The following is a 72,089-nucleotide window of genomic DNA, read 5'->3' on the forward strand; positions in this document are numbered from 1 at the left end:
GCCAGAGGACGCAAATTGGCGGAGCTAATATCCACACTTTGTCTCACGCTGCTCACGGATCCGGCATGGCCCACACGCGTGGGCAATTCGGTAACGCGTGACACATGCCCTGACCTATCTCTCGCTAAGAACGCTAAAGATGCCGCCTGGGAGAACCTGGGGGACTGTCTTGGTAGCGATCACTGCCTTCTCCGGATCACTCTTCTGGCGAAGGCGGCTCGCAAAAAGTGGAGCAAGGCCAAATTGACCGATTGGCATAGGTTCAGAATGCAGGAGGTACCTCCCTTGCTCTTTTCCAGCGGTTACGCTGAGTGGGCAAAGCAATTACACATAATACAGCAACAACACGTTACGGCAGTTCAGACTTCCGAAGACATCCCCGCAGTGGACAATCACCTAATGCACCTGTGGGAGGCGCGCCGAAGCCTTACCAAACGGTGGAAGAAGCAAAAGCTGAATCGGAAGCTTAAGGCTCGCATTACCGAACTCACGGAGCAAGCCGCAGCGTATGCTGCCCAGCTCACGGACTGAAATTGGATGGAAAAGTGCCATCTGGCAGCGCGTCAAATGAGCTCGAGAGGGACGTGGCGTCTCTTTCGCAGCCTCATTGACCCCACCCAGACGAGAGGGGAGACGCAACGACAACTTCTGAGAGCTTTGCATGGGTACCAAGGCACGACAGCTCAACTCGCGGACACGCTATGCGACAGGTATCTCTGCCGCATAGAGGACCCGGTTGGGCCCGAGTACGAGTACGCGGGCAAGCCTAATCCAGATCTTGATGCCCCTTTTACATTCCACGACCTTAGGGCGGCTTTAGCTAAGATGCGCAGAGGTACGGCTCCGGGCCGTGATCGCATAACAGTGAAACTATTGGCGAATCTTCCGGACTCGGCCTGCCTTCACTTGCTAGAGTACATTAATCAGATCTGGGACGGGCGTCCACTCCCTCCTGATTGGAAGACATCCTTGGTCACTTTCATCCCTAAGCCAGGCAAGGCCGTAAATACCGACAACTTAAGGCCCATTTCACTGACTTCGTGTGCGGGCAAACTTATGGAGAAGATGGTGCGGGATCGCCTCTCTCCGTACATGGAGGCTAAGGGCCTCTTTGCAGACACTATGTTTGGTTTCCGTCCGCATATGTCTGCACAGGACGTCCTCCTCCAACTACATCGCGACATAATACGACCCACAGCCATGCGCCACAACGACAAGGCCATCCTTGCCCTCGATCTTAGGGGGGCCTTTGACAACGTTCGTCACGGCAGCATCCTGGCAAACCTGAGCACCACGGATTGCGGGCAGAAGGCATTCGCTTACGTCAGAGATTTCCTCTCGAAGCGTCAGGCCCTCCTTAAGATCGAGGACGAGGAATATGGCCCATACACCATGGGCACACGGGGCACTCCCCAAGGAGCGGTCTTGTCGCCACTCCTTTTCAACATTGACATGATGCAGCTTCCACATCTATTGGCCCGGGTGGAAGGCATCCAACACGCACTTTACGCGGATGACATAACAATTTGGACTACCGAAGGGAGCGTTGGGGAAATGGAGGACCGCCTCCAGAGGGCCGCCTCCATCGTCGATAGTTATGCTATCCACTGTGGTCGCCAATGCGCTCCTGCGAAATCGGAACTTCTTCACATTAAAACCAATCCCAAAGACAACACGAGTTTGCGTCTCTTTCTCATGGGAGGTCCTATTAGAGAGGTCGAGGAGATCCGGATCCTGGGTCTGTTCATCCATCACAGACTCAGCCCGGAATCCACTATCGACAAACTCAAACGCATAGGCGAACAGGTCGGACGTATGATCCACCGCGTTTCCAACAAACGCGGCGGGTTGCGGGGCAGGGACGCGCTTCGGCTCGCCCATGCCTTCGTAACCAGCAGGATCCTATACTCCGTACCCTACCTTCGAACTACAAAGAAACACGATGAACGCATCGACGCCATCATAAGGAAGGTTACAAAGCGAGCTTTGGACCTCCCGGTGGCTACCTGCAACGCTAAGTTGTTGGCTCTAGGTGTGCTTAACTCCTACCAGGAGTTAAAGGAGGCCCACCTTGTGAACCAATACACGCGACTCTCGCAGACGGTGTCCGGGCGCCACTTGCTAGACCGCTTGCACATACAACACGAGTGCATTCCAGAGGAGACATGCAGGCTTCCGGAGCTCTGGCGTCACAAGCTCTGGGTCCCTCCACTCCCGCGAAACATGGACACGCAGACACATGAAGGCAGACGAAAGGCGCGCGCTCGGGCTCTCGAACACCAATATGGATTAAAGCAGGGTGTATACTACGTTGATGTGGCAGGGCCGTCGCCCACTGGATTCTACACGGCTGCCGTAGTTCACCAGGACCAACGAGTTAACGGACTTTCCTACCGCGCTTTCAACTCCGCGCAGGCCGAGGAGGTTGCTATAGCACTTGCCGCCTCGGACCCGAATTCGAAGGTAATCATCACAGATTCGCGCAGAGCCTGTGAGCACTACCTGGCGGGCGAGGTATCACCTTTAGCCTACCGCATTTTACAGCGAGCCGTGGGGGAATCGGACCCCTCACCCAAACGCATTATTTGGACTCCGGGCCACCAGGGCCTTAGAGGTAACGAGGCTGTGGACGCGGCCGCCCGAGCGCTTACCCACCGGGCACCTCAACCAGACTTCCGGCTCAGAGATTAGACAACCGCTTCTGCGGTTCGGGGAAATTCTGGCAGACTATTGCGAACGTCATCGGCTTTTCCCCGGTCCCTGCTAAGGGCCTCAGTAAGGCCGATGATCGAACACTGCGGCGCCTGCAGACAAACACCCTGTTGTGTCCTGCAATAGCAAAACATTTTGACCCAAAAGTTGATGGGCGATGCCCTCACTGTGGGGAAGTCTCCGATAACTTTCACATGGTGTGGGCATGTCAGATGAATCCATCCCTTCCCCCCAACCCTACCCCCACTAGAGAGGCATGGGAGGCAGCCCTACTCAATTGCTCGGCGCTGGAGTCCCAAAGGGCTCTAGTCCAACGGGCGCGGGTAGCAGCTTCGTCCAGTGGGGTCCCAGACTAAGGACTCCACCTATGTAAAGGGCCATGTTCGGCCTGCAAACTCTCAATCCGCTGAATAAACGTTTTTCATCATCATCATCCCGGCACGTCTGGCTGTCATGGCGCATTACCGTCCTGCATTTGCACCTGTCTTGTGGCCTTCAACTTGTTTGCCTGGGCGCTCCTCTGGAATGTGCTTTTCCTGCTTCTGCATTCCTCAATTAGCTGTGCTGCGTTTCGAAGTGGTTTGGGGAACTCGAAGTAATCGCAGGAAACAGCTCCATATCTAACAAGCCTTCGCTCAGGGTTTGCCTTTCCTCGCTGATGCGCGCCGCACTGCTGTGGATTTCACCGTTGCTCACGGAACAGTAGGCTCACGGGAGTGTCTCTAGTTATTCAGAGAACCAACGATCACTCTCAGTAAATGGCAGTGTTAGAAAATATCCAAGAAGAAAGTAACAGTATCATCCATTTAAGCGGAGAAGGTTGCCTTGCAAATGTCAAAATTTATTTTGAGAATGAAATGAGGAGCAATATGCGAAATTTCCCTCTGAATGGCAAGATTTTCCTCATTTGCACGCGGACCTACAAATTATCTCAAACTGGGGAATTTCGCTCAAGTTGGCAGCCCCACGCGGTGCCGCGCAATGTGATCACGCACGTGTAGGACGAGGAGCAGTGAGGGCCGAGTCTTTAGCGCCGCTGCGACGGCTCGGCCGACAGGTGCGTACGCTCGTGTGGGGGCGAGTTGACGGATACGCGCGCGGGCGTTGCGCTGCCGAATAAAGGCTGTTTCACATGGCGCGATTGGGGCGAAAGAAATCGTTGTGCCGTGCGCGTCGCAGAGCGATTTTTTCTGACAGCTTTCCCATGCGTTTGCAGCTTCGCGAGATGCGTCGCAGCGATGCGCAAGGTTGCCTCCTGCTCACGAAGCATCCATGGCTGCATCGTTAAATGAAAACAACATGGAAACTAGTGAAATATTTGAATTTTCGTATTTTAATTCGATAATTGATATCGTACACCATTTTTAACGTTTAAAAGCGTTGACACTTTGCGACAGCTTGCAGATACGGTAAGTGAGGCGCAGCACAACACCGCAAGTATGAGCGTGCGGCATGGCGTCCCTTATGAAAATGAACCATGAGTTTCTGTAGAGGACGTGATGTGTTCCTAATGTGACATCAGACATTCATAAGGAATGTATCGTCTAATGTTTTTTTGGCATCAGAGACTCAAATGAGAATGCACCTTATGATTTCTGATGAGAGGAGTATACAGTTTTTTTGTGTTATTGCTAGTGTCAAAGTACATCATATATGAATGTGTACGATGCCAAGTCGCGAAAAATTCTTCGTAATGCGATTGGATTAAATGGTTCATGAGCCGGAAAATCAAGCATTGTCGGCGTGAGCATTCGGTGTACAAACAGGCTGCATGCTCAACCGTTCACGGGAGTCGAACCCACTACCTTTGGCGGTAATTAAGGCTACGAACCCAAGACCTTTGATGTTGATTAAGGCAGACGTTGAGACAGGTATTGAAGATATAGTTAATTAGGTCACTCGAACGAACGTACGACCCTTAGTGGAAGTCGAAGCCTATAAATATGTTAATTAAGGTACAGGTGATTATTATGTCGTTAATTAAGACACTCGTACCCATGTCATTTGGTGTTAATTAAGGCGCAGTTAAGATATAGTTAGTTGAGGCACTCGCACCCATGACATTTGTTAATGAAGACGATGCTAATTAAGGCACAGTTATTTATGACCTAAGAATTAAGTCACTCGAACACATTACCTTGTGTGGGAATCGAATCCATGACCTTTGTTGTTAATGAAGGCGGTGTTAATTGAGCTAACGTTAATTAAGATATGGTCAATTAAGACACTCGAACCCACGATCTCCGATGTTAATGAAGGCGATATTAATTAAGGCAAAGTTAAGATACAGTTATTTGAGGCACCCGAACCCACGACCTTTGTTAATGAAGATGGTGCTAATTAATGCGCGGTTAATTAAGATCTAGCAGTTAAGGCACTCGCACCCAGTACCTCGGGTGGAAATCGGACACACGATCTTTGTTGTTAATGAAGGCGATGTTAATTAATGTACTGTTAATTAATATAGTCAGTTAAGGTACTCGATCTCACGGCCTTTGTTGTTAAAGGTTATGTTAATTAAGGCACATTCAATTAATTTATAGTTGATGAAAGCACTCGAACCCATGATATTGTGTAGGAGTCGTGCCCACGAACTTTGTCGTTAATGAAGGCGATGCCAATTAATGTACAGTTAATTAATATATAATTGATGAAAGCACTCGGACCCATGACTATAGGTGGGAGTCGAACTCATGACCATTGGTGCTAATGAAGACGATATTAATTATGATACAGTTAATTAAGACACTCGGACCCTTGGCTTTTGGTGGGGGTGGTTCGGATTCATCGTTGGGGGCAGTCTAATCCCCGTATTCAGAATTGCAACTTAAGTTGAAGCCCATGCTTGACTTGATCTAAGTGACGCGTATCGTGAACACGCCGTAGGAAGCGCAGCGAGCGTCTTTGGGCACGTTAATGCCAGGCGTCATTTAAATCAAGTCAAGCATGAGCTTGAAGTTAAGTCGCATTTCTGAATACGGCGGTAAGAGACAAAAATGCCGAAAAGATTATAACACAGCGTGAGCGCCCAGTTCTCTGGATCGCTTCCGATATAGCAGGGCTAGGCACAAAACAACGACGTCATTTTCTTTCCTTTTTAAAGAGCAGTGCAAATTCGTGTTAGCCCGTTATCACATTTGGTAAACAGTGCAAACCTACTGCGTATGCCTTGTTCTGAGCAGTTTGAATTCTCGGATGTGTTACTAGTCTTTTAGTGGCAAACCGACAATTGTGCAAACTGACATGATCATGACATGGAAAACTGCGCGTAAGGAAATTATGGGGTTTTACGTGCCAAAACCACTTTCTGATTATGAGGCACGCCGTAGTGGACGACTCCGGAAAGTTCGACCACCTGGAGTTCTTTAACGTGCACCTAAATCTAAGTATATGGGTGTTTTCGCATTTCGCCCCCATTGAAATGCGGCCGCCGAGGCCGGGATTCGATCCCGCGACCTCGTGCTCAGCAGCCCAACACCATATCCACTGAGCAACCACGGCGGGTCAAAAAAAAAAAACTGCGCGTAAGCGGCAGCGTCTATTTGCTGGAACGCACTGTAGTACTTGGTTGCAAGCACATCGTATGCCAGCGCAAATTTTTGGCATATACCACATAGGACAAATGCACACTGCCGAGACATGTGGGTTGTTCGAGGAATCTTCGTGGGTAGCACGATCAGCACAGAAGGCACGAGCGACAGGAGTGCAACCCGCACACATTAAACACACTAATACGAAAGCAAGATACGGACGACAGGGGTGTAAACTGCACCACACGAGCAGATTTGATGCTTTCCCTCTGACACTGTTGCAACGGGCACTGAAACATCGCCCACTGCACGTGTCCCTCGGAGATCGCGTCGACGATGTCTGAGGCTATATAGTTGATGTTAACGCCAGCAGGAAGTCATTTAAATTGAAGTGATGGCGCAGGTAGCATGGGGAGCAGCGAAATGCGTAATTCACAGATTTTATGAGAGGTAACCGAAGTGCAAATCGTTCTAATAACGTCACAGCAACGGTTTTCTATAGGGTTAACATTTTCAGATTTTGAAGGCCATGCTTTTCGCTGGCTGCAGATAGCAGAAGCGACTCAAATTGAAAATGCGTTATAGAATTTCTTTCTATGCCAAGCTATAGCTTACACTACAGACTTATCTCTCGTTCTGTTTGTCTTGCAACAGCTATGCGCAATTAGGTAGCCTCACAAATCATCAGATGACGCTGGCCGAGGCATTGGCTGGCCCCAGGGAGGAAGAAGACCACGAAGTGCGCACGTGCTTCGTTCCGGCTCTGCTACTTTTCTGTGCTTTGGCGGACTATCGAACTTTTCCTGCAAATTCTTCATACAAGCGATCGACGGAACCTACAAGAAACATGGGGATACCGGATTTCTGGCGGTAGGCCCCTTTTTCGACTTTTACGGACATTTGAAATTCCAACGCGGCCAGCTGAGCACTAGGCCTAACCGAGCTCCACGCGCGAAGGGGCCGAGCCGAAGCCTAGGCGAGGCCATGCGGCGCTCGCAAGCTAACTGGAGCCTGGAAATGGAGACCGTGGACGATGCTGCTCCTCCGGACGAGCTCTCAAGCGGGCGAACGTGGTTTATTCGGAGAAAAGGCTGTTTCACGCCCGAGCAAAGCGACACATCCGCCGTGCGCGAGCCGATGGGGAGCGGTACGAGGCCCAACCCCCGGCTGGGGAAGAAGCTGGCGGCAAGATCAGTCGAGAAGCAGCATGCGGAGGTTCCGGAAGGTGCTGAGAAAATTATTATTCGCCCGAAAGGAGGTATCAATCGCATCCTGGAGGAAGTTGGAAGATTGCGCATGCACGTCTACCTGGCCCAGGCAGCCGGGGTCGACCCGGAGGCTGCAGACGAAGACGTAGCATCACCAAACCTGACGCAGCAGTCGATCATGATAGCTACGCTAGATGCGGCACGGGTAAGCAAGTACGCTGCGATCACGGCCCTTCGCATCGGTGGATCGATGGTCGAGACGAAGGCGTATAGTTCCATGCCGGAAAGCGGAGGGAAATGAGTGATCCACGACGTCCCGCTGAATGCAACTCACGAGGAAATCCTCGATCCACTTAGAAGAAATAAGAAAAACCCATCGATCATTGGAGTCAGAAGACTTGGGGCGAAATCCAAATCTGTATTGATCCTGTTTGAAGACTGGAAAGTGCCGATGCAAGTTTACCTCCGATGCTTCCCCACACGCTGCTACCTATACAAGAATAAATATTAAGTATGCATCACCTGCGGAAAACTTGGACATCGGGCGGATGTTTGCCCGAACCCCAACGACGCCAGATGTCGGGGTGCGGAGCCGAAAAACCCGAACCAGATCACAGTTGCCCACCTCCTAGGCAACAGCAAGAAAGCCCACCTCCTAGGCGACAACAAGTGCCGGGAGATATATCGCATGCCGTACATCATCAAGAAAAAATTATGGGAGAAGAAGATAGAACAAGAAAAGCTCCAGGTGCAAGCCCCAACTCAGGTCAAGCCCCAGGCCACCACCTCGGCACCTAGAGAGGAGCACCGAGGCAGAGCAAGGGATGCTACCAGAGACCAGGCGCGGCAGCAGTCGAGAGCGAGATCTAGCTCGAGACCCGGAAGGAGGTCCAATTCGTGGTCCGGAGGAGGCCGCCAGCAGACTTCAGTCAAGTGGCCTGCTGACCAGGGCCGGGGACCTGCTAACCAGGGCCGGGGACCCGGCTTGCCGCCCAGGGACCCCAAGAACCCGTGGGGAAAAAAGAAGAAAGAAAATACCCATTTGGTAAGCTTTGGTAGCAAGGGCTCCCAGGCTGAAAAAGATGAGATTAGCTTACTTAAGAAAGAAATAGAAGAGCAGAAGAAAGCAAACATGAGGTTAGAACGATTGCTGAGGGAAACCCAAAATCAGCTGAGCGCGCTAAAAACAGAGAGGGTACCTGCAGAGGCTCCCAAAAAATGCAACACCCACATCACTCTTCCTGCTCCTGTGCCAGCTGCATCTGGTCAGGAGGAAGAGGATATGAATGTGGATTTTACGAGACAACCCCCTTTCAAACGTAAGGTGGGGGAGACCGACCCGCTGGCGAGCTGGCAAAAGAAAATTGAAACGTGGCTGATGAAAATGGACAAGGAGAACGAAACCATGAAAGCAGGACAGCTACAGAATGGAGGAGCAATGGCTCTATTACAGGCGCAAGTGAACCAGCAATCTTGCAAAATAGCCGCCCTAAGCTCGTCGATGGATACCGTAGGCATGACAATAGCTAGGCTGTACGAGAAAATCGGCGCCATAGAAACGATTCTTAATAGAAATGGATAAAAATTCGGTTAAGAAAAATGCCTCCACATTCTGGCAGTGGAATTGTAGGGGGTACCAGAGGAAAAGAGCGTTGCTGCAACAATACCTCGAGCTGCAACAGGAAGCACCCGTAACCATAGTTGTGCAGGAAACGGGAAAGGCCCCTGTTAGATTATCGGGTTATCAAAGCTTTGACAGCGGCAAGGGGAATAAATGCCGAGTCGCCACCTTCGTAAAGCGAAACATTGCAACCATTGTCCGTATGTCACCCCCAGCGAGGCAGAGGCTGTTCTCGTTGAGATTATTACAGGGAAGAAAAATAGAGATAGCATATTCCTGCTGAATGCGTACAGCACACCCAAGCAAAAGAAAATTAGATTCATGACTTCATTCCACAAAGCACTCAAGGCCGCAGATGGGAAACCTCTCATCATTATGGGAGACTTCAACGCGGCTCACAAGGAATGGGGATATACTTACAGGGACCCCAAAGGTAGATGAATATGGGAAGATATACAAACGCTAGGGCTTACTCTACATACTGACCCATGTGTCCCTACGCGCACAGGCAACAGTAAAACCAGGGACACAGCACCCGACCTCAAGATAAGCCATATGGCGGGAACAGTAACATGGAAAAGCACAGGACAGAATCTAGGCAGCGACCACTTCATTATTGCGCTCACGCTAGGAAAGGCATCAAAACACGCCTCGTCAAACAACCAAAATTAACGGAGTGTGATAAATTCAGAGAGAAAAGAAAGGAGGCCTCACTGCCGGACGACATCTACAATATCGACGAGTGGACACACCTCCTTAAAACGCATATAGGGGAAGCGACTACAACTATAGAGGATGAGGACGCACCCCCCAGCACTAGACAGCAAACTGCTGAACATGTGGAGCAGAAAGAGTAATCTGGAGAAAAGACTGAAGGCACAAAGTTGGAACAGGAATATCCGGCGCGAACTAGCGAGACTCAACAAAGAAATAGAAAGATATGCGATTAAGCTCAACGAGCAAAATTTGTACAGCAAGTGCGATGGTATGAAAGCCAATATGAGTCTCTCCAAAACATGGAGCCTTCTCAGACATCTAATGGACCCTAGTAAATCAAAAATGAAAGATAGTACTAACCAGGTGAGAGCGAGGCATGGCTTTGTTGGCACAGATGACGAGCTCATTAGCGAGCTCCAAGATACATATCTTGGAAAAGCGGAGAGCGAGGTGTTTAGGGACTACGAGAGACCTCCCAATCCAGATCTCGATGCTCCCATCACTACGACAGAGGTTAGAGCAGAGATTAATAACCTCAGAAAGAGATCGGCCCCCGGTCCGGACGGGATAACAAACACAGCTCTTATGAATCTAGACGATGAGTCTATCATTGCGTTAACCAAATTCATGAACCAGGTGTGGGAGAAAGGAGAACTCCCCAAAACATGGAAACAGGCGGACGTAGTCTTTATTCCAAAGCCAGGCAATGTACCCGGCTTGAATAACATGCGACCAATCTCCCTCCCCTCGTGTGTAGGGAAATTGATGGAGCATGTTGTTCAAACGAGACTGATCAGGTACATGGAGTAGAATGATCTCTGGTCGCATGAAATGGTTGGATTCAGGCCAGGGCTCAGTACACAAGATGTCATGCTCAGACTTAAGCATGATATCCTAGACCGATACGACTCAACTGACACCAGGGCGATCCTAGGTCTCGACCTCACCAAGGCATTCGACAACATTAGCGATAAGGCTATCTTGGTAGGCCTCGAAGAGGTAGGTGTGGGACGCAGGGTATGTGCATACGTCAAAGATTTTCTGTCACAGAGGGAGGCGAATATAAAATTTCCGGATGTAAAATCCCCTCCCATCACACTTGGGAGCAAGGGAACCCCGCAAGGGTCAGTGCTCTCACCCTTCCTATTCAACATAGCGATGAGGGGTCTCCCGGTGGAGCTCAATACGATTAAATCGATTAAATTTAGCATGTACGTGGATGATATCAACATCTGGGTCAACATTGGGAGTGACGCAGCCATGGAACTTAAACTACAGATAGCGGCAAATATGGTGGAAGAGTATGCGGTCAGCAGAGGCTTGGCGTGCTCGCCACAGAAATCGGAGCTGTTAATCATTGAGCCAAAACATCAAAGGAGACACGCTGGAAGCAGCAGACCCATCACTGTTTTCGTAAACGGAAATAAGGTAACCAAGGTGGAGGAAATAAGAATTCTAGGCATGTATATCCAGAGAAATGGATGCAACCTCACGACAATCAAAAAGCTAGAAGGATACGCGGGGCAGGTCACGGGGATCTTTAGGAGAATTTCACTCAAAGGCAGGGGCCTCAAAGAGAGCAGCCATCCTCAGACTCATGCAAGCCTTCATTACCAGCCGTATAGTGTATGCCACACCGTATCTTCAGTTTAGACGAGAAGAAAACGATAGAATAGATGCAATCATTAGGAAGAGCTTTAAGAGAGCCCTAGGGCTTCCAGACTCGACCTCGACAGACCTCCTCCTCAAAATGGGGGTTCACAACACGGCAGTTGAACTCACTGAGGCAGTACGAGTGTCTCAGTTGGAAAGATTAGGCCAGTCTAGAACAGGGAGAAAAATCATGGAATGGGTAGGAATTCAATGTGACAGGGGTGCCCCGACTGACAAGAAAGACATTCCGTTGTACGTGCGTAAGCGCTTCCGAATCGCCCGCCTACCTAAAAATATGCATCCTATCTACAACAAAGAGAGGAGAGCTCACAGGGCTAAGGCTCTAGTAAATAAACTTAAAGACACACCGGCGCATAACGTAGCGTACGTGGACGCCGCTTGCGGCAGAGACGGGGCTGTGGTATCGACGGTGGTTGACGGCGACGGGTGCGTTAAGATAGCGTATTGCACGTGCACGAGGGACGCCTGTACATCCGAGGAGGTTGCAGTAGCGCTCGCTTGTGCGGGTACAAAAGCGGGAGTAATATTATGCGATAACAAATTAGCTATCCGAAATTTTAACAAAGGGAGAATCTTGGAAGAAGCCCTCCACATTCTACTCAAAAACCCTCCCTGGAGGGACATAACTTTTATTTGAGTACCGGCCCATGAAGAAGTCCCCGGCAACCAAGCCGCTCACGAGCTCGCCCGAGTACTCTACCACAGGGCAACACTATAACAGCCAGTTCCAGGGATAAAGGATATCATGATCACGTACAGGGAAATTGTCGATCACTACAAACCCGAAAGCAGAATCTTTCCGCCTCCGCATCGGTTTCTCTCTCTGGAGGACGCTCGCATTTCGCGACGCCTCCAGGGAAACAATTATACATCACCACATTGGATCTACTTAACACAGACGAGGGACTATAACGACGTCCTCCGCAAAATTTGTAAGCAAAAAGGTACGCTAGACCATATAATATGGGAGTGAGCTGGCTCCCCAGGGACCAAGGAAAACATTGACCGTAGAGAAGCCTGGGAGGCCTTGCTCCAGAGCGAGGCTGAAGACGACCAGCGTCGAGCAATCTGCCTGGCCGTTAAGGCCGTGAAGACTCACCGTCCTCAATGCGCGGGGACTGCTTCGTCCTCCCCCCCTACCTACGTGTAGGTTAAGAGGCGGGTACCCCAGCTCGGTGGAACAATAAAGTTTTCAATCAATCAATCAATCAATGGCTGGCCCCAACCGACCTGTCGGTGGCGCCACCCACCGCCCCGTTTTCAATCCAATCCAATCCAATCAGCCTGTCGCTCTGTTTAGGAGTCGGTCGGTCGTGCGAGCTGCAACGGTGTGCTTGTTTGATCTTGTGTATTTGTGTTTGCTGTAACGAAATGTGACTTTGTTCGCGTGCGCATAAGTGCCACAGACAGCTTGTGTCTCGCTGCAAACTCGCCGTGTGCGTGGCGTGCCAGCCAAATGTGGACCAACGATGTTCATGCCGTGGAGTGCGTTCCCTTTGTCTCTGGTAATCGTGGAAAGTTGGGTGGACGTCGCGAAGAAATAATGCGTATTGTCAGCGTGCCACTACTCGTCCACTATGCGCCGGTATGTTTGCAGGGAGTAACATCGAAGCACCGGCAACTTGGAGGATGATTTTCGACCGCGTCGTGCCATTCAAAAGGTGAGTAACCGTGCTTGCTAACTACACACGTGTTGTGCGTGCTTCTCGTGTGGGCATAGGGTGCCTTGAGAACGTAGGAAAGAGAACTCCCACGACAACAGTGAAACCTATGCCGATGCTTGCTGGGTGTCAGAATTTAGTTGCACGAATTTATTGCCATAATGCGGAATTGAAAATCTTGATAAGCGTTTTCTTCTGATGAGAAAGATTACGTTCGGAAAAAATAGTGTTCATCATGCGCCCTTGTGCGCGAGCTCCCGCTTTTCTGCGGAAGTCGCATGATAACGACTCATCTACCTCTTGACCCATTCTTACTGCAATGACGTTTCTTCGCTTATAAATGATTCGACGTTGTAGATAATCTCTGCTTACAAGGTTTTCTCTTTACGAGCAATATTAGGGAAAAAATGTGAGCAATCACAGCGTGCTACTGGTACAGGTTTGTTTTGAAGGGGTGTTGCCATAACTTTGACGTAACTAAACATTACAAGGGAGAGTTACTTAAACTCGTGAAAGAAACTCTAGAATCGTTATGTAAACAAACATTCATGTAATGCGCTGCTGCTGCTGCTGCGTGTGAAATTTTGCTGTGTTGAAGGGGTCCCTGTTATCGTGACATTCATCAGTAACTTCTACTTTGTGCTCTGTTGCCACTCTGCACCAGTGCAGGCATTGTTTTCGTGACTGTTTTTGCATGCTCCTTGCATGTGTTCACGATGTGATAGTCTTATTGTGCCACAGCTATAAGTTAACACAGACTTCTCTTTGTAGTGGTGAAGCCGTGACCCACAACAGTGTCCACATAACCCGCGGCCATGGCTGCAGCAGCACGGCGTGTAACCTGGATGGACATGTCAGGTATGCTTTAAGTGTACGTGTTCACAAAAGTAGGATATCGGTATCATTTGTGGATAAGTGTATCGACATAAAACCTAATTCATGTTGCTAAATAGGCTAAATATTTATGCAACTTTATTCCACTTGCTACTTATTTGTGTTTCTAGACATTATGCACACGTTATCTTGTTCTGTTAAAACAACACCTCTCATGCCCTGACGTTTAGTATTTTTCTCGCACCAATAGCTTGGCTGCAAGTCCATTTTATTTCTGCCTATTTATTACACAGTACGTTTCTTCTTTATTTTGGTTTTATTTGTTTGGAACTGTTTCCTATGCTGTAGCATATATTTCCTTATTTTCCTTTCTGCTTATGATACACACATGTGCTATTTTGTCCATGTTAGAATTCGAAGTGGAGTGTGCCATATATGTCACAGGTCTAAGCACGCAGTGTGCATACCATTGTTTAACAATGATATTTACAATTATGTCTGTCTTGTTCTCAGAATAACTGTCACTGGCAAATACACATTTGATGAACTCGAATTTCTTGAAATGAAACAGGAAGGCCAGTATTCATTGTGCTGCAGTTACTTAGGTAGTGAGGTGTTTTCTGGTAAGCTATTTTTTCTCTCACTTTCTTCGTATTATTTTCTTTGCATTCTTCCCCTATTCATGCTGGTAGGCATTGTAGCAGTTGTGAGTGTGTCTGCTGCAGCAATGTCACAGCTAGTCTGCACACACTACAGGATGCCAACAGATACGCATCACTGTTTTTGTGCATTTCTGAGAACCAGCTGTGCCCACTAGGCAAAACTTGTAGTGTCCATTTGAATTTGCCAATCAGTTCATGTAACTTTTCAGGACAAAATTTACGCAGCGAGGGAAGGGAGACCATGCAACATGATCTTGGCTAACAACTGACTGTTTAAGTTGATGGAAGGATTAGCAAAAATAGCACTGGATGTGCGCTTGTGTTGTGCACCAGTTAACTTGAGAGCGATGGCAGATGTTGTAATACAAAGGCATAAAATCATGATAAATGGTGTTCGCATAAAAAGAAGTAAGTAAATAGCCACAGCCTAATTTCTGTCCCTTGTAATCTGCAAAGGATGCCTTTCTTCATGCATTGATATTGGGGGCTGGCTCACACTTCTTGTTATTTATGTGGTGTGCCTGACTGAATTCTCTTGCCAATTTTCAGCCATGGGTGAAAACACATAAACCATCCTAATCCGGCCTGAAGCCCGATTGAGGATATGTGTGGCCAAGTCGGACGAGCATACTGGTCTTTTGAGCGAAATATGGTGATCTCATAGGTACATATTTAGGTACCAGCCAGTCTGCGCTATGTACATTTGACCACATGTGAAAGGAATACAGTACAGTTGCTCTTACACGTGCTGGACAAATTTGGTGCTACCTTTAACCAAGCAAGCCTCGCTTGCCTCCTTGCCGTTCTCAATTCAATTTTGAATTCAATCAGTTCATGTAACTTTTCAGGACAAAATTTGCGCAGCGAGGGAAGGGAGACCATACAACATCACTGTTGTGCATATGCTGCCTAACTTATTTTTGCTGGAAATATATGTGCATTGCATTCCACAAGTTAATTGACAAAGGCACCCAGGCATTGGAGGCTTGCTTAGTTAAAGATACCCAAATTTGTCTCGTATCTGTCAGGGGTAATGTAGGCTATTCTTTTGATCATGTGCATATTTGGTCCGATGTACATAGGGCACGCTGACTAGCCGGTGCCTCAGCGTGCGCTTAGGTGAGCACCATAATTTACACAAAAAACTAGTGCGCTCGTCCCATTTGACCATTCAATGACACGACAAGCTGAGCACTAGATTTAGATTGTTTATCTGTTTCGTTCGCCTATGGCAACCGATTGATACAACAAAATCGGTGAGGAATACCACATCCAAAAATGGGACGTGTGTCAGTCAATGCTCATTATGATTGCATGACAAAGAGGAATACTCTCTAACTACGTGGCATAGCAACCACGAAGCTTATTTATTAAATTCTTTTTATGCAAGCTTGTTTATTATGCTTCTGCGCATTTGTTTTTCAACTTGTGCCCTCCCTCTGAAAGCAGCGCTCGGGTGTAAACGATAAAAAACGTCAGACATGGTGTGGTGTATTTCTTGAATGGGATATATGCCATCATTCAGGAGGCCAACACAGGCATGACATAGTAGGCTTGAAATCTATGAGAACTGTGCCAGTAACTGATGCAAATATTCTATAACGACTGGCACTTGGATGTCTGTGGGATGCATTGGGTTGTCCGTACACAAACACTCCTACGCTCATTTCCATGCCAAGTAATAGATTTTCTCATGCACGCTAGCAATTCACAGCACTGCTGTCCTTTGTCAAGTGGAAACCAATATAGCTGAAGTAGTTCACGACATGTACACATGCCACAGCTGATCCACGTTGCACATTTGTACAGCCAAGAGGAATTTCTGCTTACTGTAGTTACTGCTGCACCCAAAAGCCACACAGTCGTTCCTCAACAACTTTGTGTGACCCGACACCACACAAATTTTTCGCAGAACTAGCTATAACATCTCCAGATCGTTCTGCAGCAAGTGATACAGCGTGTATTTCTGTGGTTGATTGCCAAGTTTTGTTAATTTTCTGTCCTTTCTACCATGCAGGGTACACGTGAACTTACAAGATGACACTCCACCTCAAGAACAGCCTGTCCTCAATGATATGTAGCGAGATTAAATGAAAGGAAAATATCACATCCGTAACCAGACTGATACTGTATTTGCCTTTCATTTAACCTCCTTCTGCATTTAAGGAAGCATTGATATGCCCAATAAATGTTTTTGTTAAATTTCTTTTGTTGAGTGATGTCTAACATGCAGCATAAGTAGAGCCCATGTACATGTTTTCAAAAGTGCTGCATCTTCGCTGGACATACATACATGCAAACAGGCTGCATATATCAAGCTCCAAAGACAGTCACGCACAGGTAACATATTTAAATAAGGTCTGACTGCCATTGGGACAGAAGAAAATTTCACCACACGTGGTGGCCAATTTCGTTATAGGAGTGCTATGAGCACCAGCAGTCGAATGTATAAGCTCATTAGAGATTCGTTAGGAAGACATGAGAAAGTCACAAGAAAACTGCTTTGGAGCGCACATTAGGAAGACATTTCATGCTCACAAGAAAAAACACTCGTCAATAATTCTACAGAAAGATGGTGGCCAATATGTTTTAGAATGCCATTAGGATCAGAAAATTCCAAAGAAACTCACCAGAAAGTCTAATGGCTGTGATGTCAAAACGCATCAGACTTTCATGTGAAACTCGCCTCATAATTTCATAAGGGGTGCGGAGTCATTAGGGTGGTTCCGTTTAGTGCACTCTAGTTTCGTTGTTGCTATGGGAGCCGCAACTTTTTTTCCTGGATGAGTATTTGCTTTTGCAGAACAACAAACTACTTTTGAGTGTGCATGTATATAAGCAGCTGGCGCAATTTGTAGCGATGAAGTGGTTGACGACGGCGGTGATCAAATGGGTACGTGGCTTATGTTGAAGCGGCGTCCTTCTCCCGACCTGGGTAGCGTGCAGCTTCTCCTTTCAAACGAATTGTGTAAGCGGCAGAAAAGAAAACTGTTCATGAAGCTCCTAAGCCGCAAACGCCGGTGGGTGCGCCCTAAACATAGCTAGAACTGACGCGCGACTTTGCTCCACAGTGCTACCAACGCACGGTTAAACACACATTGCCCCGCCCACATCGCGCCGATCGCTCCGACTGAGTGCCGGCGCGACCAACTTGTTGGAATCCAGTCGCGGCGGTCGCTGAGCGACGGAATTCGCTGCATCGCTGACTGAAAATCGCGCCATGTGAAACAGCCTCAACGCGGCGGTAGCGCAATTCCGCGATGGTTCCTCCTCTCGACGCAGCCGTTCAGAGTGGGGCGCGCGACGCGTGAATGAACTTTTGACGTTGCCGCTGTCGCATTGACGTTAGCTATTCCTTTTGCAGAACGCACCATATAATAAAAAATAATAAGAGCATTAATTTTTTGCCTAAGGCTCACCCGGACTCAGATTCATCAAAATTCAGTCAGCCTCACACAAGTGTGTAGTTTGACTGATTTCGAGTGAGTCGACTCGTGAATCAGTGTGCCGATCTGTGCCACTCCCATTGCCCATTCCGCTTTGAGCTCAGCGCTTTCCTTCACAAGGACGCGGGGACAATAAATCCAAATAAGGATAAGGCTTCGGAATTTCTCTCTCGAGATGGAATCGAGTAAGCTGGCTGGTTAGACCAGTTTTCATATCAAAATTTTTCCGATGGCAATTGGGATTGTAACAATTGGGCTCGTTTCCGCAGCAACTATATCCTGACAGCAGATACTATTTGGTTTTACGAAGCTTCGTGAAGCACGTGCATGATTCAAAGGACACAAATGACTTCCGTAGGCATAGATAATATTGCAAATAATAAATACAAGAACATAAGCCACGAGCGCGTGTCAGAGTGCTTTACAATCTTTCAGATTACTAGCCTTGATTGCACGGCGACCTACGGCGTCGACAGCTGATGACCTCCAATGGCTTTCGCGTTCTAACGGGCTTCTTATAACACAGAAAGTAGCCTTACTTGGCTTTCTCCGTATCTCATCAATATCTGTGCGCGAGCAAATAACGAGGCGCTGTATCACGAGGCGATGACCACAGAATGCATCAGCGGCCACAATTACCCCTAGCTATTTCTATCTAGATATATTTTGAGCAAAGAAAGATGTCATGGCACTCCTGTTACTACCAACATCATAATATTTTACTCTTCGAAGAAGTGTACGAGAATAAAATGGCGTAGTATTAACAAGCAAAAACGTATATATCTACAATGATACAATTTCGGAAAACAACTGAGCAGTCGCTGTGGTTTCCCTCGTGAATTAGGCCTAAATAAATGCATTTGGAAGATCTGGAAGCTGCATGTACGCTTGGCTTTGAAAATGTCCCTGGGAAACCGAAAAAGAAAATGCATTGCGCATGCTGAGATCTCGCGCCGTCTGCCCCTGCTGGCGTTGCACGCCGGGCACCCGAACTCCCCCGCTTCGTGCAGAGTGAAGACAACGCCAATACGTACCTCCCTCCCTACCGTACTTTGCACCACCGGAACTGCATTTCGCGCAAAAGAGACTGTTCAGAATATGCATGCCTGTGCTCGTCAGACTGTGTGCAGGCTCAAACTACACTAATTTAGCAGTCGCACGCTCTTTCCTGTCAGCGCAACTCGCACTCCTCGGCGACCGTGCCGCCGTCAGCCGCTCGGTACAGTATTTCCCGTTGTGCGCTTGGGACACGTCTTGCCCGGCCGGCTCTTTGCCGTCGCATATGGTGGGCACCCTCGTAGCTCTGGCAAATGTTGGCGGAGGCAGCATCAATGTTTATCAGATCGCTCTTTTTCTCTTTAACCTGACGAACTGACATGGGACAAGAAGGGAGCACCAAGCGGCCGCAGCTCCTTGCACGCACCTGTCGCCGCACTGATGGCGGCCGTCGGGAAGAAACCAGTCGAGGTGGCGAGTGCCCCTTCGAAGAATGTCTTCAACCTGCGCAGAGCGGCAGCAAGGGAGAAACCATTCAGGCACCCAAGTGGGTGGATGGATGGATGCTATGAGTGTCCCCTTTTGTAACCGGGGCAGTGAGTTGCTCCACCAAACTCCTGTTATTTTATTGCCTAATGTCCTACCTATGTTAAAAAAGACACGAATAATTCCCATAAATAAATTTTCTGAGCCCCTATTGTGAACTTTGTTTTTCTACGCATCCGTTGTTTGTCTTTTCCATACTTTTCTTCCACCAATCTTCCGATCACTTCTTACTAATCCCTAGTGCGGACATGTTTACTTTCCCCCTGCTCTCGGTGAATCCAAGGGCTTCAAGGAGGCCAGTGATTCCTAAATCAACCGCTAGGCAGATATCTTCACATTATACTACAACGTGCTCTATCGTTTCCCTAGTTTTACCGCAGCAAGCACGTGCTTCTTCTCCCTTCTTATATGCCACTGTCACCACAGAAAACACAGAGTGGGGAAGCGCGAAGCCCAGTCTTGAAGAACCAAGCAGGGGTGTACGCGGAGTTGGTCCTGATGCGGTATAAAAGTGTCGCTTGTTCGCGTGTAAGTCCATGAGTCACACAGGATTCGTGTGGATTCTTGTGCATCTCTCTAAAGTGAAGGCGGATTGCACCCTTAGGGTTTTGAAAAGCTTTTGGAGCTTTCACTTTTGGGACACATGTCAGCGCTCGGCGTGCAAGGGCGTCAGCTTCCTCGTGTGCATCAATTCCTACGTGTGATGGAATCCACTGAAACCTTACGTTAAATGCTTTGCTCGTTAGATCGTCAATCAGTGCCAGAGACTGCCTTGTAAATTTTTCTAGAGGTAGGCCCCGATGTAATCTCTGTAATGCTGACTTGGAATCCGTCAGCACCACGACATCTCGTGCAGAAAAGGCCCGTAGTTTTCGCAAAGCCGCGGTGATTGCGGCGCTTTCTACTGTTGTAGAAGAAACTACGCGATCCAGTCAGCCAGACCATGACACATCAAGGGATGGTATGCAGAATGCCGCTGCACAGCTATCTGTTTTGCGCACACCGAGCCATATGTGTACACTTGTAGATGGCTTTGAATCACAGTGCTCAAGTGGTCCAGCACAATAGACTTTGCTTCGGCAGTTGAAATGGTGCGTTTCGTCGGCAAGTTGGGTACATTTAGGCTGCAGGTATCGTCCGAAAAGACCATGGCGGGTCAAGGCGACTTCGTTTAGGCCATTCCAATCCTAAAAATCGGAAGGTGTTCAGCGCCGCATGGAAATGTGAGCGAGTTCTTGCTCTTAGCCGCCGGAGAAGCGCCGTGCCTGCGCGTGACTCGCTCATCCTTAATAGCCGCATCAGCAAGGCCTGAGATGCCAAGAGACGGAGTGGAAGAGACTCTGCCTCATTAGTGACTTTCTTGTTTGAAGCCACCGTTGGAACTCCCATCGCGAAGCGAAGTCTCTTTCTGTGCACTGCCTCCAAGCGCTCGAATTGACTCGATGACGGTGATATCAGAGGGAGCTGATAGAGAGTGCGGCTTGTTATGAGTGCAGCGTTCAGTTTAAGCATGGATATAGGATTGTTTCCCCAACGTACATCTGCCAATCGACGAAGTGCGCTGACTCTTTGCACTGATGCAGCCACAACACTTTCGACCGCACCACGCCGCACTAGCTTCTTGTTGATGGTGACGCCCAAAAATCGAACATGTGTTGCACGAAGAATTGAATGCCCTCTGATATTCAGCGTCAGACGTGTTGACTTGCGTCTCACTCCCGGGAAAAGCATGAAGGCAGATTTTTCTGCTGATAAAGATAGACCAAGCGTTGATAAGTGGCGATGGATAGTGCAGATTGCGGCCTGGGCTATCCGGGCCAAACGTTTGTGTTGGTACCCCGAGATCCAAATGCAGATGTCATCTGCGTAGATGGACATTTTGACTGCCGTCCGACCTACTTTCAGGGCATCTGGGAGGCTGGCCATGGCAACGTGAAAAAGCAAGGGAGACAGGACACTTCCTTGTGGGACGCCGAGGGAAATTCGTCGCTTGTCACTCACTATACTTCCGAGCTTAAGTTGGACACATCGATCACTGAGAAATTCATGGACGAATCGAAGAGCATTTCCAGAGACGCCCATGGCTCGGAGTCCGTTGATGATACCTGTATGAAGCACACAGTCGTATGCCTTGGCAACGTCCATAAAGATGGCGAGTGTGGAAAGGCCGTCTACTCGATGGCGCTCGATATGGCTTAGTAGATCCAAGACACTGTCCTGGGCACTCAACCATGGACGAAATCCGGTTATTCATTTAATAATTAGCAACAGGCAACATGGCTTCCGGCAACGTTTTTCCACTACTACACAACTAATTGATACCGTACATAATCTAACAAAAACTCTCGACAGTGGTGGTCAGGTAGATATAATTTTTATGGATTTCTCCAAGGCGTTTGATAGGGTTCCTCACTCCAAATTAATAACCAAAATGAAAGAAATGGGTATCCCTTCCTGTATCATCGCTTGGGTTATGTCATATTTACAAAAGAGAAAACAATATGTGGAAATTGATGGCAACTGCTCCTGCTTTTTATATGTTCACTCTGGTGTTCCTCAGGGCTCAGTCTTGGGGTCTGTTTTATTTAATATATATATTAACGACCTCTTAGGTATTCTGGAACTAAGCACGTCGGCCAGGTTATTCGCCGATGACTGCATTATCTTCAAAAGCATTCATTCTGTATCCGATCAACTTGTCCTAAATTCGAACTTACAGCTCCTTGCAGACTGGTGTAACAAGTGGGATATGACAATTAATTATGATAAAACCGTTTATTTATGTGCTACGAATAAGATCAACAAAATGAAATTTACGTATGGCATTGGGGACAACATAATTAGTCAAGTGGAAGAATACAGATACCTGGGCGTGACTTTAACATCTGATCTTAAATGGTCATCCCATATCTCCAACATCTGCTCCTCTGCAAGGAAAAAGCTAGGTTTCTTAAAATATAAATTAGGCAATTCTTCAAGCGTACTTAGACTTCAAGCTTACAAATCAATTGTTAGACCTACTCTTGAATACGCCAGCATAGTATGGGACCCACACACCACAATCAACATAGATAAACTTGAAAAAATCCAGAGATTAGCAGTAAGGTATATATATAGCCGCTATAAGCGAAGGGACTCTCCGTCCGCCATGTTACATCAGGCAGCCCTTGAGCCATTGGCCGAAAGAAGAAAGGCTGCCCGGCTGCGCTTTTTTCACTCTTTGTATTTTCAAAAACTAGGCATTCAGCCACAGGATTACTTCGAAAGGGACACAACCAGACCCTCCCGACATAAACTTAGCCATACATTCAGCCAATATTTGCCCGCACGAATTTCTTCAAACATTCATTTTTCCCTAAAACAATATCCGACTGGAATTCCCTGCCTCATGACTCACCTCTCCTTTCTTCAACTTCTTGAGAGCCTGTATATAAGTATCTATGTGTATGGCTAGAAATGATGATTACTTATTAACTGTGCGTAGTGTGCTTTTTGTCTATGTACCTGTGTTTGGGGCACGCACTCTGACAAATTGTATTTGCTTTGTAACCCTGTTTAGTTTTGTTATTATATTTTCTGGATGTACATCATAACTTCCCCATTGTTGCTGATCCTAAGGCACAGTGCTTACTAACAAATGTATGTACCCCCTCCTGCTTGGACCGATCCGGTCTGCAGCATTTTGTAAATAAATAAAAAAAATAAACATGATGGCAGTCTGTTTCCTTGCTCAAGATACCATGTTAGCCTCGTACATGTTAGTCTTTCCATCAACTTTGATACGCATGATGTTAGCGATACTGGCCGATATGAGGTGAGGTTTGCAGGATCCTTTCCGGACTTGAGCACTGGCACCACCCATGCTGTCTTCCACGCTTCTGGGATCTCTCCAGTGCTCCAGACGTGATTAAATATGTCCAGAAGGGCTCGTTTTCGTTCATATGGCAGATTCGTCAGCGTCTGATTGCTGATTGAATCGGGACCCACAGCACAGCGTCTTCTTAATTTGCTAAGCGCCAAATCCAACTCACGAAAGGTGAACGGCGTATCTATGGTATGGAATGCTTCAGACAACAAAGGGTTCGATACTCCTGCTTATCTTCCAGATGTGTATACGTCTGCGAAATCTTCTGCAAGGTTTGCAAATTTTTTCCTTGCTTTAAAGCAAGTGCTTCGAATGGCCTGTGTAGGCGAATCTTTCCGGATAGACTATTCATTACTCCCCATATCTTTGTCATGGGAGTAAACGCCGATAAACTCTCAAAGAAAGCAGCACATTGAACTCGTCTTAACCTTTTTGTGTGACGACGGATGACAGCGTTTCTCCTGTTGTATTCAGTTTTCGCCGATGCATTTCCCGTTTTCCTCATTAGTTTTCGCTCCGCTCTCCTGCGCGCTGCGCAGAGGTTCTTTAGTTTCAAATCAGGAGTAGCGAAATGATCTGGCAGTTTCAACATTTAGGTAGCCACTCTTGTGCTCCGCAGCATATCTGCGAACAGCTCACCAGGGGATTCATCCAGCGCTTCTCTGTATGTGTCCCAGCGGGTCACAGCACAGAATTGTCGCCCAGCAGTGTGAAATCCGGTGATGATGGTGAAGATCGGAAAGTGGTCACTGCCCATCCTGTCTGGGGCCGTTGTTGACGATAAGACAAGGTCTTTAGAATGGATCACGAGGTCTATGGCACTCCATGAATCTGGTGGTCTGAAGAAAGTTGGTTTGCCATCGTTCGCGATGCATAAGTCAGCAGCATCCGCGGCTGCGACAAGGTCCTTGCCTTGGGAATCTGCAGTCTTATCTCCCCAAAGCGAATGATGTGCGTTAAAGTCGCCACATGTCATTATAGGAGAGGGGCAACTAATGCAAATGTCTTTTACGTAAAATGCTGTTCTAGGAATACAACCGATGGTTTCGGGGCCGAAGACGGTTCCTATAAGGACGCGCAGAATCTCTTTGCCAAGCTGGCCACGCTCGCCATGACAGTGCTGCTGTTGCCTCTCTCAAGCCCTGGCGTAAAAAGATGTTTTAGCGACATGACCTTTGTGAAGAGCAATCGTCATAATAGCTTGGACATCGACAAACTAACTGTGTAATTGAGCGTGCGGGACGGGCTTCAGAGGCACAAAAAATTGCATGCATATAGTTTGCCAAGTGACCTGGTAGCAAAAATTGGCTCGATGGCTTCGTATATAATGGCAGGGCATGATGCTCTGTGAGCCGCACATATTCAAGAATTGTGTGCACCGCAGGACTGATTGCCTTTATTTGCTCTCATAGCGTCCTGTATATTTGTACGGCTTATGAGGCTGTATAAGTAGGAATTTCGAGACAGAGTCCTTCAAATATATTTTTTTCTAACTTTAATTGTGCATACTGTCGTTTTCCTTATTGTTGTGCTGTACATATTGTACTCGTCCGGTGTAATTGTGGTGCTCCTCTCAAGTTCGCAAACAGACTTTTATATTAAAACTTATTGTGCGCAAACAAGGAGGGACGAAGAATAGAAGAAACACAAGGACAAGTGGTCGTCCTTGTGTTTCTTCTATTTTTCGTCCCTGCTTGTTTGCGCACAATAAGTTTTAAGATGAATCTGTTCCAACTAGGCCGACTCGCAGTCAGACTTTTATAGCTCGGCCTCGCCATATGCTATCGGTTACTGTTACGAAACATAGTACGTTCTTTGTTCGCCTATGTGGCTGATATGCTTAGAAGTGCGCTAAAGTCTTTATTGTACGTTACGTGTACCAAATGCTACTCTACATTGTTTCGTTCATTGGAAGTGTACATTATCGTTAGGACACGTTAAAACATCTTACAGAATGTGAAATATGCATTTTTCATACTTTATTGAGCAATTTTGTAGTTAGCTTTTTTTTAAATGAGTGTTTCCACCGACCGTACTCTAATGAACCTTTTTGCTGGGGGTTGGTGACTTTCACATGTAAGCATCTGTATTACAGAGAGAATTTATCTGAAGGAAGGCAGAGAGGTTTGCCTGAGCTGGCATGCTCTAGCCTGCTACTCTTCACGGAGGTAGGGGGGAATGGGGACGTAAAGACTGGATGAGGGGAGATGCTGACACAGAAGGATGCATAACGATGAAGGTGAGTTCAGTATTCTCATGGTTATCAACATAGTCCGGGAAAAGTAATTAAGAAGTGTCATCCGCCTTCCAGAGCATGGCTGGAGTCCCGAATCTACTTCATGCTTCACAATGACGCGCAACGAAGAAGTTTTTTTGCGGGCTTCTCTGCCTGACCAGCACAAGCGCCAAGAAACGTTTTAAATTATGCAAAAAGCAGCGATAAGCGGCTCCGGGATGGCGACAACATGCACGGTACCTTTATCGACTGCAGTCTGGAGACCGAAGAAAATGGCGCGCATCGATTCTAGCAATTGCTCGAGCATTTTTTCAACTCCTTCTTTATAATTCTTTTTGGCTCCCTACTTGCCTGTAGGGTCGTCGGCTTTACTAGCCATAGCAGTCACTCCTTGGCGTACAAGAACACTACGACATGGCGTCGTGCCCATGGGTCTACAGGGAAGCAAAGGCCACTCCGTGTCTTTGCCACTCACGGGCTACGAAAGGTCGCCCTGCGCTCTCTGCGTATATACTGTAGGTGCGGTTACCGTCCTCGGCACAGACAGAGGTTGTCGTGGCCGCTATACTCTGCAGTGAGGGTCTTCTGAAGTCACTGGGTCGCGCTCCTTACGCGCAGGTTGTCTGTCTTGGCGTACTGATCGAGCAGCCTCTCTAGGGGAAGATTTGTCTCTTGCATTTCGCGCAGATATGAATTTTCTTTTGCATCTTTGGGCTATCCATCGACATTGCTTCGTGAGCGCCGGGGCAGTTGGGACATGTTAATGACGGTGCCTCACAGTCGGTGGTATTACGCTGCCCACTGCAACGCTGGCAGGTCACTACATTCTGCCCACAGCGCTTACGGCACGTATCTTGAGATACTTCCGACACTGCAGAGACCTTGGGGCGAATGTTCGGACGCGGTGTATCTCTGACAGACGCCGGTAAAGTCAACCAAGGAAATACTGGAATGATACATTTGAGCATATGTACAGTTTCATCGAAACCTCTTTTAATCAAATAAACATCGAAAAACCTTTCAAGTGCTTTGGGATAATTTTGTGAAGTTGACATTAGTTTCCTAATATCAGCCTTTTGGTTAAATTGTCCTTTAGCAGTGTTCTTTTTCTATCCTGTAGGTCAACCTGATCACTGGTCAGCCTCATTGCCACTGTGTAGTATTTAAATGTAGTTTGCATACATGGTAACCAAATTCAACACAGAAATGTTTGGTGTAGGGCTACAAAACAGGCACAAAAAATCGTATATTTTGTTAAAGAAATCCTAGCGCCAGCGAGGCAATTTTTTGCTTCTTTTACTTGTTTACAGTTGTACATTTTGCTATGAATTTCAGTTTCGTTTTCATAGGCTTTTGGGTACGGCCGTAAAGTATAACTAGTTCAATTTCTGCACGTGTACAGAGCAGTAATCAATTCGCAGCTCATCTTTTGTGAAGGCTCCAGCCTTGAAGCCTTGCGAAAAGTACGCCTGCGTTAAATTATTAGGATTAAAACGAGAGCACGTGCATTGGTTATCTGTTGATAGATGTTCTGCTTAGTTGCCTGCAAGAAACCATAACTTATGGGCTTTCTTTATGGTTGTAAGATAATACAGCTGTCAATGAATGCTTTATATACCCAGAATATTGTCACGTGGTGGTGACGTTGAAGAACACAGTAGCAAATACTGTGAAAGACAAAACTAACTTTTATTGGGCGAACCTGCGCCCACAAAACAGGCTACGCTAATAGCACAACGATAGCGGCGAACATGATCGGTGATCGTCGAAAATCTGATCAGTGGGTCAAGCGCGTCGGCTTTTATACACCAGTCGTCGAACGTTCCAGACTAATCGTTGGGACCCGCTTGCCTTCTACAAAGTTCTACGCCATTCGCGTCAGGCGATGAAATCAGATAACATAGGGTTCGGCGACAACAGACAGCGGATAGAAGCATCGATAACTTTACAGAAACTTCGGATACATGTTGGCGCGGCCCGCGCTGTGCGATAACATTTGTTCGGCGGCAAAACTTGTCGCCCGATAAAGACAAGTACACGTGTCAATATTTAAGTTCGGGTCCACTGGTAGCACGCCCGGCACTGGAACTTGACAGCACTAGGTCTAACTTTCGCTGAGCAAGATTGACATAGGCTAAAACTTCATGTGCATGACTTTAAGGGCTGGATTTTGTGCATTTTAACTTCAAAGGCATGTTTCAACTCATTTTGAGTCCAAATGATTACCATGGTCGCCCGATAAATATAAGTACACGTGTCAATACCCCCCTCTTAAAAAGCATCGACCCGATGCTGCATGGAAATGAAAGTAATAAAGAAAAACACCCGTAGCAAGGAAAACAAAAATAAGGAAGTTCGTCAGCGTCCGTAAAAGGGTTTCAGACGGACCACGTGGATTTTGTTCTAGTTCGGGACACAATTGAAAGTCCACCATTTCTTCGAGCTGACGGTACCTCAGAGTCTGTATGGTGCAGGCTATGCTTTTCAGATGGAAACGCCCTTATTGTCGCTTCTTTCTACAGACCACCTAATCTGTACACTGTTGAACCATTTATCAGCCTTTCAAGGACACTGTCAGCCCAGCCATTTGGAACGGTAACTCTTTCTGGCGATTTCAACATGCCAAATGTTGAATGGCACGACCTATGTCCTGTTCAGAATAATAGGACATTGCTTCCGTCTGCATTTTGCGAACTAATAATGACCTATGGGCTCTTCCAGTTCATTGATTTTCCTACTCATTTTGGATGTACAGACGAAAATACGTTAGACTTGCTCTTTAGCAACCAGAAAAATATCATAGACTTCATTGCACTAGTACCAGGCATTAGTGATAATGAAGTAGTGGCAGGCACTATTCGTTGCAGAAAAATAGAATTTACCAAAATGCGGCCGAGAAAGGTATTCTTTTATGAAAGGGGTAATTATGAGGCTATCTCTAATGAGCTAAATGATTTCATGTCTGTATTTGCGCATTACAGTTCATTTAGTAGCATCGACAGTCTGTGGTTCATATCCAAGGATAAACTGATTTCATTGACCTCAGATTTTGTTCCGTCTAAAGTGGTCTCGACTAAGCGCTGCAAGGATAAACCCTGGATTAATAAGGATTTCCGTTCATCAATTCAGAAAAAATCCCGAACTTACAAAATATATTGCAAAACAAAAAACCCAAGCATGTACAAAAAGCTAAAGAATATCAGCACAAAACTTAAAAGTGAATTGAACGCTGCGAAGGATGCCTATCTACAAGCCTTACCAGATAAACTAAAAACAAATCTGAAAGAGGTGCGGTGGTCTATCAAGAGCAACAAGAACGATGACACTGGCGTCCCGGCAATCGCAAATGATGGTAACCTTATTAAAGAAGACAAAAGAAAAGCAGAAGTTTTTAACAAGTATTCCCATTCAGTTTTTACAAAGCCATGTAGCACTGCTATCTCTTACACACCGACACGATTACCGGAAATGGAAAACATTGCCGTGAGCTAGGAAGCAGTGGAGGCTTTGTTGCTTAATCTGAACCTGCATTCAGCTCATGGACCCGATGGAATTTCTAATCATATTTTGAAACACTGTTCGAGAGAGATAGCGCCTTTCTTAGTAATATTATTCAACAAGTCGCTAGATAATCAAAATCTGTCTGAAGATTGGAAGACAGCAAACGTGACTCTGATGTTTAACACACGTAGGCAATTACAGGCCGATATCTTTAACTTCCGTTTGCTGTAAGACTCTCGAACATGCCCTGTACTCTAACCTGATGAAACATTTTCAAACAAATAACTTTTCCACCTCGGCTCAGCATGGGTTCCGCTCTGGTTTTTCGTGCGTAACACAACTAGCCGAATTCACTCACGACATTGCACTCGGCCTGGACCACGGTGAAAAGATAGATGCACTCTTTCTTGATCTGCGGAAAGCATTTGATGTCGTCCCGCACAATCTACTTTGCTTAAAATTATCATTCCTAGGCCTTCGTGAACATATTCTCGGCTGGATAAATGATTACTTACACCCGCGCAAACAGGAAGTTGTTCTTAATGGAGTAAACTCGGCTCCAATGCACGTGCTATCGGGAGTGCATCAGGGCTCTGTGCTTGGGCCTCTTTTGTTCCTAGTTTATATTAACGATTTAGTAGTAGGCCTAAATCAACAGTTAGACTGTATGGCGACGAATACGTCATGTATCGTACAGTGAAATGTCATGCCGATATGCCTGTCTTACAGGATGACCTTGAAAAAGTATCGATCTGGTGCAAGCTGTGGCAGATGATTCTGAATACTTGTAAATGCTACCATGTGCAGTTTACGAAGAAAAAAAAAATTCCCCAGCTCCTGTTGCGTAAATGACATTGCACTCAGTTCTGCTGAGGATGTTAAGTACCTCGGAATTACGTTTTCTGAAACGCTTGACTGGACTAATCATGTTAACTCAATTAGCGCGAAAGCTTACCGTTTTCTTCACTTTTTTCCGACGAAATTTTAAGCATTCTTTTTCGTCACTGAAGGCAACCTTGCATTGAACAAACGTTAGGCCTATTCTAGAATATGCATGCGTTACCTGGCATCCGTACACTAAACACCTCACAGACAAAACAGAACGCGTCCAGAAACAAGCTGCACACTTCGTAACAGGAAATTATAATTTTACTATCAGAGGGTCCGGAATACGGGAAGGGTTGGGTTACAAAACTCTTTCTTCACGCAGGAAAATCCTAAGATTTAAATTCCTTTATAATATATGAAACAGCAAAACCGGTATTGACAAAACACTGTTCATCAAGGAGCCGCATTAAGCTTCATCTAGGAGAGACCACGCTAACAAATACAGATCTTATCAGTGCGGTACCAATGTGTTTAAGTATTCATTTTTTCCTAACACGATTAACAATTGGAATGAGCTCCCTGATGAAGTGGTGGCAGCGTCTTGTTTTGAAGATGCTATTGAGAGCCATATTTCTTATTGTCCTGTTATTCATCTCTGCAGGTACGCTACTTTTTTGTTAGTTAGTTACTTTGTTGCTTACTTTGGTACTTTTTTAGCCTGTCTTCCGCTTTTGCGAATTTCAGTGCCTAAACAAATGTTGTATTTACTGATGTATTCTTTTGATGTTGCTGAATATGTTTCCATTGCAACCACCTGTGTTTTAACCCCCCGACGATAATACCGTGCAGGCGATATAGATATACCGAATAAATAAATGCATAAATACATAACTAAATAAATCTAATGGGTTAGATATTACTGATCCTTCTTGATGAATGTTGGCTATAGGCTGACTCATCGTTTCATTGAGAAAGGAATTGATTAAGCGCCAGAGCTTTTTTATATCTGGACCAGTACACTTAATTTCGTTTGGATAATAGCGCTTTGTCGAATCCTTCATAAGAGCATTCAGTATGTTACAATGTTGCTTGTAACCATCAAGCAGGTGCACAATAAATGGCTGTCTTTTTGTTTTTTATATAAGTTATCTTTTTTACGCAGGCTATTAACTAATCCCTTTGTTAACCATGGGTTTGTACGGAAAGAATAACGTTGGTGGCACTGTGCACATGTTGTCCATGAAGATATGCAGTCGGATATTATAGAGATGAAAGCGGTGTATGCTGATTCAAGATTATTCATTGGAGGGACACAAGACCAATGAGAATTAGATACCACTTCTATGTATTTGTCGCGATCATATATATTCTTAACAAAGCTTACAGTATTAGTGTGAGGGCTGTTCTCAAAGCAAAGTGCAACTGGGAAATGATCTGTAATATTGCTTTGGAGAATGAATGTGGAGGGAGGATGAAGAAGGTTCGAAAGCGCATGGCAAGCGCAGGGTCTAGAAAAACTAATACTAATGCAGGTTTCGAAGTTTTTATGCGAAGCATATTACTAGAGCTCAACACAGCTCCTCAGGCGCGGCGGTGTCGCCTTCAATACCACGTGACACCGTGACGTCACGACAGAGGAGAAACGGGGCTCCAACTCGCGCCGTCGCTCGAGGCGGTATATAAGCAGCTGCGCTTGCCTCTGGTAGACACTCACGAGGTGAGATGCCTCCTGGAGACAGAGCTGATCGTTGGAATGAGAAGCGAAGGTTGCGGCGTGCTACAGAGACTGATTTTCTAGGTGGCTTTGGCTCAACTCTTGCAAGTTGGGCTGGGTGGGAATCGAACCAGGGTCTCCGGAGTGTGAGACGGAGACGCTACCACTGAGCCACGAGTACGATGCTTCAAAGCGGTACAAAAGCGCCCCTAGTGAATGCGGTGTTGCCTTAGAAACGAGCTGTCAGACGTGCGTCGCTTGCTCAGGCGCACATTTCGTTGCCGCGCCGAACGATGCGTTGCTCGACGCTCACCGCGTCCAATGCGGGGCGCGTAGTCGCTGCGCCGTATCCCATTGTCTTACACCCCTTGGCGGGTCGACGGGAACGCTGTCGCGTTCCACTCTTGAAGGCGAAGCAGAGTAACGCATGAGTTGTTTCTTCGTCTAGCCGAACCAAATATAGCCAAGCAACAGCAGTTCACAAGGCTAAACAGTGGTTCAACAACTAAAATAAAGGCTAGTATGCTTCGCATCCTGGGCTTAACCTTAGCTAAGCGACAGCCATTTTTTGTGACAAGCACAGCCTAATTTCTCGAGCACAGTTTGGATTTAGAAAACGACGGTCTACAGAATTAGCACTACTCCATCAAAAATAATTTATTTTATCGCAATTTGAAATTAAAAACATTGTCCTTGGTATTTATATTGATTTTACTAAAGCATTTGATTGCATCCTTCACTCGGTTCTACTTGATGAGCTTGAAACCTACGGTATACGAGGGCACTGTGGAAGCCTTATAAAATCTTATCGTGATAATCGCTATCAATATGTTGAAATAAACAATAGCCGCTCAAATTTGAAGCATAACCCCAGAGGCGTTCCTCGGGGTAGTATTCTTGGCCCGTTCCTGTTTATCATATATATAAATGACTTAGTAAATATCTATAAAATGCAAGATACGTAATGTACGCAGACGACGCCAGCATATTTTTTTTCGGCACCTGACTCTAGTAGCCTTGAGAATAAAGCTAACACTGCTCTGAAAATTCTTCATGTATGTTCAAAACAAAACTGTCTACAAATGAATATATACAAAACAAAAGCAATAATGTTTAGCCCCAAATCTAAGCAAATATTCAGTTCCATCAACCTTGTTTATGACGATGTAAACCTAGAAATTGTAGACAGTTTTAAAATACTTGGCGTTAGGTTCACACAAAATATGCTTTGGGACATGCACATAGAATCGGTATTGGGCAAATTGTCTCGTGTAGTTGGCATGATGGTGCGGCTGAGACCTCTTTTACCTTACAGAATCAAGGTTCTTATTTAGAACACCCTATTTTTTTCTACACTTTATTATTGTCTGCTCATGTGGGGTACCACATCACATACAAATCTAGAAAAGTTACATATACTTCATAAAAATTTTTTGCGAGTACTCTTTAACCTGCCTTACAATGCCCACACATCAGACTTATTTCAGATGGCAAATATAATACCCGTTTTTAACCTTTATAATTACAAGTTAAGTCAAGCTTTCAAACGGGAGGTAAAAGAGAACTTAATGTTTCTTCATGAGTTCTCTAATCTTACCAGGACCACGCATTCTTACATCACAAGGTGTACGGAACAGTAAAAGGTGGTCACTCCACGTGCCAAATATTCTACACAAAAGATATCATACACACTACCAACACTTTTAAATTTGTTTCTGAAATCAGGTCCTGACATTTATATAACTGGTGTACGAGCTTTGCGTGAACATTTTGTCACTCAAGCTTTCTTAAATAATTGAAGAGCGTTTTTCAGATCAGTTATGTTCTTGCGTTTATTTTTGTGCATATTTCGCATATAGTCAATTGCTATGTATATATATATGTCTCCTGCTCAATCGCTGTTTGCCTTGTAAAGGAGGCTGCGGGCTGTAGTCAAGTCGCTTGCATCTAAAGCGACTTTTACCCACAGTCTCCTCCATCTCTGATGGAAGTAAGGAAGTTATTATTATGATTATTAATAAATAAGTGTTCCCAAACCATTATTAGTGCAACGGGTGGGAAGGGAGAGTAGAGATTCAAGACCATAACCTTGGAAACAGCTGACATACTGAGTTAGGTAAGATAAGGAAGCATCAAGTAAATAATGTTGATGTCACCCAAGATGATAACGGACTTTCTTTGCTTTGAAAGAATGTCAAGAATACTGTCAAGTGCTTCACAAAAAGCAAGAATTGGCGAATGTGGTGATAGATAAATGGTACCAAAGACAATATTACTATCAGTGCCTATTACAGAATGGTCAGCCTCAATCCACACCAACTCACAGTCACAGATATTTAAGTGAAGATCAAGCCCACGCTTTATCCAATATCAGACTGAATAAACGTAGCTGAGCCACCAAGTTGTGATGAAATGCGATTGCAATATTCTGAATTGTATAATGGAAAAACATAAAGATTTTTATCGAAATCACTCAGGCATGCCTCAGAAATACGTAGAATTGAGAAAGAATGAAGACAAGGAGACAATAGACTCTGATAATCGCGAAAATGTTTGCGAAGACTACGTGAATTGAAATGATTCGCTGAATGATTGTTATACCAAAAATAGGATTGAATATCATTACCGGAAATGTACGACATGCAATCTGATCAGAATAAGAGGAATCGAGAGAAAAAAAGAGAGCAAGATTAGTCGGTTTAATTGTATATCGCAAGGTCCGAGTCACTCCTTATGCGAAAAACTTTGCTATTAGTAGATTGCCTCACCTTGGTGACGCAGTCGTCGGCCCACAAACAAAAAAAAACACTTTATTTTTTGTTTAGTTGCAAGGCCTTGCTGAACGCTTGTTTATTCTATGGAGTGAGGTGGTCATTTACGAAAACAGCTTTGCCTCGTGCTTTGCTGAATCCGACGTCACAACTGTTAAGGCGTGCCTTTCAGGCTTTGCCGATGAACTCGGTTTCCAAGGCTCGATAGCGAAATCGGACAAGCGAATGCTTTGTCTCAGAAGCAGACGGAACACGATGAATGACATCAATATCACCACCAGAAACAGGGCATTCTATTTTAGAGGTAATGGTTTGAAGAATTTTCATGCGGTCTTCACCCTGGGTAACCGGAACGCCTTTGATTTCCAGGTTGTTTTTTCGTGACTGCTGTTCCAGATCACCAATTGGTCTTTCCAAAGACTCGTTATTCGCAATCAGGGATTTGTTCATTGCAGTTAGTTCTTCCTTCTCAGATTTGAGGGATTCAACCATCCTCTACAGAAAATCAAGACTCCTTGTTAGTCTCTATCTCGTCCTTTAGACCTTTAATATTCAAGGAAGGCTGGGAATCTAGTTTAGATGCTACAATTGTCATTATCTTGTGAAGCAGGTTATCAAGTTTGTGTTTAAAGGTATTTTCTAGCTGTTCCACGCGTTTGGATATTTCGGTGACAGTTGGCATGGTCAAATGACAACACCGGAAGCAGCAGCAGCAGTGGCACTAAATTATAAACGAGGATACACCAATATGGAAGTCGCGGCTTTTTGTAGCCTCGCGCGCACCTGGCGTCCACACGCAGATGTCATCGGCGTAAATTGATATTTGTACAGCACTTGGTATGGGATCTACGAGACTGACAAGAACAAGGTTGAATAGTGTGAGGCTCCCTGGGGAATACCGCGGTGTGTGTAGTGTTAAAATGTCAGACCATCACCGGTTTGCACAAAAAGTAGCTCTTGTGTAAGTAGTTGCAGCTCCAGCGGTACACTCGGCCACCAAGGCCAACCGATTCAAGAGCATCAAATGTGGCGTTATGAACAACTTTGTCATAAGCTCCTTTTACGCCCAAAAACATAGCAACAGATAAAAATTTACATCTCTTTTTACGTTGAACGTAAGTGACTAGATCGATGACGTTATCAATGGAGCTGCGAAGATGTCGAAAACCAGCAATGGCGTTTGGATAAACTTTGTAGTGTTCCATGTACCACTCCAATTTGGCAATGATCATGCGTTCCCTCATCTCGCCTACGAGGAGAGATTCTTAATAGAAGGGGTGAAAATATACGCAACTAGCGAGAGCGATTGGGAAATATGACACTAGCTCTAGCGGAGATTGTCAAGGCTTGAGGAGTGGCAACAGACGGCTTGTCTTCCAATCTTGAGCAACGTTTTCATCCCGCTAGGATGCACTGAACATAGGAATAGGTTCGAGAACTTCGTCAAGCGGTCGTAGAGACTGCCTTTTCTCTCTTGAACCCAGTTTGTATTGCATACTGTATTACAAAGTTAAATAAAGATTTGATTGATTGATTGATTGATTGATTGATTGATTGATTGATTGATTGATTGATTGAGCAACGCGTTTCGTCCTGGCTCAGCCAGATGACACAAGATGCAGTACGATATGCCGTCTGAGCCAGGCGACGGCGACTGATTACACAAAGCAAGAGCCGCATCGAGCTCCTCAGTGGTGAAAGGCAGGTTGATCCCGTGAATGCGGCGTGATATTCGTACCAAGGGAGCCTGTGTGCTCTGATATACCTGTAATCTCCCTGCGGAAATCTTCGATTACCTCGCTGTCCTCTCCATGTTAGAAAAGTGCCAGGGCTGTGAATGCCACGCATTGTTCGAGAAATACACATAGTCCTCGCACGGTTCTGCATAATGAGAAAGAGGTTTTCGGGGGTCTAGGGATTCACAAGGTTATGCGCACCGTTTAGCTTCGAAGTTGTCCATTCGGCGTTGGATGTTCTTTTGGGTGCGTCTGGCTATTTTTTGATCACAGATGGACTTCGTGCGTCGGTATCTTTGCGCCGCACGCCGACGAATGCTAAACTGTTGATGCAACTCCACGTTGGATTATGAGAACATTGGAGAGCATGTCAGCATGCACATCACATTCTGGGCTGTCTCTTTGATCGCTTGCTGAAGGCCAGAAGGGAGACCTTTGCGATAAGCTTCTTATATGCTGGTTTCGAATGTAGACCAGCCGATTCGCCAGATTGTGTTTTGGGAATGATAGGTGGTCAAACATTTGGTCGTAACCTAACTGGGGAACCACTTCTCATCACTAGCAAAGCGACGTGGCACAAACGCCAAGTCTAGGTGACTGCTGTAATGTGAACATTGTAAGAAGGTAGGGCTCTCAACATTAAGAACGGCAGTCCATGATCAGATACAGAGGAAACCAGTCGCAGGCCCATTGCGTAATTTTGGAGCTTGCCCAGATAGGGTGATGGGCGCTAAAGCCCCTGTGATAATCCATAGACCAGGGCTTGCTGCCATATTGTCTTCTAGGTTTGTATCAAACCTGGTCGAGGGGGGTAACCAGGTACCCACTTGTGTAAAGGCTAGCGTGTTCCTCTTAGCAGTGAGGCAAATATACCGATTATCATCATCAGGTGGCACGTGGTGAATGATTTAGGTACATTCCCGACGAATAAACACAACGACCTTGCTGCTTAGCTACAGGTTGACGACATGATTGATTCGTAGCCGGATTGCTGCATTCGGTTTGATAATTTTAGCTCACAGACTACGATAATAGGGAAGCGATTAGAGTATACATACTGACGAAAGTCAGGAGTCTGATGTCTAAGTCCTGTGGCATTCCAATGGATAATCGATGATTCTTTGACCTCCTCATGGCATGATTGTTGATTGTCAGCCATGGTTATAATCGAGGGCTGCTAGTAATGTGCTCAGTGTATCAAGTACTTGCAGGGCATTTCAAGTGTTTGCAGTTGAGATACTTGTCAGTATTTCTGTTGTGACATTCACTAGGAAGAGCAGCATTGATATGATCTGTCGCTCAATCCTTGGTACTTCATGAACCGAAGTATGCGTAGAAGTGGACACCAGGTGGGACGTTCCTTGGCAGGCTGTGTATGTGGAAGCGCAGGCCAGTCACCCGCGGCGTTAAACTACTCCGCCTCATTCCTCTTCATCATTGCATATTTACTTGCTTTCGAAGGTGATGAGTTGGGTACATTCTGCGTAGGAAGAGCACCCCTTCTTATACGCTTACGTCGACGATTAGGCCGGCGCCGTACAGACTGGGTAGCTTCGTTGTGGGATGATGCATTTTAACCATTTGTTTAAGAATTGCAGTTTCTCTATAATTTATGGACAGTCTTTGAATGAGGCACCATGGAATGCATCACAGTTACCGAACTTTAAATTTATTACACGGCAAGCGTCTGCAGTGTGCGACACAGCGCAGCCAGGGCAAACCGTACTCTTTGTACAGTGTTAGATGCGAAACATTTCTCAGCATCGTTCAAGTTATCCGAGCGCAACCCCTTCTAGACGTTTTCCAATTGTGGTGCGCAGGTGCGCGTGGACCGTGTTACCAGACCCGCCAGATCGGCCGGTTTACTTTCACGGCATGTACGTGCTTGTATGGGCTCGATGATTGGCTGAAAGCGACGTGACCACGAGGGACTGAAGGGGCTATAAGCAAGCGAACCATCGGTAAAGGGAGAGACGTCCAGAGACGGGCTTCTTGCCGCGGGCCGCAGCGGTCGATTTGCTGCCGGCCGACGATGACATTTTACCGTTATTTTACTTGTTTCTGAGCCCTGTACATAATGTAAATAAGCGGTTTGGTAAAGTTCATCACAACGCTGGCCAACTCCCGCACTCAACGGCAGCATCTAACCGCAGACGCCCGAGACATGACCAATCTCCATGCAGTTATGACACTATGGACACTATTATGGGCACCATTAGGACAACATAATTAGTCAAGTGGAAATATACAGATACCTGGGCTTGACTTTAACATCTGATCTTAAATGGTCATCGCACATCTCCAACATCTGCTGCTCGGCAAGAAAAAAGCTAGGTTTCTTAAAACATAATTTAGGCAATTCTTCAAGAGTACCTAGACTTCAAGCTTACATATCAATTGTTAGACTTACTTTTGAATACGCCCCAATGTATGGGACCCACACACCATAATCAACATAGATAAACTAGAAAAAATCCAGAGATTAGCAGTAAGGTTTATATATAATCGGTATAAGCGAAGGGACTCTCCGTCCGCCATGTTACATCAGGCAGCCTTTGAGCCATTGGCTGAAAGAAGAATGGCTGCCCGGCGGCGCTTTTTTCACGCCTTGTATTTTCAAAAACTAGGCATTCAGCCACAGGACTGCTTCGAAAGGGACACAACCAGAACCTCACGACATAAACATAGTCATAGCATCAAGCCAATATTTGTGCTCTCACGAATTTCTTCAAACATTCATTTTTCCCTAAAACAATATCCGACTGGAATTCCTTGCCTCATGACTCACCTGTTCTTTCTTCAACTTCTTGAGAGCCTGCATATTTCTGGTGTATGTATATGTATGGTCAGAAAAGATGATTACTTATTAACTGTGCGTAGTGTATTTCTTTGTCTATGCACCTGTGTTTGGGGCGCGTACTCTAACAAACTGTATTTGCTTTATAACCTTGTTTAGTTTTGTTACTATATTTTCTGGATGTGAATTGTAACTTCACCTTTGTTGCCGTTCCTGAGGCATAGAAGTGCTTCTTCAGGGGAAGGGGAAAAGGCTAGCGCTATTTTCTGCAAACCATGCGGGAGCACGGCTCAGCGCCAGCAGGGTGCAGTGGATCGGGTTAAAAGAGAGAGAGGGTAGGAGGGAGAAAGGTAGAGGGTCGTAGAGTTGGAAGCGAAGTAGTGGCCGATCAGGAAGCCCGAAGTGGTGGGATGGCTGTTAGGCCATCCGTCTTTGTAGAAATGTCCTATAGTCTCGCCGAGAGCCCCGGCGAGTCGAGGTACTCGACGACACTTAGGAAGGCTGGTGGCTGATTACGACAGGGGAAGAGGGTATCTTCCTGTCGTGAACATGGGAGCCCCAGGCGGTGGAACTCTTGCAGAAGTTGACCGCGGTGCTGCAGGTGAGCAGGGCAGGCCAGCAGGAGGTGTTCCAGAGTTTCTGGTTCACCACAGGAGGCACAGGCTGGCTAGGTGGCTTACCCAAGGCGGTGCCGGTGGGCTGCCGTCCAGTAGCAGCCAACTCGCAGTCGGAGCAGCAACGAGGCATCCCTTCGTAGGAGGCCGTGCTGTGGAAGAGGCCGTGGAGGCCGGCCCAGGGATACCCGTTTGTCCGGTTGGCAGGCGATGATGTGCCGGCGCAGCCTGTGCCTCGAGAAGTCTTCAGCCGTTACAGCAGGGCTGAGGGGGACGCTTGAGTGGTGGGCACTTTTTGCCAGAGTGTCCGCCTCTTCGTAGCCCGGGATCCCCACGTGTGCCGGTAGCCAATGCAGAGATACTGAGCATCCTGCGTCCTGAAGGGCCGTCAGTCTTGAGGAGAGTAGCGCTACCCCAAGGCTAGACCTGCCAGGGTTCTGGAGGTAGAACATTGCCGCCTTGGAGTCGCAGAAGATGGCTGCCGGGGTCGTTGGTAGCTCTTCTGCAAGTAGGTCCACAGCAAGGTGGAACCCTGCTAACTCTGCTGCGGTAGAACTTGCGTGCCCCAGGAGACGGCACAGCTTGCTCTTTCGTAGGGCCGGTGCAACGCAGGCTGCTGTGGATGAGCCAGTCTCCGGTATCACGGATCCATCAACGAAGATGTGAAGGTGGTCCTCAAGTCTTTCTTGAAAGAGGGAGGCTGCCGTTTGCTGTAGGGCACATGTTGGGGAACGGTTCTTCGAGACACCTGGCAGCTCCGTCGAGATAGGTATTGGTGGTCGATGTGGTAGGCGAGGCTGTACAGCGTTTCCAGGCGTGTCCCCTATGACCTCCTTATAGAGGCCACACAGCCGTCCCATGTGTGATGCTGGTCGGGAGCGTAGGCGGGTCAGGAGTGCTTGACCATCTGCGGCATGGTGTAGGCGATCAATGTGTCGTAGCCCCTGTTGTAGGAAGAGTAATGACAGGGGCAAGGCACCTGCCTCAGCCAAAGTGGCGGCCACTTGTGACGTTCGGGGAACGCCATGACAGAGCCGTATTGCTGACCGATGCTGTAGCTCCAGTTTCCGCAGGCGGGGTGGAGGCAGCGATACAAGAGGGAGGGCATACAATAGCCGTGAAGTGACTGCAGCTTCGAATAGCTGCAGGGCCCACCTGGTGATACAGCCCTGTCCACGGGCAAGGAGCTGTGAGATAGCCTTGCGGACCCGAAGCGCCTGGGCGCACAGGGCCTTGGTAGCCGGTAGCCAGTTCAGCCGATGGTCAATGCGCAGCCCTAGGTAGGTGACTGCCCTGTTCCATGGGATCTGGACGCCCTCCAACCGCAGCCGGCCAGCTGAGCGGTGGGCTGATGCTCTGGGGTGCAGTAGCAAGGCCTCGGTCTTCCTGGCCGAGATGGTAAGGCCGATGCTGCACAAGTAGGCAGCCGCAGTGTCCAGGGCTCTCTGTAGGACCGCACGTGCCTTGCGGATGTGTTGCGGTGGTCCCGGCATCCATAGGGTGATGTCGTCCGCGTATATTGAGGACTGCATGGGGAAGTGATGGTCGATTGGCAGGGCAGCAGGCAACCGTGCCATGGCCAGGTTGAAAAGGAAGGGGCTCACCACTGACCCCTATGGAACGCCTGCAGCGACTGGACGGGGGGTGCTCTTCGATTGACCCACACGTACCCTGAGGGTGTGGTTGTACAGGAACGACGACAGGAACTCCCGCAGGTTGCCGCAGATGCCGAGGAGGTCCAGGCCCTGCTGGGCAACTGCGTGAGGGAGCCTGTCGAAGTCACCCTGTACGTCGATCAGCAAGAGCATCACGAGGTCCCCGCCGGCCTTGGCGTCCTCCAGGGTGGACACCATGTCAGCGATGGAGTCCGCAGTGCGCCGCCGCCACCGGAAGCCCGTCTGTTGGACTGCCAGGAAGCCGCGAGCACGGGCCACCCAGTCCAGTCATGCCAGGGCCATGGCCTACGTCACCTTGCAGGCAGCGGAGGTGAGAGAGACCGGTCGATAGGATGACAGTTCTCTAGCCGGTTTTCTGGCCTTAAGTATGGGTGCCACAATAGCTGTGCGCCATGTCTCTGGCACCAGCCCTGACTGCCAGATCTCATTGAAGCACTCGAGCAGGCGCTGTTGCTCGCGGGTGCCCAGGTTACGGAGCTTCTGTGGCGTTACACCATTTGCTCCTGGTGCGCTGCGGCGTTTCCCTCTTCTCATAGCCGCCTGCAGCTCGTGCACGGCAAGTGGCTCTTGGCAGCAGGCAGCGACCTGGCTGGGCGTCCAAGCAGGGTGGATGCTGTGTAGACAGGTGGGTAGGTGGGCAGGGGGTGTCCGACCGGTAAGATCGGGCACCGGTAAGAAGTTCCGCAAGGGCCTCTTCGCTGATTCCTAGCGAGATGGCCACAGCGAGAACGGGTTGACGGCTCGTCCTCTTGCCGGTGAGTGACTTGAGTAGACGCCAGGCTAGGGGGCCCCTTGAACGGTCCTTGATGCTGCAGCACAGGCTCACCCAGCTATGATTCCTCCTGCACCGGGCCTGTCTTCTACAGCAAGCATCCACCCGTCTGTATTCAGTCCAGTGCTCTGCCTTCCCTGTCCGAATTTCTGTGCGCTCCGTGCGGCGCCTGGAGGCGCGGAGATTGAGTAGGCGGAGATCCGGGGCAGGGGTGTCCGGTGGCGCAGAACACTGAGTGGTAGCCGCCTGGGCGCACTCCTGAGCATAGTGCTTACTAACATGTGTATGTACCCTCTCCTGCTTGGACCGATCCGGTCTGCAGTATTTTGTAAATAATATAATAAATAAATAAATAAATAAATAAATAAATAAGATAAGTGCCTTGGCGACGAATGGTGGAACAGCATGTCGGAAGTGACCAACCACGACATGCGTAGGAATGGAATCGCCCTTGAATATCTACTTTACGCAGCGAGTGTTACCAAGGTGAAGACCATGCATGATATTAGCTCTTTCGGTCGCTGGTTTGAAGAGAATTGGCAGTTCCCAGTTAATTATGGCCAAATCAATGCCATAAATTACGCCCACCCTGCTGGCTCCGCCCAATGGTACAATCGCTCGGACTTTGATGGCACCCAAATTTTGTTTTCCGAAGCTTGTCCAACGCGCTACAATTTTTCACGTCCACAGCGAGGATATTCTTTCACGTGTTTAATCTGATTTCCCTTATTTCATTCGGCGCAATCTTCTCGAAGAACATGGACAGAGTTTGCCAGCTAAGTGCTTAGAGGCTGATGGAGGAGTCCTCGGGCTCGAAGATGATGGAGTGCGGCGATAATTCACGTTTTTTCTTCAGAGGAAATGTCTTTGCTGGTGAAAACACCTTGGCCTTCGTTGTTTTGGCCTTCCTGCTCACCACAGGCTCACGTCATCGCCTGTGACTGAGTACAGTTCAGTGTCCTCGCTGGTGCTGGACCAGGTACTTCGTTTCCGCGACGAGTTCGCCAAAGTTGACCTCTGTCTGGGTGTCAGCGCAGTTGACTCCGCTTCTATTGCCACGAGGCAGCGAGCGTTGCTGATGACCTCGTTGGTGTTGGAAAAGGTGCTTTGATTCCCCTGGGAGCTTGCTGTCGCAGACCTCAGACTGGACGGCTCTGTGGAAGGCTCCGCATCCGTCGCCACGAGACAGGCAGAAGCGCGCCCGAAAAACGTGGAAACTTTCATGAAACTGCAAGGAAAAGGGACAGAAGCTTTTGTAGGGTTTGGTTTGTTGCCTTCCTATTTGGCTCAACCCACTACGGGGGATCGACAATGAAGCGTTGTAGTTGTTGTTGCCTCAAACGACAAGCATGAAGCGCTCGTTGTTGTTGCCTATCACGTCCGTGGCTCCTACCCACGATGGCGGATTGAAGCGTTCTATTAAAGAGGTACTTTATCATGGTCCCCCTTTATTGGAGAACCGTCAAGCGCAGTACATCTGTTGCAGTTCTTGGCTCTATCCAGAATAATCTTTCAGTGTGTATTGCACAACGTTTTCGCTTTTTATGACCTTACACATGAGCAAAACGCGCGCTAATAGTTTGCTAGCTGTGGAAAGAATTTTCCGACGATGCTAGGACCATGGACGAATGCATTTCTAGTACTCACTTCTGGTTTCAGATTTAATGTGGTGGACACCTAGAGCCCATTCCCTAGTTGTCATGTGCTGTTCACTACTAAACGCATGAAAATATGTAGTGTGCGAAGAATATAAAAGAACACGTCGATATTATCACCGCTTGACATGCGTTGTTTAATTTTCTTTTTTGCGGCGGTCTCTGCTATATTGGGTGGAGTGAACAATGGACAGCTGATGTAACTGACCTAAATTGCAAAAATCTGTCGTATCTAGCGCTTCTTCCCCTACACTGCCACGTTTTCTCTGAAGCACGAAAAGAAATTTCCTACAAGTCAATCTTGAAAGGACCCTTGCAATGAAGGCGCGTTGCTCGTAAATGTTTACGTCTCAAGCAACCAGCACGGAAAATGTATCGAATTCCACATCCCGTACTTGAAAGAAAGATCAAAATTAGCAGTATCATTGTTGTAGTACCTACATCACGCAGGATCGTGTGCGCTTATTTGACGTCCATTTTTAGTGTATTGCATACAATTCCTTTGTCGCAAATCCCCCAAATCAAACGAAAAGAGCCGCAGCTCGGAAAACGTTCTTTCGAACTTGGCTAGGAATGCGGCGTCTCGGAAACTTGGTGACTTTCCTCTTGCAATGTAGATCTCATTTCATTTTCTTTGCTTCGGCTCCAGAAGCTGCGTCACAAGCTTCACAAGACCTAAAAACATTGCTGTTTTGTGTTGTTCGATTATTATCATGAGACAGTTGCAACAGAAAAAGGAATCTGCAGTAACAGTTGACGATGATGAGCGAATTGCGGACTGAGTTCCGTGAGTTGTTCCTTCCTCTTGGACGAACGGACAAGGACATGATGCGGCCGATTTCGCTTTACAACCAACGCACTATTTGTTCCGAGAAACGAAAACCAAGCCGGTATCCGCTTTCTGACATTTCTTCAAACGCGCTTCGCATCGCCACCCGCTCTCCTTCCTCCTCGAGCAACGCCAGCGCAACAACCTAAGTTCCCAACGCAAGCGCCATTTTTCTGGAATTAAACTATAGATTGGATACAAACGTGCAATTCAGCTGCCAAAGCCGCTGTTTGGATCCAATCTAATTCACCAGACGGGCCATGCGAAGACGGTCTCGTAACCAGCATTGATCGCTCCAAACTTCCCAACTCCCGTCGCGTTCGGCGCCTAGCAGACGACGTGCTCGATGACAAGATGATTGACAGGAGCGTGTCGTGATTTTGACGTCACCAAAAACGTGGCGGCGCCCCGCGGCGGGCGGCGTCGGCACGGAGTAGGCCAATCGCGCGCGCCGGTAACCGAACGAACGCGCCGAGCAACGGTCTCCGATCACACCCCAACTTGCGATTAGATGTTAATTTTTTTTTTACCGGGGTGTCCAGGTATAAACAAACGATGCAGCCGTATGCCAGCCATGCCACCGCGCATCAATTTTCTTCTCGAGAACCACGAAGCCTGCCTTCGCCATGCCAGCGATCAGGAGAATTGCTGCAAATGTCTCATTTATTTCATATTTATGTCGAACACGCCAGCCAGTTTTCCCCTCTCGCGTGCTCAAAACCCACACTTCGCTTACGCCATACATTCTTTGTGGAGGATGTATGGACGCTGCGCAAGGCGATGTTGTATGGATTTCTCTTCAGCTACGGTTGGTCGCTTACGACGTTAAACTAGAGTGTCTCCGATTTATAAAAAAGAAAAAAAAACACGAAGGAGCGAAGCACCGCTATGCCGAGATACTGATATACACTCAGAAGCGTCGACACGGTAGCACAGTGGCCTATGTCACTTGCGTTTTTCTCAGAGCATTGAATAGTCTTTATTTATTTCTGCATGTTTTCAGTACTGGTCTTCCTGCACGACTGGCGCTTCCTTGTGTGGGTGTTGTTGCCTTGTTCGGTTCAATTTCGCACAATTTCAAACGCTACTGTGTGCTTACCCTGTGTTGAAACACTATTTCCTGACGAAAGAACCGCTTTGAATCGATCGCTGCTTCTTGCTCGAGCCTGGCCTTGTTCCCCATTACAGTTCGACTTTAGTTTCAACAGGCTCGGCCAGTTGCTTGCGGTTTAAGCACCATAACAAAATAAAAGGGAAGAAGTTCTAAGAGGAAACAACGCATTCGCAAGAAGACCATTAGTGTTGCAAAAAACGTAGACGCTTGCATGGATCGCTCAAATGGTGGCCGCTTGGAGGTTAAACGGCAGCTGACCACGAGACAGCGTGCACAAGTCAATCCATAAAATGGTGGCTCATATGCGGCCTCAAAGCATAAATAAGCGGATGTATTAATTTTTCGCGGATCTTTTGAAAAGGCTAGGTCAGTTTTTTTATTTCACAGTTTGCCATGCGGAACAAGTTATGCCGTTACGCTTGGTCGATATGTAGTTGTAACTTTGGCACCACAATATGGCATTTTCGTACTTCGAATTTAATAATGCGTAGTTAGTCATTGTCTCACTATTGCAGATTAACTTCGTCAGTTTGTTCGTGGGCAGTTATTAGAATTGCATCGTCCTAGAGTAGCGCCAGTACGTATCACGTATCATACCACGTTCAGTAATTGCAATGATTCCGAATATCCTCTGCGCTTGTGCTCACTCTCTAGGCACTTTGAAGACGGCCACAAAACTTCCATCGCGTCACTGACAGCAGTGGCTGCGACAACACACGCAAGGCCTAATCGTATTATTGCTATAACATGATTGTATTATTGCTATTGTACATGAGATCAAGTACCACGCGGTGAACTTATGACGGTTTACGCTAGTTGAGATTTGGTCAACGCTGCAACCTGACTAGGTCATCGCCTTTAAGGCCCAACAGGTAAACGTAACAAAGCTGCTGATACCCACTGCGGTTGTGCTCACTGTCTGGCCGCTGTAAAGGCGGCCACAAAACTTCGATAGCGTCACTGACAGCAGTGGCTGCGACAACACACGCAAGGCCTAATGGTAATATGGTCATTGTACATGAGATCAGCTACCAAGCGCTGAACATACGACTGTGGTACGCTACTTGAAACTTGGTCAGCACTGCAACCTTACTAGGTGATCACCTTGAAACATCATCAGGTGTACTGAAGAAAGCTGCTAAAAAATTAACCATACTATTTTGATCGTCCGTTATCATTTGCCAATGAAAACTGCCTAAACGTAATAATTGGAGGATATTTTAGTGTAAATATTGACGCGGATACGGTATGCCGGTTCGATATTTAAATGGTATTCATTTCAAATGGTTGTGTGAATATAATTCGCTCCAGCATTAGAATAACAGAAAATACGGAAACTACGCTTGATTTTTTTATAACGAATTACTCTTCTCAGTGTATCAAAAGTGCTGTTTTGAGTAGTGCTATTAGTGACCATATGCCTATTTGCATGTTTGTCAAAACAAGAATCGATTGCACCTCGCACTGAAACACAAACGGAACCTTCCAGAACGTAACCGAGGATACCCTAACACCTTTTCAAACAGAGCTGAAGCAAATTAACTGGGATGATGTTTTACAGGAAGATGATGCTGAATCCTGCGACAATATTTTTCTTAGCAGGTTCGTTGCCGTGTAAAAAAAAACCTTTGTTTACAAAGTTAACAGGAAAAAATAATTCCTCAGAAAGCCATGGTTAACGACAGCTCTTCGTAAAAAAATGAAGAAACGTGACAAACCTTATGCCAAATTTTTAAAACTCGAGAGCCACTGCCCTTAAATCATTTAAAATGTTTCGTAACAAATTAACTAAGAGCTACGGAAAGCACGTGATGCTTATTTTCTGCAGATGTTTTCGTGCTGTATGAATGACTCAAAGAGACTATGGAATAGACTATATGCTCTTATGAATAGAAATCAGTGGAGTGATTCAATTGAACAAATTAGTTTAAACAGTAGATTGTTGGTAAAGGAGGATTTGGCAAACGCCTTCATTGATTATTTTGTAAACACAGACGTTGACCTCAATCATCCCATGTCGCATTATGTGCACATTAGTCCAAACGCAAACACAATACTTTTTCAGCCACTCATGCCTTCGGATGTATGTTCTGTGTACCTAAGACTCAAAACATCTCGCAGCTGCGATGCCGATGGTCTACAGATTCAACCTATAAAATTTGTTATATATGATGTAACCCCTATTTTGACACATATTTATAATGTGTGCATTTTTACAGACATACTTTCAGAAAATATGAAGGTTGCTAAGGTAGCAGTATTACTTAAAAAGGGTGATAAATTAGATATCAAAAATTATCGCCTGATCTCGATCCTCTGTGTTTTTTCAAGAGGGCTTGAAAAAATTATTCTAAGTCAGTTGTCTTCATTCCGTGAAAAATAGAAGATAATTTCAAATGCTCAACGTGGTTTTCGTAAAATCAGGTCGACTGAATTCGCTCTCCTCGATCAAAAAGAATTTATATTGCAGAACTTCGAACATAAGCTATTAACAATAGGCATATTTGTGGAATTTACACAGGTTTTTGAGCATATTATTCACAACATTTTATTCTAGAAACTAGAGAAAGATGGAATTAGAGGCACTGCACTTCAAATACTAAAATTTTATCTTAATAACAGACGCCAGTTTGTTTCTGTAAGCCACAATACATTGGTAACCAAAGAAATATTTTGTGGCGTCCCACAGGGTAGCACTTTGGGCCCGTTGCTCTTTAACTTATATGCTAAAGATATTACTTCCATATACGAAAAGGCGAAGTTTATAATTTGCGCTGGCACAAGTGTTTTCAGCTCGTCCGGTTCTTGCACCAATTTCATTATTATGGCAAATGACTTCTTGTGCAGCCTATCCTATTGGTCTAAGAGAACTGTTTAAAAGTAAATATGTCGAAAACAAAGGCCGTAATTTTTCATACCAAAGACATGAGTCTTCTTTCAGATCTATTATTAGCGTATAGATCCACAAATATAGAACGTGCTCTTGCTGCAAAGGTATTTGGGGTACACTTCACAAGTACTGTGCAATAGGACGACCATGTAAGCTTTGTACTCCAAAACCATAGCCGCATAACAGGTGTTTTAAATCGCTGAGATATACTTTACCCAACTCTGTAAAATTATTAATTTTTAATGCCTTATTTATGTCTCACATACATTATGGGCATCTTGTATGGGGCACCACAACTTTGCGTATCTTGGAGTAAATTATTTCGTATGCAGAAAAAAATAATGCGTGTCATCGATAATGTACCGTTTGCCGCCCATACTAAAAACCTGTTTGAGAAATACAACATTGCTACAGCCCATAATATCTATACCTGCAGACTATTACGTGAGTATTACTTTAGTACCAAATATAACAATACACTACTTGTAGAACATGCAATACTAGCCGTCCATTTATACCGTTATTCAACTCGTACATCTGTAGTATGGAAGGTTCCGCGCTCTAGAGCTAACTATGGTTGTCAAATACTGTGTAACAACCTTCCAAGATTACTGAATTCATATGAGAGAGCAGGCTACAATTTACAGCATTTAGCGCTGTCAGAATTAAAAAGCCTATTGCTTTCACCTCTTTAGAGCGCGTTTGTGAATGATTAATAATGTATGTTATGTTCTTTTCTGTCTATGTAACCAAGTGTATATCATTTATTTATTTCCGCGCTCTGGAGCTAACTATGGTTGTCAACTACTGTGTAACAACCTTCCAAGATTACTGAATTCATATGAGAGAGCAAGCTACAATTTACAGCATTTAGCGCTGTCAGAATTAAAAAGCCTATTGCTTTCACCTCTTTAGAGCGCGTTTGTGAATGATTAATTATGTATGTTATGTTGTTTTCTGTCTATGTAACCAAGTGTATATCATTTATTTATTTCCATGCCGCACTGTGTTTTGCTTTGCTATTACATGTGGGAATATCTCACTGTTTTTCATATATTATTTATGGCCACTATATAAATGTAATTGATATGGCGCTTGATGTGTTACCCCATGCAGCCATTTTGTACCTGAGGGCGTGAGGTTACCTCCAGCCGCGTCTGTGCGGCTTTTCTCCCTCATCCACCTCCATTTACCACTCCTCTGTACACGTATGTGTTTGTAAATTGAAATCAACGGATCCATTCAAATCAGGTATCCCCTGCGTTGTTGCTCACTCTCTGGCCGCGGTGAAGACGGCCACAAAATTTCCATCGCGCCACGGGCAGCAGCGGCCGCGACAACAGGCGCAAGGGCTAATCGTATCGTTGTCGTTGTACGTGAGATCAGCTGCCACGCGGTGAACGTACGACTTGAGACTTAATCAACGCTGCACTCTCACTGGCTCATCACCTTGAAGAGGTTAAGGGAAGAAAGCTGCCTTTTTCAAGTTTAAACTATGACAAACCGTCTTTAGTTTACATAGCGCCGTCCTTCCTACGTCAACCTTTCTTTGATGATTTCGATGTAGCTTGCAACTCACACTCCCAAATTAGTCTTTATTGGCAACAATAATTGATGTATTGGTGGGTATCAATATAAATATGAACGTGCATATATCTGTTCTTCAGACATGTAATGAACTGTGCTGGTTTCCTTGTAATGTGCGTGTTTTAATACGTATACATGTAAGTAGATATATATCTTTGTTTATGATTTTTTCGCTCGCACTGATATACTGTATGATTTCAATGAGGCATTATGTTTTATTTTATTTGATATATGTCATACCAAAGAGGTCAGGTACCTTGTCAAGCTCATTGGATATTTCAAATGGGTGAGCATTTCTATGCCTTCCGAACGAGAAATTTGTCCGTCACCTTAGATATGGAATGGCTCATACCCCCGTAAGGAAGCGAAAAAATTCAATGGCTACCACACACCTAAGGCAGACGCTACAAGCGCTCAGCAAAATGAACTGAACAGTGCATACATTAATTGAAATGAGACATACAACACACAGAACATACATATTAATAAAGAATAAGCTCGAAACAAGCATCTGAGCCATCAATAAAGCATTGCATACCCACCTCAGCAAATGTAGTGGTGGTTTCGCAACAGCTGCGCTAAGTTAACCTTAATTCACCCTAATTAACAACAAAGGTCGCGGGTTCGACTCCAACCAAAGTTTGAGAATTCGAGTGCCCCAATTCGCTCGATCCTAATTAACGCCAGTGGTGGAGGGCTAAAGTGTCGCAATGGAATCTATCGTAATTAAGCCTGCCTGGTCGTGTTTGCTTTCGAACATGATAAGTGAACTACCGATGAGGGTTCCTAATGGTTCATACTGGTCGAACCAAGTTCCATAATGACAGCGGGCTGCGTGGAGGTCACCAAGTAGCACAATGCTTACGCATACCAGAGGAATTTTCGCGTGAATTGTGCTCCCAGCTCATCTCTCCTAGGAAATAAAATTAGAATAGAAAAGGTTTTCCTCTCACTAGTATTCAAGCGAAATGTTATAAGCGAAACCTCCCGGTCACTACGGTTCATTGCTGCCGCTACTTCGGCTGCAGCTGTCTTACAACGTAGCTCCCACATTGGACAGCACTCGTGTTCTCGATTGGCTAATGTAGAACCACACTACCCCCGCAGGGTGTGCCGGTGGTCGGCTGTGTTCTCTCGACTGAATTACGCAGTGAAACAACAAATTGTACCTGAATATTCTTGTCGGAACAAATTTACACCGCCAAGCGCATAAGCTTTTTTTTTATTGAAATGGTGCTGCTTATGCCACCTTTACCAGGGTTTGGCATGTCTGCTTGGGTCATTGCTTCCCAATTAAGGTGTGCCGGTCTTGGGAATTGTGCTGTAGTAAGCTATGATGATCCCCGCGATGACGTGATGGAAGGTGGGCCGATCGCGCAAAATATCTAATTCATATACAATAGCTATGAATTCGGCTAGTTGGTGCGTATCCATTTTTCTCGCGCTAAGTACTTTAAGAGGCAATGGTAACTAAACAGACGCTAGATATGAAGCGCCCACGAAGTGATACGAGGCTGCGCTGCCCCGTGTCACTTGATGTGCTCTTCATATCGTTTTGTTCGTTTTGTCCCCATTGCATCTTACACTAGCCAGCGGGACAAAAATGATCCATGGTCGCGTGGATCACCTGGATCTCGTGCTGTGGCTTTCCGCGTCCTGCTGCCTGCAGGAACGTAAAAACGCGTTGCTGCACGAGAGGAAGGGGGGGAGGGGCCCGATTTTTGTAAGTCATATCATAAGAAGACACACACCAAGGACAACATGTGGGAAATCACTTGTGCCTAATAAAGAGACGATAAATTAATGGCAATGGAAGAGGCTGAAAAAACAACTTGCCGCCGGTGGGGAACGATCCCACAACCTTCGCATTACATGTGCAATGTTCAACCGATTCAGCTACCACGGCGGTGTATCCGCATCCACTTATCGTTCATTTTGTTTATTAACCACAGGTAAATTCCCCTATGTTCTTCTTGATGTTGGTGTTTGTTAGCTTCTTATGATATTGCTGAAATTAAGCAGCATTATAGGAGTGAATTAACTGTTCCATGTCAGCCTTTCATAGCGTAGATTCAAAATGAGCTTTGGACCATCGTACTTGTTTTCTTAATATACCAGTACACAAAGCCCGAAATGTACGCGCAACCGATTGGTCCCAGGCCACTTTCTGCAAGAAAGCGGAATAATTTCGCGGAATCGGTAATATGGGCCTCCCCCAACTTTCCAAACCACCGAAAACCTTCTAATTTCAAAAGCACTTCAATTCCCCTTTATTGCTACTCATGCCTCAATATCTGCGTGTGAGAAGTTTTCTTTAATGCGTATATTATGCGTATTCCCATTCCTGTTGTCGCCATGTATTGGCATAGCCAACGTTTCTGGGGAAACTGCACACTGAGTATTGCTGATACTCAGCGTCTCATTATTGTATGAGTAAAATGAGTATTGGTAATTACGTTTGTGTTGAAATTCTATTCATACATCTCGTACAACATAGCGCGCGTGGTTTAGAACACAATGTGAACACAAGAACACAGTGTGACTCCTGCAGCAGCGTTAGTGCCGGCAACTGTACTGAGCTTGGAAGCGCAAATTTCCTACTCGCCTGAGGGACACACTCCTCGCCGCATTGCGGAAGCCCAACCAAGATGAGAATTCATGCCATTTCCCTCCATTCTCTAGAGGAGACTCGGCCAATAGTTTGGGGCACCCACACCGACGATTCAGCGAGATTGCCGGGACGTGCAGTTACCACACGATTCGCGCTCTAAGAGCGCAGTGAGAGAAGTCTCAAGAACAACGTCAGTTACAAAGAAAAAAAAACGCACCGATCGCATAACGCTGCAGTGCAACGTGGCTGCACGATGCGTTTGAGCTATGGTTAAGAGAGCATAGGGTGCAAGTAAACGTGAGCAAAGAGGGCTCGCTGGAGGGGACATTAGGTAGGGAGTGGTTCCTGAGAATGCAAAAGCAGAAGACGGAACAACGGCAATGCGCAATGGCAGGATACCGCCGCCGCGACCACAAGGGAGCCACAAAGGTGTCCACCGTTGGCTCTACGGCCATTCTCATGCGCCACGCGTTCGGAGAGGTCGATTGCCGCTCGCCGCCAGTCCTGAGCTGCTCACCAATTCACGCAGCTGAAGTTCGCTCTCGCTTTTTGCGCTCGCTCCGTACCGCAGTTTTCTGTACGCAGTGTTTTGGCACCTGTTTAAGAGTCCGTTCATCGTGCCACACTCCACTTGGAAAATGTATCTTTATTTCAGAAAATAACATTACTTATGCTTTCTTTACTGCTCATCGTGTAGTGCTTCAATGAGGTGTTTTATTTATACTATTGATTTACACCTACTGTACGTGTGTCTAGACTTGGTTCCTGGTTTCTGTACGCTTTTCGCTTTAAAATGCATCCAAAGCAAGCACTTCTCAGGATAGTTCAAGTTCGTTAACAGGACAAATTGTCGTTCACTTTAACTGCAGCCTAGGTAAGCTTCCAATGCTCCACTTTTCTTAAACGCGTAAGAATTCCTATGCCTACCCAACGAGGAAAGCCACCCGTTCCTCACGCAAGGTGATCGTTTTCGAGGCAGCAGCAGCGAGCGAGGTGGCCTTCGCGCTGCCTCTAACGCGAGCCAAGCGGCGAGAGCAGAGCGCACACGCGGCTGTCACCACTCGGCGCACTCTGTCCCGATCGCCGATCGAGGTCCCGTGCCGCAACGCTGGAATACGGTTGATCACGGTTGACATTTTTTTTGCATCGAGAGGAGGCAGCGTCATTGACCACGTTCACGCACGACGTATACCAAACGTGACACGCTCAAATGCGTCACTTACTACAGCACGCATCGGCCAGCGCTCACCGTCCGCGAAGCAGCGGCACCATCCAAACACACCATTATCCAATTTGAAGATGACGAAACGCAGTAAGAAGAACTGAACAAGAGACAGGGTACATAATAAAGGTTGCATATATTTCCTTCCTTTGCAAAATCTCTCTCGCCATTTCATCCCACGTCCCCATCCTCTGGGTGTTATCTATAACATGAGTGAACTACTGCTCGGATTTTCTTCTTTGTGTCTTGTCGGCTTCATTTGACATTTCGGTGTTGCAGCCGTGCTTTCACGTTTCACGATTCCTTCGCAGTTTTTCTCACAATTATGCCCCACATAGCAGCATACGACAAAGAAACAGCAGGTGATTAGTAGGAAATGCCTGCGCATCATATAGATAAATCCGACACAAGATTCTGCGCGTGAAAATCTAGACGCACTGTTTCAAATGAAATGACTGAAACAAAGACCTCGTTGTTTAAAGGTTCAGACCTTCGTCTGTCTGCTTTCACCAGTCTCTGTGCCGCGCCGCCAACATTGCAGGCACCATGCCTTTTGACGCTGACAAGCCACAGATTTAAGCTACCTGGTACACTGTGGCAGTCAGCGTAATTGTACTGAAACTCGAGATAGTTATGCAATGAGGCGAAGTGCTAGACGTAGCGTCACGCACACCTGTCGCTTTTTCAGTGCATTACACGGTACCGTCCTCTATTTTATTGCTAAGACTAACTGATTAGCCGGAATCAGATATTAATTATCAAGTGAGCTGCACGAATCTTGGTGAACAACTCTCGACACGCACCCTAAAGATAAACCGTTTAAATTGTTTCAAGTAATAGGCCACTCTGAAATGCATCTTCACTCAATGCACGGTACACGAGGGTTTTTGTATACCACCCCATGGAAATCTCTGATCGAACAGGCGACTACGCGCTCAGCAGCCCCATGCCATAGGCTTTGGGCTGCATTTCCACTGTTTTTGCATTGAGCGCATAACTCATTATTGTTGTGACAGCAATTGTATGGACGCTACAAGCGCTTTCCTGCCGTCGGCATTTGCGTGGTTGTAGCCGTGAGGTTCCGTATAAAGTACAAAGGATACAGCACCGTCGCCGCGCGCCCTTCGCTGTATGTGCGAGTGGAAAGCGCGCGAGCGAAGCCCATGCTCAATCCCGCCCGCGCGAAAGGGACGAAGGGGAAGCGCGTCGTCTTCCGTAGCCCGCCAGGCACCCTGCGTTGCGAGGCGTCGGGCGGAGGGGAGGTGGATCTTCTCGCCGGTTGCAGCTGCCCAGGTGGCGGCTGCACCCGGTTGCGCAACCATGTCTTGATAGCGATCTGCGTTGGGGGCAGAGTGTAGGTGCGTCAGTGCCTCGTAGCTTTGTGCGTCCTCGGCGCACGCTTGGCGTGGACGCGACAAACAGGACGAATGTCACTTAGCTCGACGCTGCTGTCGTGTTTCCTCCCACCAGCGTTCCGACAGTGAGTGTCCGCAGCCATCGAGTGGATGCATGGATGGGTAAAACTTTATTACATTTATTAAAACGTGGTTGGGCCCCTAGACATCCGGGAGCCCCCTGGCCGACATTTCTTGGCAAGCACAGTCCACCAGCCCGAGCTGGTCATCCGAGCGAGAGGCCCCGAAGAACGGCCTCCCACGAGGAAAAGCAAGGGTTGGGAATAGGCTCTACCGCAATGGGCGTGGGGCAGCTACACAAACAGTGGAAAAAATCTGCCTCGTCCGCTCGGCGGGTGGTAGATTGTGGATTATGGAAACTAGGGTAAAATAAATGTGCCAGGTAGGGAGAAATAAATGTTTTGGTCTGGATCTGGCACCAGATTGAACTCTGATGGGCCGTAAGGGAATGGTGAGGGGGAGGCAAACCTCGTTTACCATCCCTGTAATACGTGGTAATCTGGCGGTAGGCGCAGATCTCCTCTCCTGATTTTTCCGTGGGTGAGTGGTCGTCCAGGGTCCGGAGGGAAACACCCCGGACATGCGCATTAACGTGCGTGTTCCCGGGGATACACTCACGGCCAGGTACACACGTGATAATCAGCGGGTGGGGAAGCGAAGGAATGTTTTGTAAAATGTGTGTGACCATCCTAGGTGCTGCGCCTTGAAGGAAGTAATGGTATGCACTTTGGGAATCAGTGCAGATTTCTGTAATGGTAGAATCCGCAGCCGCATGTGCCACTGCTAGGGCTAACGTGACCCCCTCAGCCACATCGGTGCGCGCTGTTTTAATCGAGGCAGAGATGTTAATGTGTCCGTCCTCCGTCATGGCAGCCGCCGTTACCGTTCGTTGGAGCGGACCGACCGCCGCGTCGACGTAGAGGACGTCTTCGCGATTTCGGTAACGTCGGATGTAGGAATCAGCCCGCGCCTTACGTCGGCCCGGATAGCGGGGCGAATTCATGTTTCGTGGCAACGGTTTGAGTGGCATGTTAGCTGCGAGTCTTACAGGAATGGCGAACCATGCCTATTCGATCGGAATCGTGCCGCTGGACTCACACCCCAGAGTTCGGAGTAGGTTTACGTGATGTGTTCATATTTGCTGTGCGCGCTGACACCATGCTTACTGATTTAGTTGGCAAACGAATGTTTACAATTTTAAACGGCCGATCAAAGTACTGTCCTCACTTCGTACGGATGTCTGCTAATTTGTTGTCACAATCGATGCTTCGCCTTTGTGGCGAAACTGCGTCTTTTTCTTTTTTTGCTTGCGATAATTTCAGCAATTCTTCATTTCCTCGCCCATAGGCTGCTTTGTGGGTCGTCTCTGGTGGGCTTCGGTATTTTTGTCTTTATTGTGCGGTGTATGTGTTTTCGCTATTATGCGTGTGTAAGGAATCTCAAAGTAGATGTTTGCGACGTCCCGGAACCCGGTTACGTTGTAGATAAATGTATATATGCAGACGCGCATTAGTTGCAGTTGATTCCTCAAAGAGCCAGAACATGTGACGAGTGAGCTCCTGAAGAATGCGAATTTTAATTTGTCTATTTCCAACATGTTAGGTGAGCCAGGGGAAAAAAGTTGCAAGTCAAGCATGAAAAACACCCTTCCCCCAAAATCACGAGAGATAGGCTATGTGGAGCTGCCGCGTGTTTTTTTACCATACGAAAAATAGTTTTGCAAGTAGAGATGGCAAGCACCAAGGGACACACTCTTAACACTAGCCCAAAACGAATAGTTGCGTGTAGAGCAGACACGACGTTTGACACACCACAGGAAAAGGGAAGACACCGTATTCGTAAACAAGAAATTGTAGACTCAGCTAATCTGCACTCCTCAAATAACTAACCATGTAAACAATAGTTTTAGCCCTGCTGACAAAGTCGGAAAAGTTCTGATCGCTCGAGGGCACATATACCAAATCTATATTGGCAGTATCTAAAACACTTAGTAAATTGTTTTCTTTCTTTTTTACATTTGTGATCTGTAATTCGTTCTGAAACGGCATACTGTCCAATGCTCTGTATTTCTTGTGATACGACAGGGGACGCGTTCTCCTAAGTAGTACAATTCAACACAATATATAGATCATTCTTCCTTGTTGGTGTAATAGAACTTCTGCAAAAGTCGACGGTTATAAGTGTCGTGCACTCCGATACTTTTGAACTCGGTGTGTGTATGGTACGAAACATTTGCAAGGACTCGTACTATCCTTTTCTGCAATGAAAACAATTTGTTTGGTTTGTATCAATCGCAGTGCTCCATACCAAGTGATTATATTTCATATGAGACACGAATAAGGCGCTGTATATCAGTACTGTAACTGATGTAGGAAGAAGTTATCGGTTTAGGCTTATACGTCTTATCTGACATAGGTCTTGCGTTACAAAGTTGACAAGGTCATTCCATATAAGTGATGAAGAAAAATGCACGCCTAGGATGTTGATGTTGTCTACAAGTTCAATCTGTGCATTATTAAACGCAATGCCATGTGGCAAAGGGAAGGCGCTTCCTTTGGGACTAGAAATTTTGTCTTTAGTTTCGGTTGAATGCACGCACAGAATGTTTTGCTTTGACCATGTACTAAGATTCTGGAGCACTTCATTTCATATTGCGATAAGATCAATGTAAGAAAGTGAAGCTAGAAATATGCTGGTGTGATCTGCGTAGATTATAAATTTTACATTCAAATAAATGTTTACATCAGAATAGTGGCTAGTCGGGGAACACATACTTTAGCAAACAGTGCCAAAAACGGGACACAGAAAAGGGACACACGTCACAGGAACTGCTAGAATGTGTACAACATCGTTAACATAAATATTCAAAAGAAAGAACCTAGAATGCCGCCTTGTGGTAATCCAGAAAGTATAAATCCATCTCGGGACGTGAAATTACATGTGCTTATATATTCGCGTCTATTTCGAAGAAACAGCTTTAAAAAATTCAAGGGGAAGTCCTCTAGCTCCAAAAAGCTCAAGTTTATGAAAGAGAATATTGCGGCTGATATATTCAAACGCTTATCTGAAACCTGGAAAGAAACCGAGAGCGAGGAGCTTGTTTTCAAAATTGTTAAGGGTAAATTCTTTACAATGCAGTAGGGCTAGTTATGCAGGCTTCTCTTTTTGAAATCATTACTGAAATTAGCAATTTAAGTTGACCTTATTACAAGATGAGTTTAAACGAACAAATATAATTTTCTCTAAAGCTTTCGAAAACGTAGGCAGAACGGATACGGGCCCGTAATTATTTATGTATAACTTTTCGTCTTTCTTATGCAGTACTGTTACTCTCGCAGCCTTCCTCTTTGCAGGAAAAACACCGGTTGAGATGCACCAGTTGTGTCAGTGCACAAGTTGCTCAGCGTTCTCAAGTGGCACAAATTTTACGGGTGCCATTGTGGCACCCGCAAAATTATCATCCGGAGCCATGCTTTACGAGTTTTTAAGACTCGGAAATACTGCATGCACTTCATGAACACCTTCAGGCTGAAAAAAGAGCGCTTTCTAATAATAATATTTGGGGTTTTACGTCCCAAAACCACTTTCTGATTATGAGGCACGCTGTAGTGGAGGACTCCGGAAATTTTGACCACCTGGCGTTCTTTAACGTGCACCTAAATCTAAGCACACGGGTGTTTTCGCATTTCGCCCCCATCGAAATGCGGCCGCCGTGGCCGGGATTCGATCCCGCGACCTCGTGCTCAGCAGCCCAAGAGCGCTTTCTGATTTGGAGGAAAAAGTAAGGTAAGTAAGTTTCGCACGAGTAACACAGGTATCGCGATACACAGAATCTGTTTGCTAACCTGTTCGACCACCTCTTACCGTGATGACTGCTGTCCTTTGTAAAAAATTCATCGTATAGGCCCGCTCCTTCTCTCTCGCCCCATTAAAAAATTCAGCTTATTCCAATGTTTATCGCTCTGAGAGCAAGAAGAAAACACCTGGAAATAATATGCATCTTCTGCTTTTCGTAACTATTAGGCTGGTGTATTTCAATACCCTTTCAATGCCTCCAGATCCAGAAAGTCACGGTATACTACATATTTACTATAAAGCTGGTCACGGTTTTTTATTTTCTTAAGCAGGTGTTTTGTTAGCCAAAGGTTCTGAAATTTTTATGCTTGCGCTTTCAGAGAATAAACAACAAACATAGTGATAAAATTGCTGTAAGTCACTTCCGGATTTTTATCCTGAAGTATATTATCCTACTTTTCCTCGCTTAGTTCTGCCAGAAATGACTGCAGCGTTTCTTCAGTAATGTCTCAATCGAATATGTAAGATGCGTTTTCGCATATCGCAATATTTGCACTTTCAACATACATACAAATTGGCGTGTGTTCATCGAGGCCGATGCATCGAAATACAATTACTATTGCAGGGAGGATGATAACGTGTCAAAAAGAGATAACGTGTACTTTCACTTGCAGCTTCAACCCTAGTGGCTGATTCTATAGAATTAATGCAACTGTTTTGGACAACTGTGTTTAAAAACTGCCGTGTCGTTGCATTTTCAGTAGCCATATCAATACTTCTGTCACCCCCAATGATTACACATTTTTGGTTTTCATTGACAAATGGCAACATATTATTCATAAATGTGAAAAAAAGCCTTCAAACTGCTATCAGGTGGTCGTTGACAAACAACAGGTTTTATTTTATTCATTTATGTTTTTTATTTTGATAACGCATCCTTGGTTAAATAAAGTATCCTTGGTTTCAAAACATAGGACCTGAATAGCTTAATTCGTACACAAGGAGTTACCAGGTAGGTTACATGATATAGACTCATTTACCAACAAGGAAACACCTCCTCCAGGCCAGGATTCTCTGTTCAAATAGAATGCCATATTATTAGGTACGTAAAAAATATTGCTAACGTCATTGTATCGCGTTTCATTAAACATAATTATATAGCACAGGTTATCTTTTTCTTAAAATGAGCTTTCCAGTCTATTTCTTTATTATTCGCAGATTGCACATTTAGATTTGTCCAGCATAATCCTATTCTTTCTACGCTTAATGTGAAGAACTATTGTGTCTATTTTGTAGCCTAGGTGCATAATGATTCTATTGAGCTCAACGATATCTAGTCTTCATGAGCCAGGGCAGAATGGTCGTCAGAACTTTCTCCAACAGCAAGATCGCGGCCATTTTCACGCACCAGGACTTTCCCATTTCAACACCAAACAAGCCTATAGCCAGAATGTTTAGCCCATTCTTTAGCAAACTGCAAAGCTTTCTTATGCGGAAGGTCAGGTTTTCAGCTATGTAAACACTGCCATCACTGTTTCTCAGGCTTCGTTTGTTACCAATCCAAATATTGCCTGATTCCTGGCCTGGAAAGCGTACGATTTTTCCTCGTGGCCTCCCCGGCTTTCTAGGTAACCTACATAGGGCTTCGATATCTTGCCTGCACAACAAAGCAACCTGTAATGTTTGGGCGACTTAGTCACCTTCTGTGTCTCTGAAGATCCTCAACATCAGATTCCAACTGTGAAAGCAGCTGAAATGCGCCTTGTTTCTGAATCTTTATTCCAAGTGGTTCCAAACCTCTTTTGTATCTTTATCGTGAGTATCCAGCTGCTGCTGAATGGCGTGAAATTATCAGACGATACCTGGACAGATCTTTCTATGCATAAAACCTTGGCCGGAACGTCGAGGAGAAAAGTAAGCTTGTGGTGAATTTCTGCCAACTTCACAAGAATTTCCTTATCAGACGCGTGATTTGCTGCAGAAACATGGCTCTTGCCGCGGACAGGCTTACATATAGAACATTTCCACGATTTCAGTGATCGGTCGCGTTTGTTTTTAATGGCATTTTCCGATAGACCAGAACAATCCCCCACACCAAAAGCGAACTTGCACTCAGACCATGCATGGGGAGCATCATCTAACGAATCTTGGCAAGCAAGACAACGGCCCTTCGCCCACGTCTTCTAAGAAGAAAAGCAGTGGCACCTGAACAGACACCACACACGTTGAAATGTTCGACCGTTTGGTTCACTTTGATGGCAGCAGCCGAGCTGCGAAGCAAGAAGAGAAAAAAAAAAGAAGAAAAGCAACCAACCTCGCAATCGCTGAAGAGCTGCTTAGAAGCCATGTGTGACACGCTCCGCGGCCACCATCAAGTGATGGGAAACGCCCCACGTAGAAGAGTTTGCAAGCACACTTCGCAATGCGGCGAACGCGGTTTAAATTATGCATCCGGAAATAAAAGATGTGCGACGTAATGATAAGATATTCTTCTGGCATTTATCGTTTAGCCGCCAAAAAAATTTTACGTGGACGTGTGTGCGTGCGTGTGCGTGTGTGTGTGTGTGTGTGTGTGTGTGTGTGTGTGTGTGTCCATACAGTACGCTTACTTGTAGTGACAACCTAATTTTGTTTAAATACTTTAATCGTGTCATTCCAAACTGTAATTTCAGTTGTTTATTTCATGAATGTGGTCTTTCTTGACTCGAATATTGTTGGTTCATATGTGTAATGTCTCAAAGAAAGACTGGGCTGCGAGATGCGCAGCGGGGGACTCCCGATTGACGTTCACTAGGTAGGACGACTTAACGTGACGTGAAAGTTAAACACTGAGACGTGCGGTCGGCATGTCTCGGCCACATCGAAACGGGGTCGGGGCCGCGACGGTCCGCAGAAGCAGTCGTTGTCGGCGAAACGCCCTGACCAACCCCGGGCCCACCCACGCCGAGTCACAGCGGGTGGGTCACGCTAACACGGCCCTTGTTCGATTTGTATTGTTTAATAAGCGTTCTTTTGTATCACTGTGTACCACTGTCAGATATTGACTCCTTTACTCAATGTCATGCGTTGGCACTGTAAATTATCATTAAATAATAAATAAATGAGCAAACAGATAAATAACGAAAGAAGTATGATCGTTTCGTTTACACCCCATTGCTTTAGGTATTATTGGACTCGTTATCTTTGTGTGCTTTTTTACGTTCTGCTTCCCTGTTTTCTTGTTTTTTTCGTTTAATTGTATAAGGTGCACGACATTAGGTTACGCCAACTTATGCAATATAACAAAAACTGCTCCATATCCAACTCGCTTATTTGAAACTACGCAAACCAAAGCATTGTGGAATTGCTTCAAACATGTGCGCTGGAATAAGGCACACGATGTGTCGGTGCAATATTATTTTGTTTCAAGCTGCAAACATGGAAGATCGCAAGTAAGAAAGATGCACTTTAAATTTACATTTTTATTGGAGCTCTTCAAATCAATACACTTTTGCGAACATCTTCCGAGCGTAATAAACAGAAGTACGGAGTCATAGTATAAACCACATGATATATATGTAACCCTATTAAAAGACAAAGGATTAGATCACAAAAGAGTACACCAAACTAGCAAACGCCGACGAATCATAGGTTTCCAACTTCAACAAAACTTTCATTCAGAATAAACTAAAAGAGTGGCGTCATAGACTATAAAGTACTACTAAATCAAAGTATCTTGTTCAGTAAAACTAGGCATAACATCTAAAAACAGTGTTAAAATCCTTGCGTTTATGGTGCAGGCTAAACGCACTGAGTACAACAGGACTTGCTTTACGCTTCTAAATGATACCTTATCGTTGGTCAGATGTTGAGAGAAAATCGCAATACTAAGCAGATTTACATAGTTGCCTCTGCAACTTCGTCAGTCTCAATAGCAGCCTTAGATATCACAACTGTTGACAACAATCACAGCTACTGCCTTGGTCACAAAACATCAACAAACGCGAGACCTGTAGCGATTAGTGAGACACTTCACTATGCATCTTCATATCCACTTCGTACATGAGCTATACATTGTGACTCAAAGCCAGCCCTCAAGATACTTAGAATGGGGATAAGAAGCAGCTCCTATGCTGGCTCTTGGTGACAGAGCTGCATCTTCTTGCTGAAGTGAAAAATCATTGCATCGGGTATCACTCGATGACTGGGCACGGCAGAGGGCATGGAAATCATCTTGCGGCTGTAGCTGTGCGAAATGATGACACACGCCTTGTTTAAGCATTCACCAGACCAGATTCCGACTCTCTCGTTACTGCGACTTGCAGAACTGTGACAAAAATGAACTGGTGTCAACCGCACATTCGCCATAGGCGCCTGGACTAACGCTACTTTGTCTTTTCGAATGCCGCATGACCTCCAGCGATGTTTCGCGCCTATTCTTCAGAGCCTACAGCTTAGGCGCGATATTTACTGAAGTTTACGTCAATGTTCTTAAAACTGATGATTCGCCAACCTAACGTACCAGAAAGAGTGCAATAGGTCCTTTGTGTCTATCTCTACTATGCGTGTGGACGTAATAGGCTGGCTAATTCTCTATCGAAAATCGGCAGTCGAGTACTTCCTGAAGGCCTACAACTGAAATCACGCCAGCACCGCAAAGCAGCACCGCAATTTATGTGTTACTTGCTTGCTTGCACAGCGCGGGTCCTGTGAAATTACTACCGGACGGACCACGTGCTTCGATGCCAGCCTCTGAAAGAGCGCGGTATAAAGGCAAACTGAAACAGACTCTCTCGGCCAACTCGAAATCACCTGTAACCATTTTTTCCTTTCTTCGCTTTAACCTAGCACAAAATAGCTAGCTTAGGGGAATGAACCGTAAACCCACTTCAGGATATATTCAATAAATATTTCTTCTCTACCTCAATGCCACACAACTAAAGCAATACAATTAACGAAAAGTAGAATATATATATATATATATATATATATATATATATATATATATATATATATATATATATATATATATATAAGCTCTTGTTGATGTAAGCCATCACTTAGTAGATAAACAGCCTAATCAAATCAAGGCGAATAAAAACAAGAAAACATGGTAGTTTAACCTCGCAAGGTCAACTACACGTTGCGCCACAGTAAATACAAAAAGCCCCCAAGGGCAGAAAATACCTTTGTGCATTTCAAATCACCCAGTGTAACGATTACATGCCCTAAGAGCTCTAGTCGTTTACATTTTACTTGTGCGTTTTTGCGCATTTTGTTGTGAACTGCGCGATCTAGAAGGAGTGGTCTTCTCTTTCGTGAAAGCTATACCGTTTCATGAGACGTGCACAGCATAGAAACATGCTAACGACGCGTGGACGCTGAAAGAGCAGCAAGAAAGTATCGGCGTTTTCTTACACCTTCCAAGTTATATCCAGACTTCACACCCCATGGCATGTTTTGAAATGAAAGGTACAAGACATTTCGTATGATCTTATCATCTCGGTGCTCCGATTCTACTTTCTCGTTTCGGTCCTCTTTTCGTCCAATAACAAAAAAATTGTACTTTGAACCTACCTGCTTTTTAGTCCCGTATAGCATAACATCATTTTTTATGCGTTATATTTGAATGTCAAACAAAGCAAACGGCGAAGAGGCTTTGCTATATTTTAGTTTTCTTGTCTGCTTCCCGTGAAAAAATAGAGCCACCCCAGTTCACTTCATATAGCTAGAAGGCTCTTTTGTGGTTGAATCTGACCTATTTACATCCTAGGTTCACCGGCGCCACGTTTACCTCGTCGGCAAAGGTACAGATCGAATACCTTTCCCTATATAGAGTTATCATTTAGAATAGGCTGAACTTTGCATCCAAAGAATAGACATTTGCGTTCAAGTTTGGCACATACAATTGCTTTTTGTACTTCAACGCAGTTATGCCTGATGGCGCAGGGTACATAGCCAAAACAGATCGATATTAAAGCTCAAAAGCAGCCAGCCATGCAGTCGGGCCTCGCTAGCTTGTAGCCGCAATGCAGCCATCATTTCTACTAGCGTAAATTACGAAAAAATGGGACACGGAAACTAACTAGTAACGGGTTCTATTTTTGCAAGCAAAAGTGCTAACATTGAGCATCAAATATACGGCCAAACCACGTTTTGGCTGGGCTCTCACACAGAAGAGATAGTAAAAAAAAGTATCACAGGTACAAGGATCAAGCACACGCCCGATAAAAGGGGTTGACTAAAAGAGCTAAAACACACAACGAAAGAAATACAAGATATTCACCATGGTTTTCCAGTGTCTGAGGTATACAATTGTCTGAAACTCTACAATACATTGCCGCTTATATCACACCTTGAGGGTTTGGTGATCTTCCTTTGTAACGGGCGGAAATAGAAGTTAGGTTCTAGCACAAAGGGGGTGGGGCAGTGTATCGCGTCGCACCATGGACGCAGATGTGGAAACGAATAATAAAAGGTAGCACGAACAGCTGGTCCAACACACCACGAATCTTGAAACAGACTTCTTTGTGATGCCCAATCCACATAAAAATGTAGCCCAAGAATAGCCATGTACCCAAGTCAGCTAAAGCGCAGCCAAAGGAAGATTTATGTAACCGAATTTGGCTATTAATAGCCAATCTCTTAACACTGCTTCAACGATGCAACTTTCTAGGTACATGCTTATTTCTTTGCTATGCATCCCCGTGAATAAGATGCTGATAGTTACGACAACCAAAAGCCATTCCTGTTGTCAGTAACTTAAGGAGTATCCACAGAAGGGACCCTTTCGTGGCGGACTCTGATGGCGAAAAGCACCGCGAGAAATTCCCTGCAGACGTTAACCGCTTACATGGGTGAGGCTATCGGGGAGGGTGATCAGTGTTAGCACACTACTCTGCAGGCTTCTGCTCTCGACACCACTCTTTATTTCTTCAACGTTCACCTTGTTCTACGCTTCAGATGTAGTGCCCCAAAGGCACGGGAATAATTTGACCAGTGATAAAATAACGTGACATCGTCGCTTACTTTGCCATCACAGTGGCATACGTGCAACGCACCTTCGCAAATGTGACCGAGCCGGCAAGCACTACGACAAAGCGGCTGCCACCCTCTGGAGCAGCAGTTTGGTCAAGAGTCCTGCCAAGAACCAGAACGTATTTGCGCTGCCTTTTCCGCCAAGCGGGTGTCGTTTGTTCCATCCTGACCGAAGGTGCCCTCACTTCACGGATATACGGTATGCCGTCCCTCAAATCTTAGGCATCACGTGTATGCAATCAGTCGCGATTTTTCCTCCATGTGAGCATCTATTAAAGGTAAGGAATTTGACCCGTGGGATTTTAGCAGCATCAACGTCAGCCAAGCTTTATGTCCACCGCAGGACGAAGGTCTCTTCGTGAGATCTCCAACTACCCCTGCCTTGCACTAGCTGATTCAAAGTGGTGCCTTGGAATTTTGCTAATTTCATCGCCCCACCTTTTGTTCTGTTATCCCGGGTGGCACTTCCCTTGGCGACCATTCTGCGACTCTGATCGACCACCGGTTGTCTCCACTACGCTTTACATGGCCTGCCCAGCTGAAATCGTTTCCAAAGTGTAGACTATAAGATCGGGTACCCCCATTCGCTGTCTGATCCACACTGCTGTCTACCTATTTTCTAACGTTACACCTAACATGCCTCGTTCCACAGCTCGTGTTGTACTCCTTAACGTGTTCTCAAGCTACTTTGCTAACCTCTAAAGTAAATAGGGGAGCTGGAGAACATTTAGTCTCATCCAAGAGCCCATGATCTATGCTCCTAAACATAATAGACGAATTTACGGTAAACAAGAAATGGAACAAAGCATGTCCCTGCAAGCAGTGCTTTGACAAGGATACGCGTCTTTCTTAACGCCAAGTCGCTTTGTCAAAACCTCGACACCAAAGACCTACTCAGTTTTATTGAGACACCCTCTTGTTCGACCACATTTCATTCTTTAAAGCCTCCATCTCATTGGGTAATACTGTCTTTCACAGATAGCTTGTAACAGAACAAACATACGACAATGTCGAAGAACGGTGTTTTCGGTCACGCATGACACGTGACACAAGAACGCACTGCACTCCCGTGGTTCACGAGGAATGTTCACTATGCTACCGAATAAGATATTGGGACGAGGTAATCACAATTATTCATGGAAACTGTCAAACTCACCCTTAGAACCATGCCGCTGCATATACTCAAATTTGAGGACTGTCACACTGCACCCACTCACCTAAAGGTAACTGCTGCTGCAGATACCCGCGGTAGCCCAGTTGCTACACAACGAGCCTGTCAAACACGTGGACGCCCATGCTTTTTCACGTATGTCACTCGACGCATGCTCAGTATAGCTCTCTACCACGAATTAAATTGTGAATGACGTTGATGTGACCACCATTGGATGTAAAACCTGGTCAGACAGGTTGTTTCTGTCGTATTAAACTAAACAATCCATCATCATCATCAGCAGCAGCATCATCATTATCATCATTATCATCAGCTTTTTTAACTCCACTGCAGGACGAAGATCTCTCGCTGCGATCTCCAATTACCCCTGTCCTGCGTCAAGCGATTACAACTAGCGCCTGCGAATTTCCTAATTTCAGCGCTCTACAAATTCTACTGCTGTCTTCTACTGAGTTTCCCTTCTGTTGGTACCCCTTCTGTAACCATAATGGTTCAACGGTTTTCAAACCTGCACATTACGTGACCTACCCAACTCCATTTCTTTCTGTTAATTTCGATTAGAATATCGGCTATACCCGTTTGCCCTTTGATCCAAAGCGCTCTGTTTCTGTCTGTTTACGGTATGCCTAGAATTCTTGGTTCCATTGCTCTTTGCGCGGTCCTTACCTTCGTCTCTGCCCCTTAAGTATCTGCCCCTTATGTCAGCACCGGCAAAATGCACTGGTTGTACACCTGCCTTTTCCATGGTAATGGTAAGCTACAAGTCAGGATCTGACAATGTCTGTCGTATGGGATCCAACCCATTTTTATTCTTCTATCAATTTGCTTCTCATGATCAGGGTTCCCTATGATTTGTTGACCTAGTTAAACGTACTCCTTCACAGACTGTAGAGGGTGACTGTCGATCCTGAACTCTTGTTCCCTTGCCAGACTAGTGATCATTATCATGCTCTTCTGCATATTAATCTTCAACCCAATCTTTAACTTTCTCTTTTAAGGTCCTCAATCAATTGTTTTAGCTCGTCTGCAGTGTTGCTGAATAGATGAATGTCATCGGCAAATCGAAGGTTGTTGAGATATTCGCCGTCGATCCTTACTACTATGTCTTTCCAGTTTGATAGCTTGAATACTTCTTCCTAACACGCAGTGAATAGCATTCGAGAGATTGTCTCCCTGTCTGATCCCTTTCTTTACAGGTATCTTCCTACTTTTCTTGTGTAGAAATAAGGTACCTGTGCAATCTCCGTAGATATTTTCCAAGCTATTTACGTAAGCAGTCTGTACTCCTTGATTGCGTAATGCCTCCATGACTGCTGCTGCCTCCATGACTGCTGACTGATTTGTTCGGCAACTGGAACGCTAGGAATCACAAGGAACGCTACGTTCATTGCGTGAACAATATCGTGTATGAACTGCCCCTGTCATGCGGCAAAATATACATCGGCCAAAAGGGAAGGTGCGTAAATGACAGGTTGCGTGAACACGCAAATAATGCGCGAAATGGAGGAGTGGGGCATCTGGCTTTTCACTGCAGAAAGCATGGGTGCAGCCCCATTCATAAACAGTGCACGGCGATAGGCAGAAGCCCAGCGCAAGCAACACGTGAGATTATTGAAGCGGCGAAGATCGCTAGTTTAGGGAGCGCTTGTGTTAGCGCGTATTCAATAGATCTTTCAAGAAAAGAATTCAATTTTTTAAACGTGACACAGAGGGTCGCCTGATAGAGATTACATTTTAATCTTGCAATTACAAAAAAAAAATTGTTGCCTATGCATGGTCATTCTTTCATCTTTGATATCATCTTAACTTTCCATTACACATGTCTCGTTGCTGTCTCATTTGACTAGAAATCAGTACATATGCGCATGCGCATGCTGATGTGTGTCACCTGTATATATGTGTACCGCTTCGTGGAATAAAACATTTGTTGGAAGTTAGCGCTGTGTCCGTGTCTTGCCACTGTCTTTCCTCCCTTTTCATGAGCTAAAACACCTGAGTTATGGAATACCAACACGCCCTAACCTACGCTCTTGCTCTTTCTCTCTCGAAATTGAGGTAAATCCTAGCCCTTACTAGCCTATTATCACTGCACTTTATCCTACCTATCAGTTCTACATCCTGCACTATGCTGAGGTGGGCAGAAAGTATGAAATCAATTTCATTTCTTGTTTCACCATTTAAGCTTTTCCGGGTCCACTTTCCATTGCTATGCTTCCTGAAAAAGGTGTCCATTATTCTAACCTTATTTCTTTCTGCAATTCTACCAGCATCTCTTTTCTAGCGTTCCAAGAATCGACGCTGTAGTTTCCAATTGCTTGTTCACCACCCTGCTTTTTCCCCACTTTTGCATTGAAGTCGCACATTACGGCAGTACATTAAGTTTGCACTTTTCTCATCGCTAATTCAACATCTTCATAAACTGATCTACTTCATCATCATTGTGACTGGATGTTGCAACGTAGGCTTGTACTACCTTTTATCTATACCTCTTATATGGTTTGATTACGACTACTGCTACCATCTCATTCATGCTGCAGAATTCGTCAATGTTGCCCGCTATGTCCTTAAGGATTAGGAGTCCTACCCCAACTGCTTCTTATCTGGGAGACCTCTATAGCGGAGGACATAGTCGTTATTCCGCAATGCATAAGCTTCACCAGTTCTAATCTCACTATCCTAAACATTGTCTGATAGTTCCTGAAAGAGTCCTGCTAAACTAGCCTCACTCGACAGAGTTCGACTGTTAAAGGTTGACAGGGTCAGTTTCCATTGGCGGCCTGTCCGAACCTAGAGATTCTTAGGACTCTCTGCTGCGTTGCAGGTCAGACCACCGTCTTGGTCAGGTGATGGGCAGCTGAGGGGGATTGAGGGTCATGGGTTAACTGTAGGAGTCATCGGGAAGGTAGTGTGCGAATGCTGCACTGCAGGGAGGCCTATTCATGTTTTGGTGAGGGAGTGCCTTTGTTCAAGCTTAGTGGGCCTTCCTAATTTGGTTGTACGTGGATTAGTATAACTCCACTCACTCTCGGCATCATTTGCCGGTGTCAGGCATCACTCCAAGCCTGCGCATGTTGTGCGCTGGAGGAGGTGAAATTCAAGCTCACAGTCATCAGAAAAAAAAACAACCTTAGAGAGAGATTCGAATTTCCGACTATGGCAGCCGAGCATTCGACGTAGCTCAGTTAGACAATTCCGTAGGCGGCGAGGCTAGCTTATCGTCGACAGGTACAGCCAAGAGGACCCTCCATGGGTAAAAACTTGTTTGATTTATCCGCGATAGATATCTTCGAATTTGACATGCGCAGGTAGCCGTGAACTCGTCTAGGCAAACTACGCAGGCATTCTGACGATCTTGGACTGCACTTAAAACGAGGAGGGGTCACAACAATAGTGTTGCTGGCTGCTTCTCTCGCCCGAAAGGTGACGAAGCACGGGGTATTTCCATCCTGTGCTGCGTCAAAAGGCCAAATCTTCGAGAGGGGAGATGCTGCACTGTCATATACACATGTCTATATACACGCGAAAAACTTTCGCTACCGAACGAATCGGAAGGCTTTGCCACCGGGGTCTCTGCGACACATGGCCTATACCGCTATCTGCGTTTAAAATAATAATAACGTGCATAATAACGATGCGCTCACTTCGATACCATCAAGGGGGGCATCTCAGTAGGCAGATATCGGCAGCATGCTTCGGAAGTTTCTGCAGCCCATTCCGTAAACATTACATGCCTAAAAACTTATTTGATTTATCCGCGACAGATGTCCTTTGCTGACCGCAATGGCTTACTCAGTATAGAACGATTTCTAAAACCTTCTGACATTGTAGTTCCGGAATCTTACTTGCGCAGGCAACCGTAAACTCGGCTGGCAAACTATACAGGCGTGTTGATTCCCTCGGACAGCACTTAAAATGAGGAGCTGCCACAATAATGGTGGAAGTGGTCGCTTCTCTCACCCGAAAGGCGACGAGGCACGGGGTATTTCGATCGTATGCTGCGTCGAAAGGCCAAGTGGTCACATTGTTAATAGTGTATTGCTAAATAGCTGAACGCAGAGCTGCACAAGTAACGCTAATTAGCGTATAAGAGACCGGCTCTGTTATTTACTGGATTATTGCAGCCTACCCCAATTTCCTCGCCCCGAACCCAGAATAACATCTCGATGCGAGCGGATGTGGCAGCCTTTGGGAGAGCTTACTCAGCCATAGTAGGCACAATGCAAGAAATTCAAAGTGGTGTTGGCCAGTTGAAGGCCGTGAAGTGCGCTATTGGTTGTAGAAAATTGAGGCTTGCTCGGTTATGAGCCATCTGCGTTCAACACATAAGATCCAGAAATGGCGCGAAGAGACTCGGGCCGCAAGATAGATGGATAGCTAACACATCTGATTGCAGCGGAACGTGTCCGTCTCTATAGGGAGTGCCAGCGTAGAGGATTAAGGCAAGCGCAGGACCCGCAACCATGTACGAATGTGGCGTGCTCGAGGGAGCCATGTAGAGGGGGGGGGGAGTCAATTCTTTCCGCGAAACAAAGGTGCCCACGAAGAATAGTGAGAGAGCGTGATTGAAAAATTAGAACATAAGAGCCCCATTACGTGTGACATAAATTCGGCAAGTAACCATTCTAATGCATGAAAATTGACAAAAATCATCTCACGATGACTGTCG

General features: G+C 46.0%; 1 protein-coding gene across 1 annotated transcript; it reads right to left on the bottom strand.

Moving 5' to 3' along the window:
- Positions 1 to 16,378: 16,378 nt before the first annotated feature.
- LOC135907114 (uncharacterized) lies at positions 16,379 to 41,522 on the bottom strand. Its single transcript, XM_065438770.1, has 4 exons — positions 41,340 to 41,522; positions 39,858 to 41,282; positions 19,489 to 19,565; positions 16,379 to 16,460 (listed from the first exon to the last, which is right to left on the bottom strand). The coding sequence occupies exons 1-4, from the start codon at positions 41,520 to 41,522 to the stop codon at positions 16,379 to 16,381; spliced, it is 1,767 nt and encodes a 588-aa protein (XP_065294842.1).
- Between the last annotated feature and the right edge of the window lie 30,567 nt (positions 41,523 to 72,089).

The sequence above is a fragment of the Dermacentor albipictus genome, chromosome 7, assembly GCF_038994185.2.
Source record: "Dermacentor albipictus isolate Rhodes 1998 colony chromosome 7, USDA_Dalb.pri_finalv2, whole genome shotgun sequence".
In the NCBI taxonomy this organism is placed as follows: domain Eukaryota; kingdom Metazoa; phylum Arthropoda; class Arachnida; order Ixodida; family Ixodidae; genus Dermacentor; species Dermacentor albipictus.

What these genes read in the sequence shown, in the direction of transcription:
- LOC135907114 (XM_065438770.1), bottom strand. Translation starts at nt 41,522, where the DNA reads ATGGTGTCCACCCTGGAGGACGCCAAGGCCGGCGGGGACCTCGTGATG. An exon ending in TGTACAACCACACCCTCAGG is followed by an intron (nt 41,283 to 41,339) that starts GTACGTGTGGGT and finishes GGCGTTCCATAG; the next exon opens with GGGTCAGTGGTGAGCCCCTT. An exon ending in CCTGCCAACCGGACAAACGG is followed by an intron (nt 19,566 to 39,857) that starts GTATCCCTGGGC and finishes CGCTCTGCGCAG; the next exon opens with GTTGAAGACATTCTTCGAAG.